The sequence below is a fragment of the Thermobia domestica genome, chromosome 6 (assembly GCF_964235325.1).
Source record: "Thermobia domestica chromosome 6, izTheDome1.hap1.1, whole genome shotgun sequence".
Lineage (NCBI taxonomy): Eukaryota > Metazoa > Arthropoda > Insecta > Zygentoma > Lepismatidae > Thermobia > Thermobia domestica.
The window spans coordinates 19,563,908-19,635,996 of NC_137459.1; positions in this window are offsets into that span (position 1 = coordinate 19,563,908).

A 72,089-nucleotide genomic window follows, 5' to 3' on the forward strand; every position below is an offset into this window, starting at 1 on the left:
CGTGATTACCTTTCAAACGAGGTACCACGAGATGGGGTTTGCTATTAAAATTTTTGAGTTAACCCCAGTAACCTCCTTTACCCCCCTTGAAGAGAATTCTCCTTCTCAGCATAATGTTGCCTTTTAAGTTGTTTGAAGGTTTCGAAAGCTTTCATGTTTCTATGTGCCTTCGTTTCTTCTGTAGACGAGCTTTAGTGTTATTCGTTGAACGCACTTCGACCGTCCTATACGCATGGCCGCCATGTTGGGTACGGACATGCTAGCGACTTACAATTTTCACAAGTGGTCTTTACTCGTTATTATATTTCATACGAGGTAGCACGAGATGGGGGTTGCTATCAAAATTTTTGAGTTAACTCCAGTAACCTTCTTTAGCGCCCCTTGAGGGGGATTCTCCTTCTCAGCATAATGTTGCCTTTTAAGTTCCTTGAAGGTTCCGAAAGGTTTCATGTCTCTATCTCCCTTCGTTTCTTCTGGAGACGAGCTTTAGGGTTATTCGTTGAACGCACTACGACCATCCTATACGGATGGCCGCCATGTTGGCTACGGACATGCTTACGACTTACAATTTTCACAAGTTGTCTTTACTCGTGATTACATTTCAAACGAGGTACTATACGTTGGGGGTTGCTAATTTAAATTTTTGAGTTACCCTCAGTAACCCCCTTTAACTCCCCTTGTGGGGGGTTTTCCTTCTGAGCATAATGCTGCTTTTTAAGTTCCTTGAAGGTTCCAAAAAGGTTCATGTTTCTATCTGCTTTCGTTTCTTCTGAAAACGAGCTTTAGTGTTATTCGTTGAACGCACTTCGACCGTCCATTAAAGATGGCTGCCATGTTGGCTACTGACATGCTTGCAACCTACAATTTTCACAAGTTGTTTTGACTCGTGATTGCCTTTCAAACGAGGTACCACATGACGGGGGTTGCTGTTTAAAATTTTTGAGTTACCCCCAGTAACCTCCTTTAGCCCCCCTTGAGGAGGATCCTCTTTCCTAGCATTATGTTACCTTTTAATTTCTTTGAAGGTTCCAAAATATATCATGTTTCTTTCTGTCTTTGTTTCTTCTGGAGACGAGCTTAAGTGTTATTCGTTGAACGCACTTCGACCGTCCTTTACGGATGGCCGCCATTTCGGCTACGGACATGCTAGCGACTTACAATTTTCACAAGTGGTCTTTACTCGTTATTACCTTTCAAACGAGGTACCACGAAATAGGGGTTGCTATTAAAATTTTTGAGTTAACCCCAGTAACCTTTCTTAGCCCCCCTTGAGGGGGATTCTCCTGAGCATAATGTTGAGTTTTAAGATCCTTGAAAGTTCCCAAAGGTTTCATGTTTCTATCTGCCTTCGTTTCTTCTCTTGACGAGCTTAAGTGTTATTCGTTGAACGCACTACGACCGTCCTTTACGGATGGCCGCCATGTTGGCTACGGACATGCTAGAGACTTACAATTTTCACAAGTGGTCTTTACTCGTCATTACCTTTCAAACGCAGTACCACACGATGGGGGCGGTTTTTTAAAATTTTTGAGTTACCCTCAGTAACCCCCTTTAGTCCCTCTTGTTGGGGTTGTCCTTCTCAGCATAATGCTGCTTTTAAGTTCCTTGAAAGTTCCAAAAGTTTTCATGTTTCTATCTGCTTTCGTTTCTTCTGAAGACGAGTTTTAGTGTTATTCGTTGAACGCACTTCGACCGTCCTTTACGGATGGCCGCCATGTTGGCTACTGACATGTTTGCGACTTACAACTTTCAAAAGTAGTTTTTACTCGTGATTGCCTTTCAAACGAGGTACCACGAGTTGTGGGTTGCTTTTAACATTTTTGAGTTACCCCCAGTAACCTCGTTTAGCCCCCCTTGAGGAGGATCCTTCTTCTCAGCATAATGTTGCCTATTAAGATCTTTCAAGGTTACGAAAGGTTTCATGTTTCTATCTGCCTTTGTTTCTTCTGGAGACGAGCTTTAATTTTATTCGTTGAACGCACTTCGACCGTCCTTTACGAATGGCCGCCATGTTGGCTACGGACATGCTAGCGACTTACAATTTTCACAAGTGGTCTTTACTCGTTATTACCTTTCAAACGAGGTACCACGAGATGGTGTTTGCTATTAAAATTTATGAGTAAACCCAAGCAACCTCCTCTAGCCCCCCTTTAGGGGTATTCTTCTCAGCATAATGTTGCCTTTTAAGTTCCTTGAAGGTTCCGAAAGGTTTCATGTTTCTATCTGCCTTCGTTTCTTCTGGAGACGAGCTTAAGTGTTATTCGTTGAACGCAATACGACCGTCCTTTACGGATGGCCGCCATGTTGGCTACGGACATGCTGGCGACTTACAATTTTCACAAGTTGTCTTTACTCGTGATGACATTTCAAACGAGGTACTATACGTTGTTGGTTGCTAATTTAAATTTTTGAGTTACCCTCAGTAACCCCCTTTAACCCCCTTGTTGGGGGTTGTCCTCAGCATAATGCTGCTTTTTAAGTTCCTTGAAGGGTCCAAAAGTTTTCATGTTTCTATCTGCTTTCGTTTCTTCTGAAGACGAGCTTTAGTGTTATTCCTTGAAGGCACTTCGACCGTGCATTAAGGATAACCGCCATGTTGGCTACTGACATATTGCGACTTACAACTTTCAAAAGTAGTTTTTACTCGAGATTGCCTTTCAAACGAGGTAGCACGAGATGGGGGTTGCTTTTAACATTTTTGAGTTAACCCCAGTAATCTTCCTTAGCGCCCCTTGAGGGGGATTCTTCTTCTCAGCATAATCTGGCCTTTTAGGTTCCTTGAAGGTTCCTAAAGTTTTCATGTTTCTATCTGCCTTCGTTTCTTCTGGAGACGAGCTTTAGCGTTATTCGTTGAACGCACTACGACCATCCTATAAGGATGGCCGCCATGTTGGCTACTGACATGCTTGCGACTTACAATTTTCACAAGTGGTCTTTACTCGTGATTACATTTCAAACGAGGTACTATACGTTGGGGGTTGCTAATTTAAATTTTTGAGTTACGCTCAGTAACCACCTTTAACTCCCCTTGTGGGAGATTTTCCTTCTCAGCATAATGCTGCTTTTTAAGTTCCTTGAAGGTTCGAAAAAAGTTCATGTTTCTATCTGCTTTCGTTTCTACTTGAGACGAGCTTTAGTGTTATTCGTTGAACGCACTACGACCATCCTATACAGATTGCCGCCATGTTGGCTACGGACATGCTAGAAACTTACAATTTCCACAAGTTGTCTTTACTCGTGATTACCTTTTTAAACGGGGTACCATACGTTGGGGGTTGCTAATTTAAATTTTTTAGTTACCCTCAGTAACCCCCTTTAACCCCCCTTGTGGGGGGTTGTCCTCAGCATAATAATGTTTTTTAAGTTCCTTGAAGGTTCCGAAAGGTTTCATGTTTCTATCTACCTTTTTTTCTTCTGGAGACGAGCTTTACTGTTATTCGTTGAACGCACTTCGACCGTCGTTCACGGATGGCCGCCATGTTGGCTACGGACATGCTAGCGACTTATAATTTTCACAAGTGGTCTTTACTCGTGATTACCTTTCAAACGAGGTACCACGAGATGAGGGTTGCTTTTAAAATGTTTGAGTTAACCCGAGTAATCTCCTTTAGACCCCCATGTGGGGAATTCTCCTTCTCAGCATAATGTTGCTTTTTAAGTTCCTTGAAGGTTCCGAAAGGTTTCATGTTTCTATCTGCCTTCTTTTCTTCTGGAGACGAGCTTTAGTGTTATTCGTTGAATGCACTACGACCGTCCTTTACGGATGGCCGCAATGTTGGCTACGAAAAAGCTAGAGACTTACAATTTTTACAAGTGGTCTTTACTCGTGATTACCTTTCAAACGAGGTACCACACGATGGGAGTTGCTATTTAAAATTTTTGATTTACCCTCAGTAACCCTCTTTAATCCCCTTGTGGGAGATTCTCATTCCCTGCATAATGTTGCACTTTAAGTTCCTTGAAGGTTCCAAAAGGTTTCATGTTTCTATCTGCTTTCGTTTCTTCTGAAGACGAGCTTCAGTGTTATTCGTTGAACCCACTTCGGCCGTCCTTCACGGATGGCCGCCATGTTGGCTACTGAGATGCTTGCGACTTACAATTTTAACAAGTGGCTTTTACTCGTGAATACCTTTCAAACGAAATACCAAGAGATTGGGATTGCTATTTAGAATTTTTGATTTACCCTCAGTAATCCCCTTTAATTCTCTTGTGGGAGATTCTCCTTCCCTGCATACTGTTGCACTGTAAGTTCCTTGAAGGTTCCGAAAGGTATCATAAATCTATATGCCTTCAATTCTTCTGGAGACGAGCTTTAGCGTTATTCGTTGAACTCACTACGACCGTCCTTTACGGATGGCCGCCATGTTGGCTACGGACATGCTAGCAACTTACAATTTAAACAAGTGGTTTTTACTCGTGATTACCTTTCAAACGAGGTACCACACGATGGGGGTTGCTATTTAAAATTCTTGAGTTACCCCAAGTAACCTCCTTAGCTCTTTTGTGGGGGATTCTCCTTATCAGCGTAATGTTGCCTTTTAAGTTCCTTGAAGGTTCCGAAAGGTTTCATGTTTCTATCTGCCTTCGTTTCTCCTGGAGACGAGCTTTAGTGTTATTCGTTGAACGCACTACGACCGTCCTTTACGGATGTCCGCCATGTTGGCTACGGACATGCTATAGATTTACAATTTTCACAAGTGGTCTTTACTCGTCATTACTTTTCAAACGAGGTACCACACTGTGGAGGTTGCTGTTTAAAATTTTGTGTTACCCTCAGCGACCTTCTTTAACCCCCCTTGTGGGGGTTCTCCTTCTCAGCATAATGCTGCCTTTTAATTTCCTTGAAGGTTGCAAAAGATTTCATGTTTCTATCTGCTTTCGTTTCTTCTGAAGACGAGCTTTAGTGTTATTCGTCGAACGCACTTCGACCGCCATTTACGGATGGCCGCCATGTTGGCTACGGACATGCTAGCGACTTACAATTTTCACAAGTGGTCTTCACTCGTGATTACCTTTCAAAGGAAGTACCAGGAAATGGGGTTTGCTATTTAAAATTTTTGAATTACCAGCAATAACCCCCTTTAGCCCCCATGTGGGGGATTCTCCTTCTCAGCATGATGTTGCCTTTTAAGTTCCTTGAAGGTTCCGAAAAGTTTCATGTTTCTATCTGCCATCGTTTCTTCTGGAGACGAGCTTTAGTGTTATTCGTTGAACGCACTTCGGCCGTCCTTTACGGATGGCCGCCATTTGGCTACAGACATGTTAGCGACTTACAATTTTCACAAGTGGTTTTTACTCGTGATTACCTTTCAAACGAGGTACAACACGAAGGGAGTTGCTATTTAAAATTTTTGAAAATGAAAATGAAATCTTTGAGTTTCACGTCCCACGGTTATGCCGGTTAGGCTAAAGGAGACGGTGATGATGAGTAATGAATGAAATGGTGGAATGAAGAAAGTGGGAGGAAACGGGAGAACCCCGAGAAAACCCACGCACACGGTGTTTGTCCACCACAAAGTTCACTTGGCGGGGGCTGGGATCGAACCCGGGATCTCAAGCACCAGAGGTGAACGCTCTACCACTGAGCCACCGCGGCCCCTAAAATTTTTGAGTTACCACCAGTAACCCCCTTCAGCCTAATGTGGTCGATTTTCCTTCTCAGGATTAATGTTGCTTTTTAAGTTCCTTGAAGGTTCCGAAAGGTTTCATGTTTCTATCTGCCTTCGTTTCTTCTGGAGACGAGCTTTAGTGTTATTCGTTGAACGCACTACGACCATCCTATACAGATTGCCGCCATGTTGGCTACGGACATGCTAAAGACTTACAATTTTCACAAGTTGTCTTTACTCGTGATTACCTTTTTAAACGGGGCACCATACGTTGGGGGTTGCAAATTTAAATTTTTGAGTTACCCTCAGTAACCCCCTTTAACCCCCCTTGTGGGGGGTTGTCCTTCTCAGCATAATCCTGATTTTTAAGTTCCTTGAAGGTTCCAAAAGGTTTCATGTTTCTATCTGCTTTCGTTTCTTCTGAAGACGAGCTTTAGTGTTATTCCTTGAACGCACTTCGACCGTCCATTACGGATGGCCGCCATGTTGGCTACTGACATGCTTGCGACTTACAATTTTCACAATGGTCTTTACTCGTGATTACCTTTCAAACGAAGTACCAGACGATGTGGGTTGCTATTTAAAATTTTTGAGTTACCCTCAGTAACCCCCTTTAGTCCCCCTTGTTGGGGGTTGTCTTTCTCAGCATAATGTTGCCTTTTAAGTTCTTTGAAGGCTCCGAAATGTTTCATGTTTCTATCTGCCTTCGTTTCTTCTGGAGACGAGCTTTAATTTTATTCATTGAACGCACTTCGACCGTCCTTTACGAATGGCCGCCATGTTGGCTACGGACATGCTTGCGACTTACAATTTTCACAAGTCGTCTTTACTCGTGATTACCTTTCAAACGAGGTACCACGAGATGGGGTTTGCTATTAAAATTTTTGAGTTAATCCCAGTAAGCTCCTTTAGCCCCTCTTGAGCGGGATTCTCCTTCTCAGCATAATGTTGCCTTTTAAGTTCCTTGAAGGTTCCCAAAGGGTTCATGTTTCTATCTGCCTTCGTTTCTTCTGAAGACGAGCTTTAGTGTTATTCGTCGAACGCACTTCGACCGTCCTTTACGGATGGCCGCCATGTTGGCTACTGACATGCTTGCGACTTACAATTTTCACAATTGGTTTTTACTTGTGATTACCTTTCACACGAGCTACCACGAGATGGGAGTTGCAATTAAAATTTTTGAGTTAACCCCAGTAACCTTCCTTAGCGCTCCTTGATGGGGATTCTTCATCTCAGCATAATCTTGACTTTTAGGTTCCTCGAAGGTTCCTAAAGGTTTCATGTTTCTATCTGCCTTCGTTTCTTCTGGAGACGAGCTTTAGTGTTATTCGTTGAACGCACTACGACCATCCTATACGGATGGCCGCCATGTTGGCTACTGACATGCTTGCGACTTACAATTTTCACAAGTTGTCTTTACTCGTGATTACATTTCAAACGAGGTACTATACGTTGGGGGTTGCTAATTTAAATTTTTGAGTTACCCTCAGTAACCACCTTTAACTCCCCTTGTGGGAGGTTTTCCTTCTCAGCATAATGCTGCTTTTTAAGTTCCTTGAAGGTTCGAAAAAAGTTCATGTTTCTATCTGCTTTCGTTTCTACTTGAGACGAGCTTTAGTGTTATTCGTTGAACGCACTACGACCATCCTATACAGATTGCCGCCATGTTGGCTACGGACATGCTGGAGACTTACAATTTTCACAAGTTGTCTTTACTCGTGATTACCTTTTTAAACGTGGTACCATACGTTGGGGGTTGCTAATTTAAATTTTTGAGTTACCCTCAGTAACCCTCTTTGACCCCCCTTGTGGGGGTTGTCCTCAGCATAATGTTGCCTTTTAAGTTGTTTGAAGGTTTCGAAAGCTTTCATGTTTCTATGTGCCTTCGTTTCTTCTGTAGACGAGCTTTAGTGTTATTCGTTGAACGCACTTCGACCGTCCTATACGCATGGCCGCCATGTTGGGTACGGACAGGCTAGCGACTTACAATTTTCACAAGTGGTCTTTACTCGTTATTACATTTCAAACGAGGTAGCACGAGATGGGGGTTGCTATCAAAATTTTTGAGTTAACTCCAGTAACCTCCTTTAGCGCCCCTTGAGGGGGATTCTCCTTCTCAGCATAATGTTGCCTTTTAAGTTCCTTGAAGGTTCCGGAAGGTTTCATGTCTCTATCTCCCTTCGTTTCTTCTGGAGACGAGCTTTAGGGTTATTCGTTGAACGCACTACGACCATCCTATACGGATGGCCGCCATGTTGGCCACGGACATGCTTACGACTTACAATTTTCACAAGTTGTCTTTACTAGTGATTACATTTCAAACGAGGTACTATACGTTGGGGGTTGCTAATTTAAATTTTTGTGTTACCCTCAGTAACCCCCTTTAACTCCCCTTTTGGGGGGTTTTCCTTCTCAGCATAATGCTGCTTTTTAAGTTCCTTGAAGGTTCCAAAAAGGTTCATGTTTCTATCTGCTTTCGTTTCTTCTGAAAACGAGCTTTAGTGTTATTCGTTGAACGCACTTCGACCGTCCATTACAGATGGCCGCCATGTTAGCTACTGACATGCTTGCAACCTACAATTTTCACAAGTTGTTTTGACTCGTGATTGCCTTTCAAACGAGGTACCACATGACGGGGGTTGCTGTTTAAAATTTTTGAGTTACCCCAGTAACCTCCTTTAGCCCCTCTTGAGGAGGATCCTCTTTCCTAGCATTATGTTACCTTTTAATTTGTTTGAAGGTTCCAAAATATATCATGTTTCTATCTGTCTTTGTTTCTTCTGGAGACGAGCTTAAGTGTTATTCGTTGAACGCACTTCGACCGTCCTTTACGGATGGCCGCCATTTCGGCTACGGACATGCTAGCGACTTACAATTTTCACAAGTGGTCTTTACTCGTAATTACCTTTCAAACGAGGTACCACGAAATAGGGGTTGCTATTAAAATTTTTGAGTTAACCCCAGTAACCTTTCTTAGCCCCCCTTGAGGGGGATTCTCCTGAGCATAATGTTGAGTTTTAAGATCCTTGAAAGTTCCCAAAGGTTTCATGTTTCTATCTGCCTTCGTTTCTTCTCTTGACGAGCTTAAGTGTTATTCGTTGAACGCACTACGACCGTCCTTTACGGATGGCCGCCATGTTGGCTACGGACATGCTAGAGACTTACAATTTTCACAAGTGGTCTTTACTCGTCATTACCTTTCAAACGCAGTACCACAGGATGGGGACGGTTATTGAAAATTTTTGAGTTACCCTCAGTAACCCCCTTTAGTCCCTCTTGTTGGGGTTGTCCTTCTCAGCATAATGCTGCTTTTAAGTTCCTTGAAAGTTCCAAAAGTTTTCATGTTTCTATCTGCTTTCGTTTCTTCTGAAGACGAGTTTTAGTGTTATTCGTTTAACGCACTTCGACCGTCCTTTACGGATGGCCGCCATGTTGGCTACTGACATGTTTGCGACTTACAACTTTCAAAAGTAGTTTTTACTCGTGATTGCCTTTCAAACGAGGTACCACGAGGTGTGGGTTGCTTTTAACATTTTTGAGTTACCCCCAGTAACCTCGTTTAGCCCCCTTTGAGGAGGATCCTTCTTCTCAGCATAATGTTGCCTATTAAGATCTTTCAAGGTTACGAAAGGTTTCATGTTTCTATCTGCCTTCGTTTCTTCTGGAGACGAGCTTTAATTTTATTCGTTGAACGCACTTCGACCGTCCTTTACGAATGGCCGCCATGTTGGCTACGGACATGCTAGTGACTTACAATTTTCACAAGTGGTCTTTACTCGTTATTACCTTTCAAACGAGGTACCACGAGATGGTGTTTGCTATTAAAATTTATGAGTAAACCCAAGTAACCTCCTCTAGCCCCCCTTTAGGGGTATTCTTCTCAGCATAATGTTGCCTTTTAAGTTCCTTGAAGGTTCCGAAAGGTTTCATGTTTCTATCTGCCTTCGTTTCTTCTGGAGACGAGCTTAAGTGTTATTCGTTGAACGCAATACGACCGTCCTTTACGGATGGCCGCCATGTTGGCTACGGACATGCTGGCGACTTACAATTTTCACAAGTTGTCTTTACTCGTGATGACATTTCAAACGAGGTACTATAGGTTGTTGGTTGCTAATTTAAATTTTTGAGTTACCCTCAGTAACCCCCTTTAACCCCCTTGTTGGGGGTTGTCCTCAGCATAAAGCTGCTTTTTAAGTTCCCTGAAGGGTCCAAAAGTTTTCATGTTTCTATCTGCTTTCGTTTCTTCTGAAGACGAGCTTTAGTGTTATTCCTTGAAGGCACTTCGACCGTGCATTACGGATAACCGCCATGTTGGCTACTGACATATTGCGACTTACAACTTTCAAAAGTAGTTTTTACTCGAGATTGCCTTTCAAACGAGGTAGCACGAGATGGGGGTTGCTTTTAACATTTTTGAGTTAACCCCAGTAATCTTCCTTAGCGCCCCTTGAGGGGGATTCTTCTTCTCAGCATAATCTGGCCTTTTAGGTTCCTTGAAGTTTCCTAAAGGTTTCATGTTTCTATCTGCCTTCGTTTCTTCTGGAGACGAGCTTTAGTGTTATTCCTTGAACGCACTTCGACCGTCCATTACGGATGGCCGCCATGTTGGCTACGGACATGCTAGCGACTTACAATCTTCACAAGTGGTCTTTACTCGTGATCACCTCTCAAACGAGGTAACAAAAGATGGGGTTTGCTATTTAAACTTTTTGAGTTACCTTCAGTAACCCTTTTTAGCCCCCCTTGTTCGGGGTTGTCCTTCTCAGCATAATGCTGCTTTTAAGTTCCTTGAAGGGTCAAAAAGTTTTCATGTTTCTATCTGCTTTCGTTTCTTCTGAAGACGAGTTTTAGTGTTATTCGTTGAACGCACTTCGACCGTCCTTTACGGATGGCCGCCATGTTGGCTACTGACATGTTTGCGACTTACAACTTTCAAAAGTAGTTTTTACTCGTGATTGCCTTTCAAAGGAGGTACCACGAGGTGTGGGTTGCTTTTAACATTTTTGAGTTACCCCCAGTAACCTCGTTTAGCCCCCCTTGAGGAGGATCCTTCTTCTCAGCATAATGTTGCCTATTAAGATCTTTCAAGGTTACGAAAGGTTTCATGTTTCTATCTGCCTTCGTTTCTTCTGGAGACGAGCTTTAATTTTATTCGTTGAACGCACTTCGACCGTCCTTTACGAATGGCCGCCATGTTGGTTACGGACATGCTAGCGACTTACAATTTTCACAAGTAGTCTTTACTCGTTATTACCTTTCAAACGAGGTACCACGAGATGGTGTTTGCTATTAAAATTTATGGGTAAACCCAAGTAACCTCCTCTAGCCCCCCTTTAGGGGTATTCTTCTCAGCATAATGTTGCCTTTTAAGTTCCTTGAAGGTTCCGAAAGGTTTCATGTTTCTATCTGCCTTCGTTTCTTCTGGAGACGAGCTTAAGTGTTATTCGTTGAACGCACTACGACCGTCCTTTACGGATGGCCGCCATGTTGGCTACGGACATGCTGGCGACTTACAATTTTCACAAGTTGTCTTTACTCGTGATTACCATTCAAACGAAGTACCACACGATGGGGGTTGCTAATTTAAATTTTTGAGTTACCCTCAGTAACCCCCTTTAACTCCCCTTGTGGGGGGTTTTCCTTCTTAGCATAATGCTGCTTTTTAAGTTCCTTGAAGGTTCCAAAAAGGATCATGTTTCTATCTGCTTTCGTTTCTTCTGAAGACGAGCTTTAGTGTTATTCGTTGAACGCACTTCGGCCGTCCATTACAGATGGCCGCCATGTTGGCTACTGACATGCTTGCAACCTACAATTTTCACAAGTTGTTTTGACTCGTGATTGCCTTTCAAACGAGGTACCACATGATGGGGGTTGCTGTTTAAAATTTTTGAGTTACCCCCAGTAACCTCCTTTGGCCCCCCTTGAGGAGGATCCTCTTTCCTAGCATTATGTTACCTTTTAAGTTCTTTGAAGGTTCCAAAAGATATCATGTTTCTATCTGCCTTCGTTTCTTCTGGAGACGAGCTTAAGATTTATTCGTTGAACGCACTTCGACCGTCCTTTACGGATGGCCGCCATTTCGGCTACGGACATGCTAGCGACTTACAATTTTCACAAGTGGTCTTTACTCGTTATTACCTTTCAAACGAGGTACCACGAAATGGGGGTTGCTATTAAAATTTTTGAGTTAACCCCAGTAACCTTTCTTAGCCCCCCTTGAGGGGGATTCTCCTGAGCATAATGTTGCCTTTTAAGATCCTTGAAAGTTCCCAAAGGTTTCATGTTTCTATCTGCCTTCGTTTCTTCTGTTGACGAGCTTAAGTGTTATTCGTTGAACGCACTACGACCGTCCTTTACGGATGGCCGCCATGTTGGCTACCCACGTGGTAGAGACTTACAATTTTCACAAGTGGTCTTTACTCGTCATTACCTTTCAAACGCAGTACCACACGATGGGGGCGGTTATTTAAAATTTTTGAGTTACCCTCAGTAACCCCCTTTAGTCCCTCTTGTTGGGGTTGTCCTTCTCAGCATAATGCTGCTTTTAAGTTCCTTGAAAGTTCCAAAAGTTTTCATGTTTCTATCTGCTTTCGTTTCTTCTGAAGACGAGTTTTAGTGTTATTCGTTGAACGCACTTCGACCGTCCTTTACGGATGGCCGCCATGTTGGCTACTGACATGTTTGCGACTTACAACTTTCAAAAGTAGTTTTTACTCGTGATTGCCTTTCAAACGAGGTACCACGAGGTGTGGGTTGCTTTTAACATTTTTGAGTTACCCCCAGTAACCTCGTTTAGCCCCCCTTGAGGAGGATCCTTCTTCTCAGCATAATGTTGCCTATTAAGATCTTTCAAGGTTACGAAAGGTTTCATGTTTCTATCTGCCTTCGTTTCTTCTGGAGACGAGCTTTAATTTTATTCGTTGAACGCACTTCGACCGTCCTTTACGAATGGCCGCCATGTTGGCTACGGACATGCTGGCGACTTACAATTTTCACAAGTGGTCTTTACTCGTGATTACCATTCAAACGAAGTACCACACGATGGGGTTTGCTATTTAAAATTTTTGAGTTACACTCAGTAACCCCCTTTAACCCTCTTGTTGGGGGTTGTCCTCAGCATAATGCTGCTTTTTAAGTTCCTTGAAGGGTCCAAAAGTTTTCATGTTTCTATCTGCTTTCGTTTCTTCTGAAGACGAGCTTTAGTGTTATTCCTTGAAGGCACTTCGACCGTCCTTTACGGATAACCGCCATGTTGGCTACTGACATATTGCGACTTACAACTTTCAAAAGTAGTTTTTAGTCGAGATTGCCTTTCAAACGAGGTAACAAAAGATGGGGTTTACTATTTAAAATTTTTGAGTTACCTTCAGTAACCCTTTTTAGCCCCCCTTGTTCGGGGTTGTCCTTCTCAGCATAATGCTGCTTTTAAGTTCCTTGAAGGGTCAAAAAGTTTTCATGTTTCTATCTGCTTTCGTTTCTTCTGAAGACGAGCTTGAGTGTTATTCGTTGAACGCACTTCGACCGCCCTTTACGGATGGCCGCCATGTTAGCTACTGACATGCTTGCGACTTACAATTTTCACAAGTGCTCTTTACTCGCGATTACCTTTCAAACGAAGTACCACACGATGGGGGTTGCTATTTTAAATTTTTGAGTTACCCTCAGTAACCCCATTTAACCCCTTTGTTGGGGGTTGTCTTTCTCAGCATAATGCTGCTTTTTAATTTCCTTGAAGGGTCCAAAAGTTTTCATGTTTCTATCTGCTTTCGTTTTTTCTGATGACGAGCTTTAGTGTTATTCGTTGAACGCACTTCGACCGTCCTTTACGGATGGCCGCTATGTTGGCTACGGACATGCAAGCGACTTACAATTTTCACAAGTGGTCTTTACTCGTGATTACCTCTCAAACGAGGTAACAAAAGATGGGGTTTGCTATTTAAAATTTTTGTGTTACCTTCAGTAACCCTTTTTAGCCCCCCTTGTTGGGGGTTGTCCTTCTCAGCATAATGCTGCTTTTAAGTTCCCTGAAGGGTCAAAAAGTTTTCATGTTTCTATCTGGTTTCGTTTCTTCTGAAGACGAGCTTGAGTGTTATTCGTTGAACGCACTTCAACCGCCCTTTACGGATGGCCGCCATGTTAGCTACTGACATGCTTGCGACTTACAATTTTCACAAGTGGTCTTTACTCGTGATTACCTTTCAAACGAGGTACCACGAGATGGGGTTTGCTATTAAAATTTTTGAGTTAACCCCAGTAACCTCCTTTAGCCAACCTTCAAGAGGATTCTCCTTCTCAGCATAATGTTGCCTTTTAAGTTGTTTGAAGGTTTCGAAAGCTTTCATGTTTCTATCTGCCTTCGTTTCGTCTGTAGACGAGCTTTAGTGTTATTCGTTGAACGCAATTCGACCGTCCTATACGCATGGCCGCCATGTTGGGTACGGACATGCTAGCGACTTACAATTTTCACAAGTTGTCTTTACTCGTTATTACCTTTCAAACGAGACTACACGAGATGGGGGTTGCTATCAAAATTTTTGAGTTAACTCCAGTAACCTCCTTTAGCGCCCCTTGAGGGGGATTCTCCTTCTCAGCATAATGTTGCCTTTTAAGTTCCTTGAAGGTTCCGAAAGGTTTCATGTTTCTATCTCCCTTCGTTTCTTCTGGAGACGAGCTTTAGTGTTATTTGTTGAACGCACTACGACCATCCTATACGGATGGCCGCCATGTTGGCTACGGACATGCTTGCGACTTACAATTTTCACAAGTTGTCTTTACTCGTGATTACATTTCAAACGAGGTACTATACGTTGGGGGTTGCTAATTTAAATTTTTGAGTTACCCTCAGTAACACCCTTTAACTCCCCTTGTGGGGGGTTTTCCTTCTCAGCGTAATGCTGCTTTTTAAGTTCCTTGAAGGTTCCAAAAAGGTTCATGTTTCTATCTGCTTTCGTTTCTTCTGAAGACGAGCTTTAGTGTTATTCGTTGAACGCACTTCGACCGTCCTTTACGGATGGCCGCCATGTTGTCTACTGACATGCTTGCAACCTACAATTTTCACAAGTGGTTTTGACTCGTGATTGCCTTTCAAACGAGGTACCACATGGTGGGGGTTGCTGTTTAAAATTTTTGAGTTACCCCCAGTAACCTCCTTTAGCCCCCCTTGAGGAGGATCCTCTTTCCTAGCATTATGTTACCTTTTAAGTTCTTTGAAGGTTCCAAAAAATATCATGTTTCTATCTGCCTTCGTTTCTTCTGGAGACGAGCTTAAGTTTTATTCGTTGAACGCACTTCGACCGTCCTTTACGGATGGCCGCCATTTCGGCTACGGACATGCTAGCGACTTACAATTTTCACAAGTGGTCTTTACTCGTTATTACCTTTCAAACGAGGTACCACGAAATGGGGGTTGCTATTAAAATTTTTGAGTTAACCCCAGTAACCTTTCTTAGCCCCCCTTGAGGGGGATTCTCCTGAGCATAATGTTGCCTTTTAAGATCCTTGAAAGTTCCCAAAGGTTTCATGTTTCTATCTGCCTTCGTTTCTTCTGTTGACGAGCTTAAGTGTTATTCGTTGAACGCACTACGACCGTCCTTTACGGATGGCCGCCATGTTGGCTACGGACATGCTAGAGACTTACAATTTTCACAAGTGGTGTTTACTCGTCATTACCTTTCAAACGCAGTACCACACGATGGGAGCGGTTATTTAAAATTTTTGAGTTACCCTCAGTAACCCCCTTTAGTCCCTCTTGTTGGGGTTGTCCTTCTCAGCATAATGCTGCTTTTAAGTTCCTTGAAAGTTCCAAAAGTTTTCATGTTTCTATCTGCTTTCGTTTCTTCTGAAGACGAGTTTTAGTGTTATTCGTTGAACGCACTTCGAAGGTCCTTTACGGATGGCCGCCATGTTGGCTACTGACATGTTTGCGACTTACAACTTTCAAAAGTACTTTTTACTCGTGATTGCCTTTCAAAGGAGGTACCACGAGGTGTGGGTTGCTTTTAACATTTTTGAGTTACCCCCAGTAACCTCGTTTAGCCCCCCTTGAGGAGGATCCTTCTTCTCAGCATAATGTTGCCTATTAAGATCTTTCAAGGTTACGAAAGGTTTCATGTTTCTATCTGCCTTCGTTTCTTCTGGAGACGAGCTTTAATTTTATTCGTTGAACGCACTTCGACCGTCCTTTACGAATGGCCGCCATGTTGGTTACGGACATGCTAGCGACTTACAATTTTCACAAGTAGTCTTTACTCATTATTACCTTTCAAACGAGGTACCACGAGATGGTGTTTGCTATTAAAATTTATGGATAAACCCAAGTAACCTCCTCTAGCCCCCCTTTAGGGGTATTCTTCTCAGCATAATGTTGCCTTTTAAGTTCCTTGAAGGTTCCGAAAGGTTTCATGTTTCTATCTGCCTTCGTTTCTTCTGGAGACGAGCTTAAGTGTTATTCGTTGAACGCACTACGACCGTCCTTTACGGATGGCCGCCATGTTGGCTACGGACATGCTGGCGACTTACAATTTTCACAAGTGGTCTTTACTCGTGATTACCATTCAAACGAAGTACCACACGATGGGGGTTGCTATTTAAAATTTTTGAGTTACCCTCAGTAACCCCCTTTAACTCCCTTGTTGGGGGTTGTCCTCAGCATAATGATGCTTTTTAAGTTCCTTGAAGGGTCCAAAAGTTTTCATGTTCCTATCTGCTTTCGTTTCTTCTGAAGACGAGCTTTAGTGTTATTCCTTGAAGGCACTTCGACCGTCCATTACGGATAACCGCCATGTTGGCTACTGACATGCTTGCGACTTACAACTTTCAAAAGTAGTTTTTACTCGTGATTGCCTTTCAAACAAGGTAGCACGAGATGGGGGTTGCTTTTAACATTTTTGAGTTACCCCCAGTAACCTCGTTTAGCCCCCCTTGAGGAGGATCCTTCTTCTCAGCATAATGTTGCCTATTAAGATCTTTCAAGGTTACGAAAGGTTTCATGTTTCTATCTGCCTTCGTTTCTTCTGGAGACGAGCTTTAATTTTATTCGTTGAACGCACTTCGACCGTCCTTTACGAATGGCCGCCATGTTGGCTACGGACATGCTGGCGACTTACAATTTTCACAAGTGGTCTTTACTCGTGATTACCATTCAAACGAAGTACCACACGATGGGGTTTGCTATTTAAAATTTTTGAGTTACACTCAGTAACCCCCTTTAACCCTCTTGTTGGGGGTTGTCCTCAGCATAATGCTGCTTTTTAAGTTCCTTGAAGGGTCCAAAAGTTTTCATGTTTCTATCTGCTTTCGTTTCTTCTGAAGACGAGCTTTAGTGTTATTCCTTGAAGGCACTTCGACCGTCCTTTACGGATAACCGCCATGTTGGCTACTGACATATTGCGACTTACAACTTTCAAAAGTAGTTTTTAGTCGATATTGCCTTTCAACGAGGTAACAAAAGATGGGGTTTGCTATTTAAAATTTTTGAGTTACCTTCAGTAACCCTTTTTAGCCCCCCTTGTTCGGGGTTGTCCTTCTCAGCATAATGCTGCTTTTAAGTTCCTTGAAGGGTCAAAAAGTTTTCATGTTTCTATCTGCTTTCGTTTCTTCTGAAGACGAGCTTGAGTGTTATTCGTTGAACGCACTTCGACCGCCCTTTACGGATGGCCGCCATGTTAGCTACTGACATGCTTGCGACTTACAATTTTCACAAGTGCTCTTTACTCGCGATTACCTTTCAAACGAAGTACCACACGATGGGGGTTGCTATTTTAAATTTTTGAATTACCCTCAGTAACCCCATTTAACCCCTTTGTTGGGGGTTGTCTTTCTCAGCATAATGCTGCTTTTTAATTTCCTTGAAGGGTCCAAAAGTTTTCTTGTTTCTATCTGCTTTCGTTTTTTCTGATGACGAGCTTTAGTGTTATTCGTTGAACGCACTTCGACCGTCCTTTACGGATGGCCGCTATGTTGGCTACGGACATGCAAGCGACTTACAATTTTCACAAGTGGTCTTTACTCGTGATTACCTCTCAAACGAGGTAACAAAAGATGGGGTTTGCTATTTAAAATTTTTGTGTTACCTTCAGTAACCCTTTTTAGCCCCCCTTGTTGGGGGTTGTCCTTCTCAGCATAATGCTGCTTTTAAGTTCCCTGAAGGGTCAAAAAGTTTTCATGTTTCTATCTGGTTTCGTTTCTTCTGGAGACGAGCTTGAGTGTTATTCGTTGAACGCACTTCAACCGCCCTTTACGGATGGCCGCCATGTTAGCTACTGACATGCTTGCGACTTACAATTTTCACAAGTGGTCTTTACTCGTGATTACCTTTCAAACGAGGTACCACGAGATGGGGTTTGCTATTAAAATTTTTGAGTTAACCCCAGTAACCTCCTTTAGCCAACCTTCAAGAGGATTCTCCTTCTCAGCATAATGTTGCCTTTTAAGTTGTTTGAAGGTTTCGAAAGCTTTCATGTTTCTATCTGCCTTCGTTTCTTCTGTAGACGAGCTTTAGTGTTATTCGTTGAACGCAATTCGACCGTCCTATACGCATGGCCGCCATGTTGGGTACGGACATGCTAGCGACTTACAATTTTCACAAGTTGTCTTTACTCGTTATTACCTTTCAAACGAGACTACACGAGATGGGGGTTGCTATCAAAATTTTTGAGTTAACTCCAGTAACCTCCTTTAGCGCCCCTTGAGGGGGATTCTCCTTCTCAGCATAATGTTGCCTTTTAAGTTCCTTGAAGGTTCCGAAAGGTTTCATGTTTCTATCTCCCTTCGTTTCTTCTGGAGACGAGCTTTAGTGTTATTTGTTGAACGCACTACGACCATCCTATACGGATGGCCGCCATGTTGGCTACGGACATGCTTGCGACTTACAATTTTCACAAGTTGTCTTTACTCGTGATTACATTTCAAACGAGGTACTATACGTTGGGGGTTGCTAATTTAAATTTTTGAGTTACCCTCAGTAACACCCTTTAACTCCCCTTGTGGGGGGTTTTCCTTCTCAGCGTAATGCTGCTTTTTAAGTTCCTTGAAGGTTCCAAAAAGGTTCATGTTTCTATCTGCTTTCGTTTCTTCTGAAGACGAGCTTTAGTGTTATTCGTTGAACGCACTTCGACCGTCCTTTACGGATGGCCGCCATGTTGTCTACTGACATGCTTGCAACCTACAATTTTCACAAGTGGTTTTGACTCGTGATTGCCTTTCAAACGAGGTACCACATGATGGGGGTTGCTGTTTAAAATTTTTGAGTTACCCCCAGTAACCTCCTTTAGCCCCCCTTGAGGAGGATCCTCTTTCCTAGCATTATGTTACCTTTTAAGTTCTTTGAAGGTTCCAAAAGATATCATGTTTCTATCTGCCTTCGTTTCTTCTGGAGACGAGCTTAAGTTTTATTCGTTGAACGCACTTCGACCGTCCTTTACGGATGGCCGCCATTTCGGCTACGGACATGCTAGCGACTTACAATTTTCACAAGTGGTCTTTACTCGTTATTACCTTTCAAACGAGGTACCACGAAATGGGGGTTGCTATTAAAATTTTTGAGTTAACCCCAGTAACCTTTCTTAGCCCCCCTTGAGGGGGATTCTCCTGAGCATAATGTTGCCTTTTAAGATCCTTGAAAGTTCCCAAAGGTTTCATGTTTCTATCTGCCTTCGTTTCTTCTGTTGACGAGCTTAAGTGTTATTCGTTGAACGCACTACGACCGTCCTTTACGGATGGCCGCCATGTTGGCTACGGACATGCTAGAGACTTACAATTTTCACAAGTGGTGTTTACTCGTCATTACCTTTCAAACGCAGTACCACACGATGGGAGCGGTTATTTAAAATTTTTGAGTTACCCTCAGTAACCCCCTTTAGTCCCTCTTGTTGGGGTTGTCCTTCTCAGCATAATGCTGCTTTTAAGTTCCTTGAAAGTTCCAAAAGTTTTCATGTTTCTATCTGCTTTCGTTTCTTCTGAAGACGAGTTTTAGTGTTATTCGTTGAACGCACTTCGACCGTCCTTTACGGATGGCCGCCATGTTGGCTACTGACATGTTTGCGACTTACAACTTTCAAAAGTACTTTTTACTCGTGATTGCCTTTCAAAGGAGGTACCACGAGGTGTGGGTTGCTTTTAACATTTTTGAGTTACCCCCAGTAACCTCGTTTAGCCCCCTTTGAGGAGGATCCTTCTTCTCAGCATAATGTTGCCTATTAAGATCTTTCAAGGTTACGAAAGGTTTCATGTTTCTATCTGCCTTCGTTTCTTCTGGAGACGAGCTTTAATTTTATTCGTTGAACGCACTTCGACCGTCCTTTACGAACGGCCGCCATGTTGGTTACGGACATGCTAGCGACTTACAATTTTCACAAGTAGTCTTTACTCGTTATTACCTTTCAAACGAGGTACCACGAGATGGTGTTTGCTATTAAAATTTATGGATAAACCCAAGTAACCTCCTCTAGCCCCCCTTTAGGGGTATTCTTCTCAGCATAATGTTGCCTTTTAAGTTCCTTGAAGGTTCCGAAAGGTTTCATGTTTCTATCTGCCTTCGTTTCTTCTGGAGACGAGCTTAAGTGTTATTCGTTGAACGCACTACGACCGTCCTTTACGGATGGCCGCCATGTTGGCTACGGACATGCTGGCGACTTACAATTTTCACAAGTGGTCTTTACTCGTGATTACCATTCAAACGAAGTACCACACGATGGGGGTTGCTATTTAAAATTTTTGAGTTACCCTCAGTAACCCCCTTTAACTCCCTTGTTGGGGGTTGTCCTCAGCATAATGATGCTTTTTAAGTTCCTTGAAGGGTCCAAAAGTTTTCATGTTTCTATCTGCTTTCGTTTCTTCTGAAGACGAGCTTTAGTGTTATTCCTTGAAGGCACTTCGACCGTCCATTACGGATAACCGCCATGTTGGCTACTGACAAGCTTGCGACTTACAACTTTCAAAAGTAGTTTTTACTCGTGATTGCCTTTCAAACAAGGTAGCACGAGATGGGGGTTGCTTTTAACATTTTTGAGTTACCCCCAGAAGCCTCCTTTAGCCCCCCTTGAGGAGGATCCTTCTTCTCAGCATAATGTTGCCTTTTAAGTTCTTTCAAGGTTACGAAAGGTTTCATGTTTCTATCTGGCTTCGTGTCTTCTGGAGACGAGCTTTAATTATATTCGTTGAAGGCACTTCGACCGTCCTTTACGAATGGCCGCCATGTTGGCTACGGACATGCTAGCGACTTACAATTTTCACAAGTGGTCTTTACTCGGTATTACCTTTCAAACGAGGAACAACGAGATAGGGGTTGCTATTAAAATTTATGAGTAAACCCCAGTAACCTCCTCTAGCCCCCCTTTAGGGGTATTCTTCTCAGCATAATGTTGCCTTTTAAGTTCTTTGAAGGTTGCGAAAGGTTTCATGTTTCTATCTGCCTTCGTTTCTTCTGGAGACGAGCTTAAGTGTTATTCGTTGAACGCACTACGACCGTCCTTTACGGATGGCCGCCATGTTGGCTACGGACATGCTGGCGACTTACAATTTTCACAAGTGGTCTTTACTCGTGATTACCTTTCAAACGAAGTACCACACGATGGGGGTTGCTATTTTAAATTTTTGAATTACCCTCAGTAACCCCATTTAACCCCTTTGTTGGGGGTTGTCCTTCTCAGCATAATGCTGCTTTTTAATTTCCTTGAAGGGTCCAAAAGTTTTCATGTTTCTATCTGCCTTCGTTTCTTCTCTTGACGAGCTTAAGTGTTATTCGTTGAACGCACTACGACCGTCCTTTACGGATGGCCGCCATGTTAGCTACTGACATGCTTGCGACTTACAACTTTCAAAAGTAGTTTTTACTCGTGATTGCCTTTCAAACAAGGTAGCACGAGATGGGGGTTGCTTTTAACATTTTTGAGTTACCCCCAGAAGCCTCCTTTAGCCCCCCTTGAGGAGGATCCTTCTTCTCAGCATAATGTTGCCTTTTAAGTTCTTTCAAGGTTACGAAAGGTTTCATGTTTCTATCTGGCTTCGTGTCTTCTGGAGACGAGCTTTAATTATATTCGTTGAAGGCACTTCGACCGTCCTTTACGAATGGCCGCCATGTTGGCTACGGACATGCTAGCGACTTACAATTTTCACAAGTGGTCTTTACTCGGTATTACCTTTCAAACGAGGTACCACGAGATAGGGGTTGCTATTAAAATTTATGAGTAAACCCCAGTAACCTCCTCTAGCCCCCCTTTAGGGGTATTCTTCTCAGCATAATGTTGCCTTTTAAGTTCTTTGAAGGTTCCGAAAGGTTTCATGTTTCTATCTGCCTTCGTTTCTTCTGGAGACGAGCTTAAGTGTTATTCGTTGAACGCACTACGACCGTCCTCTACGGATGGCCGCCATGTTGGCTACGGACATGCTGGCGACTTACAATTTTCACAAGTGGTCTTTACTCGTGATTACCATTCAAACGAAGTACCACACGATGGGGGTTGCTAATTTAAATTTTTGAGTTACCCTCAGTAACCCCCTTTAACTCCCCTTGTGGGGGGTTTTCCTTCTTAGCATAATGCTGCTTTTTAAGTTCCTTGAAGGTTCCAAAAAGGATCATGTTTCTATCTGCTTTCGTTTCTTCTGAAGACGAGCTTTAGTGTTATTCGTTGAACGCACTTCGGCCGTCCATTACAGATGGCCGCCATGTTGGCTACTGACATGCTTGCAACCTACAATTTTCACAAGTTGTTTTGACTCGTGATTGCCTTTCAAACGAGGTACCACATGATGGGGGTTGCTGTTTAAAATTTTTGAGTTACCCCCAGTAACCTCCTTTAGCCCCCCTTGAGGAGGATCCTCTTTCCTAGCATTATGTTACCTTTTAAGTTCTTTGAAGGTTCCAAAAGATATCATGTTTCTATCTGCCTTCGTTTCTTCTGGAGTCGAGCTTAAGATTTATTCGTTGAGCGCACTTCGACCGTCCTTTACGGATGGCCGCCATTTCGGCTACGGACATGCTAGCGACTTACAATTTTCACAAGTGGTCTTTACTCGTTATTACCTTTCAAACGAGGTACCACGAAATGGGGGTTGCTATTAAAATTTTTGAGTTAACCCCAGTAACCTTTCTTAGCCCCCCTTGAGGGGGATTCTCCTGAGCATAATGTTGCCTTTTAAGATCCTTGAAAGTTCCCAAAGGTTTCATGTTTCTATCTGCCTTCGTTTCTTCTGTTGACGAGCTTAAGTGTTATTCGTTGAACGCACTACGACCGTCCTTTACGGATGGCCGCCATGTTGGCTACCCACGTGATAGAGACTTACAATTTTCACAAGTGGTCTTTACTCGTCATTACCTTTCAAACGCAGTACCACACGATGGGGGCGGTTATTTAAAATTTTTGAGTTACCCTCAGTAACCCCCTTTAGTCCCTCTTGTTGGGGTTGTCCTTCTCAGCATAATGCTGCTTTTAAGTTCCTTGAAAGTTCCAAAAGTTTTCATGTTTCTATCTGCTTTCGTTTCTTCTGAAGACGAGTTTTAGTGTTATTCGTTTAACGCACTTCGACCGTCCTTTACGGATGGCCGCCATGTTGGCTACTGACATGTTTGCGACTTACAACTTTCAAAAGTAGTTTTTACTCGTGATTGCCTTTCAAACGAGGTACCACGAGGTGTGGGTTGCTTTTAACATTTTTGAGTTACCCCCAGTAACCTCGTTTAGCCCCCCTTGAGGAGGATCCTTCTTCTCAGCATAATGTTGCCTATTAAGATCTTTCAAGGTTACGAAAGGTTTCATGTTTCTATCTGCCTTCGTTTCTTCTGGAGACGAGCTTTAATTTTATTCGTTGAACGCACTTCGACCGTCCTTTACGAATGGCCGCCATGTTGGCTACGGACATGCTGGCGACTTACAATTTTCACAAGTGGTCTTTACTCGTGATTACCATTCAAACGAAGTACCACACGATGGGGTTTGCTATTTAAAATTTTTGAGTTACACTCAGTAACCCCCTTTAACCCTCTTGTTGGGGGTTGTCCTCAGCATAATGCTGCTTTTTAAGTTCCTTGAAGGGTCCAAAAGTTTTCATGTTTCTATCTGCTTTCGTTTCTTCTGAAGACGAGCTTTAGTGTTATTCCTTGAAGGCACTTCGACCGTCCTTTACGGATAACCGCCATGTTGGCTACTGACATATTGCGACTTACAACTTTCAAAAGTAGTTTTTAGTCGAGATTGCCTTTCAAACGAGGTAACAAAAGATGGGGTTTGCTATTTAAAATTTTTGAGTTACCTTCAGTAACCCTTTTTAGCCCCCCTTGTTCGGGGTTGTCCTTCTCAGCATAATGCTGCTTTTAAGTTCCTTGAAGGGTCAAAAAGTTTTCATGTTTCTATCTGCTTTCGTTTCTTCTGAAGACGAGCTTGAGTGTTATTCGTTGAACGCACTTCGACCGCCCTTTACGGATGGCCGCCATGTTAGCTACTGACATGCTTGCGACTTACAATTTTCACAAGTGCTCTTTACTCGCGATTACCTTTCAAACGAAGTACCACACGATGGGGGTTGCTATTTTAAATTTTTGAATTACCCTCAGTAACCCCATTTAACCCCTTTGTTGGGGGTTGTCTTTCTCAGCATAATGCTGCTTTTTAATTTCCTTGAAGGGTCCAAAAGTTTTCATGTTTCTATCTGCTTTCGTTTTTTCTGATGGCGAGCTTTAGTGTTATTCGTTGAACGCACTTCGACCGTCCTTTACGGATGGCCGCTATGTTGGCTACGGACATGCAAGCGACTTACAATTTTCACAAGTGGTCTTTACTCGTGATTACCTCTCAAACGAGGTAACAAAAGATGGGGTTTGCTATTTAAAATTTTTGTGTTACCTTCAGTAACCCTTTTTAGCCCCCCTTGTTGGGGGTTGTCCTTCTCAGCATAATGCTGCTTTTAAGTTCCCTGAAGGGTCAAAAAGTTTTCATGTTTCTATCTGGTTTCGTTTCTTCTGAAGACGAGCTTGAGTGTTATTCGTTTAACGCACTTCAACCGCCCTTTACGGATGGCCGCCATGTTAGCTACTGACATGCTTGCGACTTACAATTTTCACAAGTGGTCTTTACTCGTGATTACCTTTCAAACGAGGTACCACGAGATGGGGTTTGCTATTAAAATTTTTGAGTTAACCCCAGTAACCTCGTTTAGCCCCCCTTGAGGAGGATCCTTCTTCTCAGCATAATGTTGCCTATTAAGATCTTTCAAGGTTACGAAAGGTTTCATGTTTCTATCTGCCTTCGTTTCTTCTGGAGACGAGCTTTAATTTTATTCGTTGAACGCACTTCGACCGTCCTTTACGAATGGCCGCCATGTTGGTTACGGACATGCTAGCGACTTACAATTTTCACAAGTAGTCTTTACTCGTTATTACCTTTCAAACGAGGTACCACGAGATGGTGTTTGCTATTAAAATTTATGGATAAACCCAAGTAACCTCCTCTAGCCCCCTTTAGGGGTATTCTTCTCAGCATAATGTTGCCTTTTAAGTTCCTTGAAGGTTCCGAAAGGTTTCATGTTTCTATCTGCCTTCGTTTCTTCTGGAGACGAGCTTAAGTGTTATTCGTTGAACGCACTACGACCGTCCTTTACGGATGGCCGCCATGTTGGCTACGGACATGCTGGCGACTTACAATTTTCACAAGTGGTCTTTACTCGTGATTACCATTCAAACGAAGTACCACACGATGGGGGTTGCTATTTAAAATTTTTGAGTTACCCTCAGTAACCCCCTTTAACTCCCTTGTTGGGGGTTGTCCTCAGCATAATGATGCTTTTTAAGTTCCTTGAAGGGTCCAAAAGTTTTCATGTTTCTATCTGCTTTCGTTTCTTCTGAAGACGAGCTTTAGTGTTATTCCTTGAAGGCACTTCGACCGTCCATTACGGATAACCGCCATGTTGGCTAGTGACATGCTTGCGACTTACAACTTTCAAAAGTAGTTTTTACTCGTGATTGCCTTTCAAACAAGGTAGCACGAGATGGGGGTTGCTTTTAACATTTTTGAGTTACCCCCAGAAGCCTCCTTTAGCCCCCCTTGAGGAGGATCCTTCTTCTCAGCATAATGTTGCCTTTTAAGTTCTTTCAAGGTTACGAAAGGTTTCATGTTTCTATCTGGCTTCGTGTCTTCTGGAGACGAGCTTTAATTATATTCGTTGAAGGCACTTCGACCGTCCTTTACGAATGGCCGCCATGTTGGCTACGGACATGCTAGCGACTTACAATTTTCACAAGTGGTCTTTACTCGGTATTACCTTTCAAACGAGGTACCACGAGATAGGGGTTGCTATTAAAATTTATGAGTAAACCCCAGTAACCTCCTCTAGCCCCCCTTTAGGGGTATTCTTCTCAGCATAATGTTGCCTTTTAAGTTCTTTGAAGGTTGCGAAAGGTTTCATGTTTCTATCTGCCTTCGTTTCTTCTGGAGACGAGCTTAAGTGTTATTCGTTGAACGCACTACGACCGTCCTTTACGGATGGCCGCCATGTTGGCTACGGACATGCTGGCGACTTACAATTTTCACAAGTGGTCTTTACTCGTGATTACCTTTCAAACGAAGTACCACACGATGGGGGTTGCTATTTTAAATTTTTGAATTACCCTCAGTAACCCCATTTAACCCCTTTGTTAAGGGTTGTCCTTCTCAGCATAATGCTGCTTTTTAATTTCCTTGAAGGGTCCAAAAGTTTTCATGTTTCTATCTGCTTTCGTTTCTTCTGATGACGAGCTTTAGTGTTATTCGTTGAACGCACTTCGACCGTCCTTTACGGATGGCCGCCATGTTGGCTACTGACATGCTTGCGACTTACAATTTTCACAGGTGGTTTTTACTCGTGATTACCTTTCAAACGAGCTACCGCATGATGGGGGTTGCTGTTTAAAATTTTTGAGTTACCCAGAGTAACCTCCTTTAGCCCCCCTTGAGGAGCATCCTCTTTCTTAGCATTATGTTGCCTTTTAAAATGTTTGAAGGTTCCGGAAGATTTCCCGACTCCCACTCCACCCACAACAACGGTCGTGTAGCCCGCGGTAGGAGGGGCGGAATGCGCAGTACGGATGGACAACGAGGGAATTCCTTCCGTCAAGAAGACGAGGAGAAACAATTACTCGAACGTTATGACCGTGCGCCCCCTCCTCCCACTCAGAATACAAACAATACCAGTGTGAAGAGACTAATATTTATTGACTTTCGTTGATCTCCCACAAAATCATTTATTCTTTAAGACATCTTCAGACTTATCTTCGGTGTTGTGAGATTATTCTTTTTTTTTCTGTTTTTCCTATTTTCATAAAGCCATCTCTTATGTGTCGAAGAACGCTAGTTATTCGGATGTCTTAGTTTATGAAATTCATGTATGTCTGAGAATTTAGTCTACGTTTCTCTTCCGTAATTTTGTGTTTTCGTGGCTAAATCGTGGAAGTGTTTGTTTATGTTATATAATGTATTATGTCAATGTGTATTTTATGTAATAAAGCTGAGAGAGCTCCTTTCCCAATCTATCTGTCCATCTCTGACGTCATGAGTACCTGTTGGGACGAAAACATCTCATCTACACGTGTCTGGAGTCAGCAGGATTACCAGAAGATGTTGGTCTTTAAATACTCCCTCCATCCCGGAAACAGGGAGTCACTCGGAGCCTTTGGAGAGACACGGAGCCTTCGAAGTCTCACGGAACCTTTGGAGTCGCTTGGAGACTTTGGAGTCGGTCATCGAGGACTATAGTCGCGAAGTTATCAAAAGACAGTCAACGGAGTCGGTCCGGGAGTGCACGGCAGTCAATCGAGCACTTCGGGAGTAATTTGGAAAACAAACCGAACAGTTTATAATTCGGTACCCGACATATTGAACACCAGGCGAACAACAGGAGGAAGTCCAGCAGAGAAGATGAAGCTACAGGTACTGTGACGTCAGTTTTCTTCCTTTCTCTTCCTCAATTCTCTCCTACCCTCACTCTCTCTTTCTCCAGAAAAAGCTAAAATTCTTATTTTTATTTCTTTTAAAATCAGACGGGTGTCGTCCGGTCCCAGGACCCGTTCTACCCTTGAGAAACATCCCAAGAATCTCACTTTGACGACACAGCTTTCTTTGAAAATACTTTTCAAATTAAGCACCCGTAAAATGGTAGAGATGCTGGTTCTTTCTTAGTAATTTCTATTTTTATGCCCCCCCCCCGTAAAATGGCGGAGATGCTGATCTTTTATCAGTAATTGTTTCTTTATTCCCCCCGTAGTAGGGTGTATATACTGGTTTCTTCTTTACAACTTTTCAATTAAGTTTTTTTCTAATCATTTTCACCACCGCTACCCCTCCCCCACCCTCTCTGTATTACGCTTCTCAAACGCTATTAGTTTATTTTTTTCTTATTCGCAAGTTTTTTTTCTTTTCTCTTCAATCCTTTGAAGAGTGGTGGAGAAACCCCAAATACCTCTTGTGCTTTAAGACATTCTGTTATCTCTCTTCCTCCCTCTAAGTTTTTGCATGTGTAATTTAGACTTAAGTAGTTATATATGTACACAGTGTATTTCGTTAAACTAGTGCCCATTTTAGTTCATTTTTTGTGTATATGTTGCGACGTCTTGTTGACGAATTTTTAGTACCGGGTGATGACTTCTTAAATCTTAGTGACACGATTTATTTTGATCCCGCGGCTTGTTCGTCCCCTGTATGGGCTAAGTTTACCAGAAATTATTTAGACCAGCTTCGGAAAAAGTTAGAATTTTCTGAGGTCTTATCCGATATTTCTCCCGATTCTTTGGAAGTTACCGTTGAGAAGCCCAGTTTAGACATGGCGTCAGGAGGCGATAACCAACCGTTGCCTATTTTTAATACCATAGTAAGACCAGAGCCTTTCTACGCTAGGTTAGGGGAAGACGTGGGACGTTTTGTGCGTAAATATGAATCTATTGCTGACATCAACGGTTGGGATGGGATGAGACGAAAGCTTGTACTTGGTAATTTGCTTAGGGGTCCAGCTGAATCATGGTTTACATCTATAGAGAGAAAGCCGGATTTTGCTCAGCTGTCTTATGAGCAATTTAAGCAGGCGTTAATAACAGCGTTTAAGGATAATTTGGTTCCTCAGTTGACAGAGGCCCAAATGCGAGGACGGGAACAGGGCGATGATGAGTCAGTCGTTGATTATGTATATGCAAAACAGGATCTCATTCTGAGAGCAGATCCTAACGCGCCTGAGAGAAAACAAATACAACTGATCATAGAAGGGTTATTGCCCGACTTTTTCAAGGTCGTCATTCGTAAAGAATATAATACGGTATCTGCGTTATTGGGTGATTTAGTAGTGGAAGAAAAGACTCGGCTATTACTCAAGAGAAAAGAGTTGGAAAAATTCTTTAAAAAGAATTCTGCGGTCTTGCATTCGTCAGTGCTTCCGCCAAGCCAAGTTGATAGTCAGTTATGTAGAAGTGCGGAGTCAGCAGTTCAAAGTCCGCTGTACAGGCAAGAGAATTTTGTTCAGTCAGCTACAGCTCAGAAAGAACAGACTAAGGCAATTAGTGATCAAATGAATGACTTGCAACAGCAATTAGCTAAAATGACTCTTCAGATATCCGCGTTAACCTCAAATGATGACAATCAAGGTAGCGATTATGCACAAAATAAGAAAAGTCAGCAAAGGAATGTAGGTCAGGGTAATAACTAGAGAAGTGATAATCGTCAAAACCGTAGAAACAATAATAACAACAATAATAAAAACAATTCAGGTTCTTCCACGCAATCTTCTTCACAGACCCAGAGTTCGACTCCTAGTAAGGGTCCTATTGTTTGTTATAAATGTAACATGCCTAACCATATTGCACGGTACTGTAGGGCGTCTTTAAACTCAGAAACAGAGTAGATGACAGGGACGAATCTGCTCGGAGGTGCGTTATAGTCCCCATTGTATCTTCTAACGACTTACCACATGTTTCGGCTCTTTTAGATGGTCAGCAAGTTAAGATCATGATAGATTCTGGTAGCCAAATAAGTTGTCTCGGGGAGAATCTCGTTCCTAAGAACGCAAGACGTTTTTGTCTTAACACCAGATTGAAGGGAGTTACGGGAAAAAGCATTCAAGTATCCGAAATTGCCTTGTTGAAATTTTTCCTTGGGAACAGATGTTTTACTCACGTTTTTAGGATAATCCCGAATTTTGATTATGGTCCTATGGTTGGTGCGGACTTCTTAGAAAAACATAAAGCCATCTTAAGTTATGATGAGCAAAATTTGACTTTGTATCGTTTTGGACGTCCTCCGTCCAGGAAGTTACCACCTAGGAATTTAGAGGTCAACTTATCTGAAGTATTAACAGCGAGAATCGCTCGGGAATCTAGAGCTATTTTTAGAGTCTTAGAGAATACCGTTTTACCACCTCGTTCGCACACTTTAGTGAAGTTACGTTCCTGTTGGGACATTACGGGGAAAAAGGCGTTACTGTTACCATCTCAGCGTATATAGGAAATGTTGGGAATTTTTATCCCGAGGGTAATAGTAGATTGTGAGTTCCCAGTGGTGTTTGTAACGAATCCCACCGTCAACACCGTGAAGTTGCGCCAAGGAACGAAGATAGGCGATGCAGAGGAGTTCGAGGAAGTACCCGATGATCCAGAAAAAAGGACATTGACAGCGTCAGAAGAATCTTTACCGTCTCCAGAGAAGTTGGAACAGTCTAGAAAGATGTGTGACCCGCAAAGAGTAGATGTCAACCCAGATTTGTCTCCAAAAGACCGGGAGCGTTTTTACGACCTAATTCACCAGTTTGCCGATGTTTGGAGTTGGTCGGAAGACGATGTGGGACTCGCCCGTGGTTTTGAGCATGAGATACGACTTTCCAACCCCACGCCAGTAAACAAAACACCTTATTTAGTACCTTACCACCTACGTGAAGTCCTCAAACAACAGCTGGATACTATGCTAAGACAAGGAACGATTCGTGAGCAGACGTCTCCATGGAACCACCCTATTCTTTTAGTGAAAAAACGCAATGGACAGTTCAGATTTGTATCAGATTTGCGCCATCTCAATGGGCAATCTCTCCCCTCGAACTTTGCGACGCCATCGATTGATGACTTGCTTGCTCGCATGGCGGGACGTCTTCTTTACACTTCTAGTGACATGAAACAGGGATTCTTCCAAATTCCAATCACAAAAGAGAGTCAGGAGTGTACAGGATTCTCCGTACCAGGTGCTTCGAGTTATGTTTACCAAGTTCTGCCTATGGGCCATGTGTCCTCGGCAGCTGCTTTGAATAGATTAGTGAAATTGGCTCTCGCAGGCGTCCCGAGTTCGAATATAATGTATTACATTGACGATTTTTATGTAGTGGCCTCTACTGTGGACGAGATGATACATTGGTGCACCATCCTCTTCCAAAAACTTCGAGAACGTGGGTTAAAATTGTCACCCGAGAAGACGAAAATAGCACATCACTCTATGGTGGTTTTAGGTCATAAACTTTCGAAATATGGTTTACAGATCTCTGACCGGATGCTGGACACGATCAAGGACTACCAACGCCCAAGGACAAAGAAGAACTTGAAGAGTTTTCTCGGTGTTTGTTCTTTTCTGAGAAGGTATGTCAAGGACTTTGCCCAGATAGCGCACCCTTTACAGAAATTGATGAGGCGTGACGAGGAATTTACTTGGGGTTCCGAACAGCAGCAATCCTTCGAAGCATTAAAAAATGCGATTTTGGAGAGTCCAACTTTAATGGCCTACAAGCCTGAAAGAGAGCTGCACATCTTTACAGATGCTTGCAAGAAAGGTTTGGCCTGTGTAGCCAAACAACCAGCTACAGATGAGCCGGATGCTGAATTGGTGCCAATTGCGTATGCGAGCAGAGCAGTTGCTCCATCGGAGAAGAATTTGTCCGTCTACCATTTGGAACTTTTAGCCCTTCTCTACGCTTTACGCTCCTTTCGTTACTTTATCCTCGGACGTCATTTTCATCTTCACACTGATTCGAAGGCTATCACATTTCTTCGCCATAGTAAGAACTTGACAGGGAAACTCGCTCGTTGGTTGTCAGAGATTGATTCTCATGACTTTACGATTTCTCATGTTGCTGGTTCCGAGAATTTAGAAGCAGACGCCATCAGCCGCTTTGTAAAACATCGAAGAGACGAGGAGGACGAAGAAGCGAGTGCCTCAGACCCAAGGATCTTCATGATCGAGGACTTGGATAGCATTGACCTTAAGAAGGAGTAGAGGAATGACGGATTTCTGAGTAAAGTCATTGCGTATTTGGAGGATAGACCCGACAAAGACCCGGAGTATGAGAGGAGAGCATCGCATTTTGCCCTGCGTAAGAACATCCTGTATAAAGTTAACAAGACGCCATTGGGAAAAGTTTTTCTATTAGCAGTGCCCACCAAGTTAAGGGATGTAGTATTCGAGAAGGCCCATTCAGAGAAATTAGGTGCTAATCACGCTGGTTTCAGTAAGACGTATAACCTCCTAGTGAAATCTGTTTATTTTGTAAACATGAAGAAATTCGTTTATGAAAAATGCAAACAATGCATTAGCTGTCAAGTATTGAAAAAGCGTAGTGGCAAACCTTACGGAAGTCTGCAGACACACCCCTGTGTTCCACCCTTCTATAGAGTGTATGTTGACTTAGGAGGAGTGTACCCCTGTAATAATATCTTACGACACAAGTTTCTCATTGTTGTCGTGGATGAAGGGACACGATTTTGTATCACTGGATCTTTACCAGATGCTTCAGCGGCTTCCGTTAGTTCTTTTCTATACGAGAACGTTATTCTGAAATATGGACTAGTAACAGAGATCGCATGTGACCGCGGAGCAGCTTTCACTAGTGCTGTGTTTAAAGAGCTTTGTCACATCCTAGGAACACAGATACACTTTGCAGATGTACAAGGGCATTACGGTATCGGAACAGTTGAAGTCGTAATCCGGCATATTGAACAGCAATTGAAGTTAGCTTTGGACAAATATGATCAGTCGAATTGGATAGAATTACTTCCACAGGTTACGTTCTCGTACAACGTGACTTGTAACTTGAGTATGGGTTTTAGTCCTTTCGAAGCCCTTCATGGATATTCCCCACGGCTATTACACTCTGCTATATTAGCCACGCAATGTCAGTTTTCTGAGAATCAAGACAGAATTAAGCAACTTCAGTACATAAGGGACAAGGCCCAGGAAAACTTGTACAATAGACATCTGACTTCTGTAAAGTCACATAATAAGAAGAGGGAGCAGCAGACATTTAACAAGGGTCAACTTGTGTGGATCTACGATGCGACGAAACGGAAAGGTGACTGTAGTGCATTCTCTGGAAAATATTTTGGACCAGGACAAATAGTATCCCGTAAGCATGACAATAGTTACTATGTAAAATACCGAACTCCTCGAGGTCAAATAAAGATTGATTCTATAGCGATCGACAGGTTAAAAAAGTATTATCCTCCTCCAGAAGGACTGCCTAAAAATTTACGTAAATTAGAAACATCTGAGATTGATGTAGTAGGAGAGGGAGTACCGGATAAAAATCTCCAGGAAGTGGATAAGGTAAATTCCTTCTTGATGGAATTCCAAGATCCGGATAACGAAACGCAATTAGAATCGTTGTTTATAAGGAAAGTTGTTTTCATGTCCGATCTACCATCTTGGGATCAGGTGGGTCCGAAAACAAGTTCAGTGGAAGGTTTGGAGAGACCTAAGTTTGCCGTCAACCACGACATTAATAAGAAAGTTGCGCTTTATTACGGTTCAATCACGACGTTAGCTGGTGATTGTATAGTAAACTCGTCCAATTCCTTTCTAGAGCCACGAGGAGGCGTGGACAAAGCAATTCAAAGTCTTGCAGGAGAAGAAATGCAAGACGAGTGTCGTAAAATATCCCACCTTTCCCAGGGTAACGTATGCATTACACAGGGTTACAATCTACCCGTGGATTTTGTGATTCATGTTAGCGCACCTGATGATCGAAATCCTAAGAAGTTAAGAATGTGTTACGAAAAAACGTTGCAATTAGCAGTAGACAACGATATAACATCCATTGCGTTCCCCAACATCTCTACAGGAGTTTTTGGTTTTCCTAAAGCAGATGCTTGTCGCATTGCTTTACAGACAGTACGTCTTTTCCTGGAAGAACATCTTGACTCTATCGAAAGAATAGTGTTCGTGCAGTATGACAAAGAGAATCAAAAAATATATGAACAACTTATGCACCTCTATTTTCCTATATAAAATAGCTGAAAGAAAAAAGTATTAGTATGTTACTGGTTAATTGACTTAGAGCTATCTTAACGCTAGCAATATATTTAGAATATGGGAAAGGATATAGTTATTCATCATCAGTGCTATGCAGTTTTCTTTTGCTCTCGTCATCTTATCCGTCTCCTATTATCAATTTTTGGGAATTTTAGATTCTCCACTTACCTAGAAAAAGAAAAGAGAAACATTGAAATAAGTAACGCAATTTAACAATAACATATATACTTAGGCTAGCAGAGATAATAATCAATAGAACATGTGAAAATTCTAAATTTCTCATTATATTTAATTTGTGTTTCAGATAACCTATTTTGTTTTAAGCTGCATTATCCTGTCTTTCTCTTTCCCACATGTGACGTCTAATAACACCGAGTTCCAAATAACATCTGGTTTATTTTTCCGTAAACTCCCTAATGTTATTTTGTACCAACACTCTTTACCGATATCTTTTAATTTGACATTTTCCTTTCCGCATGATGTTAAGGTTTCTTCTCTTTTTGAATCTCTGCTTTGCAACGAAAATGACACTCTAGCTCCAGATGTCTGCGAAGCTGCGAAAGACCTACATAATCTGCAAGTCCACATTAACGATTATTTTTTAAAGCCTCCAAATCCACGATTTCATCGATTATCAACCAGATCGCCGCGTGCACTGCTAGGGTTCATTGGGAAAGCATTGAATTGGTGTTGTGACGTAGCTGACAGTTCATCTATTGATTCGATAAACAAGAAGGAATTTCATTTGGAACAGACAGTACTGGGTTTACAAAAACAATTGTTGAAAAACAATTTATATATTCAGAACACAACTTCAGAATTTTTAAGTTTTCAAGATCAGATACAAGATAATTTTCATAAAATTAGAAACTTTTCGGCAAAAATATTGGATCAAGAACATGATCTGGGAGATCATCTTAATAAGCTTGCAAATGGAGTACATAAAGAGGTCATTTCGTTCATTCAAGAATTTTATTCGATTTCAACGCAGTTTGTACAGTTTCTACAAATTTTTAAATATGATCTGACAATTCAGATGTGTACAGATGCTAGGCTGAACCCTAATATAATTCCTTATAAAGTGTTGCACGCACATTTATCTGAATTTGAGAATATCATTTTGAAAAATGGATATAAGTTAGCCATAGATAAGTCGTTATTGGAGATGTATTATTCAATTAATGTTTTGACTTGTTCAATCACCGACACATACATTTACCTACAGATGAAAATTCCGATCGTTGAAATACAGCCTTCGTTTGAGTTATATGATGTGCAGCCACTTCCGTTTGCTGTATACAACCAAACTTGTACCGTTGATATCCAACCTTTAGTTATGGTAGTTCAAGATAAAAAAGATCTTATACCAATAACAGGAACAAGCCTACTTGCTTGTCATTATAGCCAATCAAAGTTATGTAAGATACCTACACACACTGTGACACGATCTCGTTTAATAAATTGTGCTCACGCAGCTTTCGTTGCCAGTACAGTCAGGGAAATATTACACAATTGTGACCATACGTGCTATGATTCGAAAGAGGCACAGATTATAGACATTGGATCGCATGAGTTTGTTTTAACACACCCGCCAGAATTTCTAACTTTGAAGACTAGAGAAAATGTGTCAACTATTCGAGTTCCAGAAGAAGCCAGATTATACGGAGCCCTTAAAATTCGAATACCATGCAATACTAAATTAATTGTGGAGAGAAATCTTTTCGTCAGATCGGATTTTCCGTGTCTCGACAATGATCTTACAGAACCTGTATTTTTACATCTTTTTCCGAGCCAGCTAGTCTCTAATGATCTGATGCTATTACGATCTACGTATAAAGGGAATGAATTTTTTAATGTTTCATCTTTACTTAACGATGTTTGGAGTTCTTCCATCCGGCATATGAATATATCAGCATTTACGATAATTGACCAGACGCCCATTAAGATGCCTATCTATAAGCATGAATATTTTATACCGGGAATTATTATTATTTGGAATATCATCATCACTCTTCTACTTATTTATTTGCTAAGGGAACATGGGATTTTCAATTTTATATGGTTTTGTAGAAAATGTAGTGCGTCTACGGAATTCTCTTTGCAAGAATTGAGTTACTTTTTAGACATTGTGCAAACCGTTATTGCAATTGTAAGTCTAATTTTGCTCTATAGAGTAATGAAAAGTTTAATGAAAAAAATTGGTGATGATACGCCACTGTAGACGAAGAATTTTGAAAATAAATGTAACGAGAGGTCTGAAGAAAGAGATCAAGAACCTGAAGTGACCCCAGAAAAGTTCACCACTTCGAACAGAAATGAGGATGCACATTCAGTGTCAGATTTAAGTTTACCTCCTCCTCCGGAAGAATTGATAGTTAGTGACGGAAGTTTTGGTACAGAGATCATAGTGCCGCCTTCTACCGTCTTGGAATTAACGAATTCTAACGTAAAATCTTCGTACATTTCCAACTATATAGTGTATTCTTAAAAGTGGATACGGAAACTGAGATGTAGAGCAATTCACGCAACTTGTGAAACAGCATCTAGAAGAAGATATTAGAACGTATATACGCACGACCATATAAAATTGAGAATCAATACCGCACATACCTATTTTTATGAATTTAGAGACCTTTTGCCCCCCCCAACTTTTATTTCCAACATAATTTTACTAACACAATCGAGTATTGGGCGATAAAACCCAATCCAACCTCTAGTTACCTTAAGTTCCCAACCTAATCAGGAAATGGGTTAGGTTTATGTTGGAAATAATGACCCCCCCCGAAATTAGAGTTTTGTCATTATCATAAATAGTTGTATGATTCAAGAGTTTGGGCACTACGTTTATCGTTTTACTTATGTGTATTTATATCTGCTCGAGATTTTCTCTTCTTTTTCTACCCCCCTTCCTAGATCCTACCTACATTAGCTTACCGGTTCTTGTATTTACCCTTGCACTTTCATGGTCGTCGCCATCTTTAAGCCCATAATACCTTGCGTTTACTGGCATCAACGCTCAGCCGCCATCTTAGAAATTTTTCTTTTAATTTTTTCCCACCATTATATTTTCATGTTTTTCTCTCTTTTTACCCACCACACTTCTGCTGTATATTTTGATAACTCTTCCTCGTTATATTTCAATCACCCTGTACCAAATGAACCCTAATTTTAAATCTTAACATTTCAAATTTCCACCCCCCTCATGGTCCTACTCACATCCATAACCTCCTTATTCTTAACAATTATACCCCTTCAACCCTCACAGTACGCAGCTTGTTTGAAGCCAAGAAGATTCCACAACTTTATGAAGAGAAGAAGAGGACACCAGTTCTTCTCCATACTGCAATTTGGATGGACCCGAACCAAGAACTTCTCGATATGACAACACTTAGTGTCAGACCCGCCCACCAGTTTTAACTATAATCTTCAGTTTTCTCACCTGATTTATCAGCCAATACGTCAGCTCCATAACCATGCTTATATTCTTTATTTTATTTTTTATTTTTTGTTTTCTCCGACTCACAAACACCAAAGCAAAAGTAAACGAAACATATCATTATTCCTCCACTCTAAAGAAGATGGACGATTCTTCAAGATGGCTGTCAGCGTCATTTCCCCCCTCCCTCTCAGACAACGGATGTCAAGAAGTTTGATTAGTGCTGCCAACTTGTGGCCACCTTGCCAGTGATTCTTCTCAAACTACAAGGCCACGTACATTCCAAGAATTGTCTTATCTTCAGAACACTGACCCAGTGAAGTTGTTCAATTCTGCTGACCAAGGTGTTATTCAAGTTCACTAAACAATTACACGTGCTTTTCCATATGTTTTCTTGACATCAAGTGTCATTAGCTACATTCGAAACATAGAATGTTATTCAGTGCTTTATGTGTTTATGTGCAGTGTTTGGTTAACGATTTATTGATTATCGTCGATTTCTTTTGTGTGAGATTTATTTTCCTTTTTTTTTTAAAAAAAAATGAGATACTGAAAAACTGATATTCAGTATTTTTTTTTCCTTGTTTTTGTTTGTTGCTACAGTGTACTTCATGTATTTTATTTATCGTATACTGACGTTAATCAAAACAATATATACAGTCTATTTTCAAAATAGTGGTGACGACGATGCGTGTTTTCTTTAAAACCGCATGTCTAAGTTTAGCGGTGGGAGTGTGAAGAGACTAATATTTATTGACTTTCATTGATCTCCCACAAAATCATTTATTCTTTAAGACATCTTCAGACTTATCTTCGGTGTTGTGAGATTATTCTTTTTTTTCTGTTTTTCCTAATTTCATAAAGCCATCTCTTATGTGTCGAAGAACGCTAGTTATTCGGATGTCTTAGTTTATGAAATTCATGTATGTCTGAGAATTTAGTCTACGTTTCTCTTCCGTAATTTTGTGTTTTCGTGGCTAAATCGTGGAAGTGTTTGTTTATGTTATATAATGTATTATGTCAATGTGTATTTTATGTAATAAAGCTGAGAGAGCTCCTTTCCCAATCTATCTGTCCATCTCTGACGTCATGAGTACCTGTTGGGACGAAAACATCTCATCTACACGTGTCTGGAGTCAGCAGGATTACCAGAAGATGTTGGTCTTTAAATACTCCCTCCATCCCGGAAACAGGGAGTCACACGGAGCCTTTGGAGAGACACGGAGCCTTCGAAGTCTCACGGAACCTTTGGAGTCGCTTGGAGACTTTGGAGTCGGTCATCGAGGACTATAGTCGCGAAGTTATCAAAAGACAGTCAACGGAGTCGGTCCGGGAGTGCACGGCAGTCAATCGAGCACTTCGGGAGTAATTTGGAAAACAAACCGAACAGTTTATAATTCGGTACCCGACATATTGAACACCAGGCGAACAACAGGAGGAAGTCCAGCAGAGAAGATGAAGCTACAGGTACTGTGACGTCAGTTTTCTTCCTTTCTCTTCCTCACCTCTCTCCTACCCTCACTCTCTCTTTCTCCAGAAAAAGCTAAAATTCTTATTTTTATTTCTTTTAAAATCAGACGGGTGTCGTCCGGTCCCAGGACCCGTTCTACCCTTGAGAAACATCCCAAGAATCTCACTTTGACGACACAGCTTTCTTTGAAAATACTTTTCAAATTAAGCACCCGTAAAACCAGGAGTAACCAATCCTCATCTCCTTCTTCAAGGGAATGAGGATTGTCCGCATATGCTTGGAACAACGGTAGGATGGTCACGGAGAGAACTTGTACACCCGAGTTGGCAAAATTAAATTCCAAGTATGTGCGACATTTTGAAGATAACGTAGAAAATAGACATTTTGAAGATAACTCTTGCGAAACCGCAGTGAAAGAAATTTTTGTAACTGACGATGAAAAAGAAGAAGAAAATTGTAATTTATGTTTAGAGATAAAATCAAAGAAGCATTTTAGTGAAGGCATGTTTGAAAATAAATTAACATTACTTAGTAGGAACGGAGAACATATTGATCTAGATAGGGAAATTTATGAAGAAGCAAATGGCATATTTAAGAACTTGTTTGATTCATGTAATGATGAATTACCTACGAATAACGTCATCTCCCTACCAGAGATAAAAGTGTGTTTGTTTGGGAAAGAAGTAAATTGTTTATTGGACACAGGGGCAACTTGCTCTGCAATCTCGAAAGAAATTTGGGACACTGTCTCAAATAGCCACCCCCCACCCGCATTTTTGAGTGCGAAGAATATACGGGTTACGTCTGCTTTTGGTAGTAAATCAGCGACGATCATTGGCCAAACGCTGTTAGTCATTGAGATACATGGGAAGGAATTTCATACTCTAGGTATTATAATTTCAGGCCTGAACAGGTCTTTGATATTAGGATCCAACTTTTTTACCGAATCTCGTGCCGTGTTAGACTATGACACCGGCCTTCTACATCTCAAACATCCTTATGATGTAGAAGTGGTGTTTAGATCAGTAGATTGCGAGACTGAGGATCTAGTAGTTCGCTGTTTGGAGTTGAATGGAGAGTGCCAGAAACCATTTAGTATTATGGATGAAGTAGATAATTTTGAGTGTAATTTTTCCCCGTCAGACGAAAGACGGAAGGCCATACGGGTTAGTGCACAGAATGAGCCTAAGACCTGCAGAGAAAAGGCAGCTCGTGCCCCAAACTTGGACGATGGAAGATTCCCAAGTGCCCAAGAAATGGCAGTTCACGTATTCCCACCAGAAGAGTGGATGAAAGTGAAAACTCGCGCCTCCCATTCAGAGATAGAGGAGTTTGTATCGAACTACTCAGATCTCTCAGCCTCCCAAAGAGAAAGTTTGAAAGCTGTGCTTCTCAAGCATCAAGCACTTTTTGATGTCAAGCCAGGTTGCATAGCTTACTACGTGCATGAGATTGGAGTAACGGACGAACGTCCAATCAAAACAAAACTCTATCCTTACCCGACGAGATTTAGAAATTTGGTATCTAATGAAATTTCGCGATGGTTGGCCTGGGGGGTGATCAAGAAACAGCCTACGGCGTATATTAACCCTCTGGTAGTGACACCGAAGAGTGACGGACGTATTCGGGTCTGTATCGATGGCCGAGCTCTGGCCAAAATATCTGGTGATCTTTCTGACAGACCAATGCCACCCCTATCTGTTCTCCAGGACATTTGTGACAATTCTTGGTTTAGCTGTGTCGATGCGACTGAAATGTTCTTGCAAATCAAAGTTAAGGAAAGCGACCAGAAATACTTAGGATTCCTACATGAAGGCATATCTTATGTCTTTCAGAAACTTCCGTTTGGGACGAAACAAAGCCTTGCTTCTTGCGTCAGAGCGTTAGATATGCTGATTGGATCTGAAGCTAGAGAGTACTGCGGCGCTTATGTTGACGACCTGATTTTAGCCGACAGGAGCTTCAATGATCATATTGTACACCTCGACAGAGTGTTGGGTTTACTCACTGCGGGCAGCCTAACTCTCAGGCTGAAAAAGTGCAATTTCGCAAGGAAAAGCTTAAACATACTTGGTTTTCATCTTTCTCAATCCGGTATCGGTAAAGATCCGGAGAAAGTGAAGTCGGTGTTGGATTTTAGAACACCCCGGAACGTAAAGGAACTGCGTTCCTTCATTGGCTACTGCTAGTACTATAGATGTTTTAGTAGGAACTACTCGGAAGTTCTCCATCCGTTGTTCCAACTACTGAAGAAGAACGTGAGGTTCAAGTGGGAACCAGAACATCAGGCAGCGATGGAGAAGATCAAGCAGATCTTTCAGGAAGAAGTAGTGCTGAAGACCGTCCTGCCTGACAAACAGCTGATTTTAGAGTCTGATGCGTGTGACATTGCGTGTTCATCGCTATTGTACCAGCGTGATGATAATGATGATATCCGTGTCATTGCATTTACATCACGTGTGTTTAATGCGGCACAGAAGAACTATTCTGTAACAGAAAAAGAATTTTTTGGACTGATAGATGGGGTTGTTAAATTTAAACAATATTTAGTAGGAACTAAATTCATAATTCGCAGGGACCACCTTGCTCTTAAGTTCATTCTATACTGTAGGCTTACAAACCAGCGCATCACCCGGTGGGCGATGCTGCTCTCCAATTTCAATTTTGAATTTCAGTTTGTTAAGTCCAACGAGAATTTGAGTGATTATCACTCTAGGTACCCTCCTCACACAGAAGAAGACCTCAGTGTTGCACGGAAGCCTATCCTCCAGGAGTCGCTGCTGTCCATCCTGACGGAAATTCCTTGTGAGTTGAGGAAGATGATAGCCATACTACCGGAGATGCAGTCTTCAGATCCTGTCTACGGCAAGATCAAGAGAGATGTAGAAGAGAAGACGGACTCACCAAAGGTGAATGGTGCTTGTCACCGTTTTGAAGTGTTGAACGGGCGCTTATGTAAGCGTGAACGGGAAGGAGTCCGAATATGCATCCCAGAAGTGTTAGTAGTTCCACTGCTCGATTATTACCATACAGATCGAGGGCACATGTCGGCTAGTAAACTACTCCCACTTCTATCAGAATTCTTCGTATGGCCGAAGATGAGGGCAAGTGTGAGAAAATTTTGTGCGTCCTGCGAATTATGTCAGAAGAGCAACCCTCCCCAATGTTATCGTCCGGGACCACTGAATCCCGTCGTTGTTGAGAAGCCAGGCTATTTGGCCTGTGCTGACTGGTTAGGACCCCTAACCAAGGGAATTGGGGGAGTCCACTATATTTTAGTATTCTACGACGCATTTTCGAAACTCATTGGTTTGTATGCGTGTAGGAAAGCCAACACTACCACTGCAATTAGGAAACTTAAAGAGTACTTAAAAGTGAACCCTAGTGTGGAACTAGTCTTGACAGAGAGAGGGTCACCTTTCCAGTCTAACCGCTGGAAAAATGAGTTAGCAGACCTTGGTATCAGGCACATCACTTCTACTCCATATTATCCGCAGGGTGAGATGGCAGAAGTAGCTGTCAAGGCGACAGTACGTTTACTACGTAAATTGTGCCATGATAACCAAAGATTGTGGCCCAAATACTTGGATAAAATTGAGAAGTGTTTAAATTCGGCGAAACACCTGACCACTGGCGTGTCAGCCTTTGAATGTCACTTTGGACAGTCTATGTCTAGAGACATAGCCAGGCTATTTGAGATCCCAGAAGTGGACCAGCGCCATGACGTGCAGTATTATATTGAGATTGCAAGAAAGAACCACAAAAAGAATGCTGCTGCACGAAAACGAAACTTTGACAAGTCACACCGCACAGTAGAGTACAATGTGGGTGACCTTGTCCTATCTAGAGTGTTCCCTAAGTCGGATGCTCTAGCAGGTGTGTCGAAAAAACTCTTACTCCTATACTCTGGCCCGTGGAAGCTTGTCGCTACCACCGGCAGAAATATGTACACACTAGCGGATCCAGCGACAAATGAGGTCAAGATGACCAGAAATGCTTTTCTCTTAAAGCCGTATATTGCTAGAGAAGACAAAACTCACAGTGGTACTGGTGCAATAGAGATGCAAAAGGTCACACATTGATGCATCGAACCCCGGATTTGACACCAGTGTACATAGTGTTAGTGTCATAGTGTTTATTTAGTGAACTAGTGTATTAGGGTATTTGTGTATGTATGGGAACTTATGTGATTCATGTTTATGTAAAGTTAGGGAATACTGAATTCTCTATATTTAGCTTTTGTGTATTGATATTTCAGTTATGATGTTTACTATGTGATTTACTTTGTTTTTTTTAACCTTAAATATTTTGTGTAATTATATTTTCAGGAACAAAAATGTGCCCTCTTTATGATCTACGTCCTGTACTAGCAAGTACAGCACCTAGAATCATAGGGGGGAAAACTGTAGAAGGCCTATGTCCTTCTCCATCATCTGCATATCGAAATGCAGATGAGGGGCACATTTACATATCAATATGTAAATATATTATTTTGTGATATAATTAATTGCTTGTATATTAGCATACTTATTGCATATTATATAGGTATTATGAATACAGATGTGTATAACACCGAGCGTAGTACGGAAATATTAATACAATATTGTAATATATTGTATTTATTCATTGTGTTATTTCCTTTATAGGCTAGTTATATTGTATTTATCACTTGCATCTAATTACCGAGTCATTGGATAATATATATAGCATACATGGGGACGAAGGAAGAATGATATTAAAATCATCTACGATGGATTAATTACTGAAGAAATAGGCAGATTCTATGGAAATCTTGCATTGATTTTAGAACGCTGGAAGACAGAGCGAGCGCTGACAGAAGTTTTTTTTCTCTCTCCGACTTCTCGTCGCCTAGACTTCGATATGTGAGGTCCTCACAACTCACCATGTACAGAAATCACTAGATGAAGGACTAAATAAGACTCATTATACACAGGAAGGATCCTACAAACTTCCTTAGTGGAACAACACTGTTTCCAAGTCATTGTCCCGTTATTGTCTTACATTTCAAGTAATGACGGGATTTTCCCAGTGGCTAGGGCGGGAGATTCTCAACTTAAGAAATTTACTGACCGCACTTCTTTAAGCTTATGGGAGTTTTTCCGGCATAACCCCGCTGTTGCATAATAACATCAAGGCGAAACAAACTTAGGCTATTTCTGTGAATATGTAATATAAATACATAAAGCAAAAAATCTAAGTGAAAAAAGCCTGGTTTAAACCAAAAAAGCCTGGTTTAAACATCCCCCAAAAAACGGGTTTTTGGCATTTTCAAAAACAACCACGGTTCTTGCCAATTCTTAATAAGGTTAAAAACTTCTTATTATATACATTGGTTAATCCTGTGGAATTTCATAATGTAAATATGTTGAAGAAAAATTGTTTGAAATATTTTATCGAAATTCGTAGTTTATTTTCGATGTTTTATGTTATTATCAGCTTCAACCACTAATTAAATGATTTTGTGTGTTATAGAGAAGCGATACAAAGTCTGTTTTATCAATTTAAAGCAGTATTTTGAAAAAAGCCCAAAATTTCCGAAGCAAAAAAGCAAAGCAGAAAAAACCGAGTTTTTTTCCAAAAAAGCCGGTTTTTTTCCGAGCCCTTGCATCTCTAGTGGTACCTTGTTTGAAAGGTAATAACGAGTAAATACTACTTGTGAAAATTGTAAGTCGCTAGCATGTCCGTAGCCAACATGGCGGCCATTCGTAAAGGACGGTCGAAGTGCGTTCAACGAATAAAATTAAAGCTCGTCTCCAGAAGAAACGAAGGCAGATAGAAACATGAAACCTTTCGGAACCTTGAAAGATCTTAATAGGCAACATTATGCTGAGAAGAAGGATCCTCCTCAAGGGGGGCTAAACGAGGTTACTGGGGGTAACTCAAAAATGTTAAAAGCAACCCACACCTCGTGGTACCTCGTTTGAAAGGCAATCACGAGTAAAAACTACTTTTGAAAGTTGTAAGTCGCACACATATCAGTAGCCAACATGGCGGCCATCCGTAAAGGACGGTCGAAGAGCGTTCAACGAATAACACTAAAACTCGTCTTCAGAAGAAACGAAAGCAGATAGAAACATGAAAACTTTTGGAATTTCAAGGAACTTAAAAGCAGCATTATGCTGAGAAGGACAACCCCAACAAGAGGGACTAAAGGGGGTTACTGAGGGTAACTCAAAAATTTTAAATAACCACCCCCATCGTGTGGTACTTCGTTTGAAAGGTAATGACGAGTAAAGACCACTTGTAAAAATTGTAAGTCGCTAGCATGTCCGTAGCCAACATGGCGGCCATCCGTAAAGGACGGTCGAAGTGCGTTCAACGAATAACACTTAAGCTCGTCAACAGAAGAAACGAAGGCAGATAGAAACATGAAATCTTTGGGAACCTTCAAGGAACTTAAAAGGCAACATTATGCTCAGGAGAATCCCCCTCAAGGAGGGCTAAGAAAGGTTACTGAGGTTAACTCAAAAATTTTAATAGCAACCCCCATTTCGCGGTACCTCGTTTGAAAGGTAATAACGAGTAAAGACCACTTGTGAAAATTGTAAGTCGCTAGCATGTCCGTAGCCAACATGGCGGCCATCCGTAAAGGACGGTCGAAGTGCGTTCAACGAATAAATCTTAAGCTCGTCTCCAGAAGAAACGAAGGCAGATAGAAACATGAAATCTTTTGGAACCTTCAAAGAACTTAAAAGGTAACATAATGCTAGGAAAGAGGATCCTCCTCAAGGGGGGCTAAAGGAGGTTACTGGGGGTAACTCAAATATTTTAAACAGCAACCCCCATCATGTGGTACCTCGTTTGAAATGTAAACACGAGTCAAAACCACTTGTGAAAATTGTAGGTTGCAAGCATGTCAGTAGCCAACATGGCGGCCATCTGTAATCGACGGTCGAAGTGCGTTCAACGAATAACACTAAAGCTCGTCTTCAGAAGAAACGAAAGCAGATAGAAACATGAACCTTTTTGGAACCTTCAAGGAACTTAAAAAGCAGCATTATGCTGAGAAGGAAACCCCCCACAAGGGGAGTTAAAGGGGGTTACTGATGGTAACTCAAAAATTTAAATTAGCAACCCCCAACGTATAGTACCTCGTTTGAAATGTAATCACGAGTAAAGACAACTTGTGAAAATTGTAAGTCGCAAGCATGTCCGTAGCCAACATGGCGGCCATCCGTATAAGATGGTCGTAGTGCGTTCAACGAATAACCCTAAAGCTCGTCTCCAGAAGAAACGAAGGGAGATAGAAACATGAAACCTTTTGGAACCTTCAAGGAACTTAAAAGGCAACATTATGCTGAGAAGGAGAATCCCCCTCAAAGGCCGCTAAAGGAGGTTACTGGAGTTAACTCAAAAATTTTGATAGCAACCCCCATCTCGTGCTACCTCGTTTGAAAGGTAATAACGAATAAAGACCACTTGTGAAAATTGTAAGTCGCTAGCATGTCCGTACCCAACATGGCGGCCATGCGTATAGGTCGGTCGAAGTGCGTTCAACGAATAACACTAAAGCTCGTCTACAGAAGAAACGAAGGCAGATAGAAACATGAAAGCTTTCGAAACCTTCAAAGAACTTAAAAGGCAACATTATGCTGAGAAGGAGAATCCTCCTCAAGGGGGGCTAAAGGAGGGTACTGGGGTTAACTCAAAAATTTTAATAGCAAACCCCATCTCGTGTTACCTCGTTTGAAAGGTAATCACGAGTAAAGACCACTTGTGAAAATTGTAAGTCGCAAGCATGTCAGTAGCTAACATGGCGGCCATCCGTAAAGGGCGGTCGAAGTGCGTTCAACGAATAACACTCAAGCTCGACTTCAGAAGAAAGGAAAGCAGATAGTAACATGAAAACTTTTTGACCCTTCAAGGAACTTAAAAGCAGCATTATGCTGAGAAGGACAACCCCCAACAAGGGGGGCTAAAAAGGGTTACTGAAGGTAACTCAAAAATTTTAAATAGCAAACCCCATCTTTTGTTACTTCGTTTGAAAGGTAATCACGAGTAAAGACCACTTGTGAAGATTGTAAGTCGCTAGCATGTACGTAGACAACATGGCGGCCATCCGTAATGGACGGTCGAAGTGCGTTCAAGGAATAACACTAAAGCTTGTCTTCAGAAGAAACGAAAGCAGATAGAAACATGAAACCTTTTGGAACCTTCAAGGAACTTAAAAAGCATTATTATGATGAGGACAACCCCCCACAAGGGGAGTTAAAGGGGGTTACTGAGGATAACTCAAAAATTTAAATTAGCAACACCCAACGTATGGTACACCGTTTAAAAAGGTAATCTCGAGTAAAGACAACTTGTGAAAATTGTAAGTCTATAGCATGTCCGTAGCCAACATGGCGGCAATCTGTATAGGATGGTCGTAGTGCGTTCAACGAATAACACTAAAGCTCGTCTCGGGTAGAAACGAAAGCAGATAGAAACATGAACTTTTCTGGAACCTTCAGGAACCTAAAAAGCAGCATTATGCTGAGAAGGAAAACCCCCCACAAGGGGAGTTAAAGGGGGTTACTGACGGTAACTCAAAAATTTAAATTGCCAACCCCCAACGTATAGTACCTCGTTTGAAATGTAATCACGAGTAAAAACCACTTGTGAAAATTGTAAGTCGCAAGCATGTCAGTAGCCAACATGGCGGCCATCCGTAAAGGACGGTCGAAGTGCGTTCAACCAATAAATCTTAAGCTCGTCTCCAGAAGAAACGAAGGCAGATAGAAACATGAAATCTTTTGGAACCTTCAAAGAACTTAAAAGGTAACATAAAGCTAGGAAAGAGGATCCCCCTCAAGGGGCGCTAAAGAAGGTTACTGGGGTTAACTCAAACATTTTAATAGCAACTCCCATCTCGTGGTACCTCGTTTGAAAGGTAATCACGAGCAAAGACGACTTGTGAAAATTGTAAGTCGCTAGCATGTCCGTAGCCAACATGGCGGCCATCCGTAAAGGACGGTCGAAGTGCGTTCAACGAAAAAATCTTAAGCTCGTCTCCAGAAGAAACGAAGGCAGATAGAAACATGAAATCTTTTGGAACCTTCAAAGAACTTAAAAGGTAACATAATGCTAGGAAAGAGGATCCCCCTCAAGGGGCGCTAAAGAAGGTTACTGAGGTTAACTCAAAAATTTTAATAGCAACTCCCAACGTATGGTACACCGTTTAAAAAGGTAATCACGAGTAAAGACAACTTGTGAAAATTGTAAGTCGCAAGCATGTCCGTAGCCAACATGGCGGCCATCCGTATAGGATGGTCGTAGTGCGTTCAACGAATAACACTAAAGCTCGTCTCCAGTAGAAACGAAAGCAGATAGAAACATGAACTTTTCTGGAACCTTCAGGAACTTAAAAAGCAGCATTATGCTGAGAAGGAAAACCCCCCACAAGGGGAGTTAAAGGGGGTTACTGACGGTAACTCAAAAATTTAAATTGCCAACCCCCAACGTATGGTACCTCGTTTGAAATGTAATCACGAGTAAAGACCACTTGTGAAAATTGTAAGTCGCAAGCATGTCAGTAGCCAACATGGCGGCCATCCGTAAAGGACGGTCGTAGTGCGTTCAACGAATAACACTAAAGCTCGTCTTCAGAAGAAACGAAAGCAGATAGAAACATGAACCTTTTTGGAACCTTCAAGGAAATTAAACAGCAGCATTATGCTGAGAAGGAAACCCCCCACAAGGGGAGTTAAAGGGGGTTACTGATGGTAACTCAAAAATTTAAATTAGCAACCCCAACGTATAGTACCTCGTTTGAAATGTAATCACGAGTAAAGACAACTTGTGAAAATTGTAAGTCGCAAGCATGTCCGTAGCCAACATGGCGGCCATCCGTATAGGATGGTCGTAGTGCGTTCAACGAATAACCCTAAGGCTCGTCTCCAGAAGAAACGAAGGGAGATAGAAACATGAAACCTTTCGGGAACTTCAAGGAACTTAAAAGGCAACATTATGCTCAGGAGAATTTCCCTCAAGGAGGGCTAAGAAAGGTTACTGAGGTTAACTCAAAAATTTTAATAGCAACCCCCATTTCGCGGTACCTCGTTTGAAAGGTAATAACGAGTAAAGACCACTTGTGAAAATTGTAAGTCGCTAGCATGTCCGTAGCCAACATTGCGGGCATCCGTAAAGGACGGTCGAATTGCGTTCAACGAATAAATCTTAAGCTCGTCTCCAGAAGAAACGAAGGCAGATAGAAACATGAAATCTTTTGGAACCTTCAAAGAACTTAAAAGGTAACATAATGCTAGGAAAGAGGATCCCCCTCAAGGGGCGCTAAAGAAGGTTACTGGGGTTAACTCAAAAATTTTAATATCAACTCCCATCTCGTGGTACCTCGTTTGAAAGGTAATCACAAGTAAAGACATCTTGTGAAAATTGTAAGTCGCAAGCATGTCAGTAGCTAACATGGCGGCCATCCGTAAAGGGCGGTCGAAGTGCGTTCAACGAATAACAGTTAATCTCGTCTTCAGAAGAAACGAAAGCAGATAGAAACATGAACCTTTTTGGAACCTTCAAGGAACTTAAAAAGCAGCATTATGCTGAGAAGGAAACCCCCCACAAGGGGAGTTAAAGGGGGTTACTGATGGTAACTCAAAAATTTAAATTAGCAACCCCCAACGTATAGTACCTCGTTTGAAATGTAATCACGAGTAAAGACAACTTGTGAAAATTCTTAGTCGCAAGCATGTCCGTAGCCAACATGGCGGCTATCCGTATAGGATGGTCGTAGTGCGTTCAACGAATAACCCTAAAGCTCGTCTCCAGAAGAAACGAAGGGAGATAGAAACATGAAACCTTTCGGAACCTTCAAGGAACTTAAAAGGCAACATTATGCTGAGAAGGAGAATCCCCCCCAAGGGGCGCTAAAGGAGGTTACTGGAGTTAACTCAAAAATTTTGATAGCAACCCCCATCTCGTGCTACCTCGTTTGAAAGGTAATAACGAGTAAAGACCACTTGTGAAAATTGTAAGTGGCTAGCATGTCCGTACCCAACATGGCGGCCATGCGTATAGGTCGGTCGAAGTGCGTTCAACGAATAACACTAAAGCTCGTCTACAGAAGAAACGAAGGCAGATAGAAACATGAAAGCTTTCGAAACCTTCAAAGAACTTAAAAGGCAACATTATGCTGAGAAGGAGAATCCTCTTCAAGGGGGGCTAAAGGAGGGTACTAGGGTTAACTCAAAAATTTTAATAGCATACCCCATCTCGTGTTACCTCGTTCGAAAGGTAATCACGAGTAAAGACCACTTGTGAAAATTGAAAGTCGCAAGCATGTCAGTTGCTAACATGGCGGCCATCCGTAAAGGGCGGTCGAAGTGCGTTCAACGAATAACACTCAAGCTCGACTTCACAAGAAACGAAAGCAGATAGAAACACGAAAACTTTTTGTCCCTTCAAGGAACTTAAAAGCAGCATTATGCTGAGGACAACCCCCAACAAGGGGGGCTAAAAAGGGTTACTGAAGGTAACTCAAAAATTTTAAATAGCAACCCCCATCGTGTGGTACTTTGTTTGAAACGTAATCACGAGTAAAGACCACTTGTGAAGATTGTAAGTCGCTAGCATGTCCGTAGACAACATGGCGGCCATCCGTAATGGACGGTCGAAGTGCGTTCAAGGAATAACACTAAAGCTCGTCTTCAGAAGAAACGAAAGCAGATAGAAACATGAAACCTTTTGAAACCTTCAAGGAACTTAAAAAGCATTATTATGCTGAGGACAACCTCCCACAAGGGGAGTTAAAGGGGGTTACTGAGGGTAACTGAAAAATTTAAATTAGCAACCCCCAACGTATGGTACACCTTTTAAAGAGGTAATCACGAGTAAAGACAACTTTTGAAAATTGTAAGTCTATAGCATGTCCGTAGCCAACATGGCGGCAATCTGTATAGGATGGTCGTAGTGCGTTCAACGAATAACACTAAAGCTCGTCTCCAGTAGAAACGAAAGCAGATAGAAACATGAACTTTTCTGGAACCTTCAGGAACATAAAAAGCAGCATTATGCTGAGAAGGAAAACCCCCCACAAGGGGAGTTAAAGGGGGTTACTGACGGCAACTCAAAAATTTAAATTAGCAACCCCCAACGTATAGTACTTCGTTTGAAATGTAATCACGAGTAAAGACCACTTGTGAAAATTGTAAGTCGCAAGCATGCCAGTAGCCAACATGGCGGCCATCCGTATAGGATGGTCGTAGTGCGTTCAACGAATAACGCTAAAGCTCGTCTCCAGAAGAAACGAAGGCAGATAGAAACATGAAACCTTTAAGAACATTCAAGGAACCTAAAAGGCAACATTATGCTGAGAAGAAGAATCCCCCTCAAGGGGCGCTAAAGAAGGTTACTGGGGTTAACTCAAAAATTTTAATACCAACTCCATCTCGTGGTACCTCGTTTGAAAGGTAATCACGAGTAAAGACGACTTGTGAAAATTGTAAGTCGCAAGCATGTCAGTAGCTAACATGGCGGCCATCCGTAAAGGGCGGTCGAAGTGCGTTCAACGAATAACAGTTAAGCTCGTCTTCAGAAGAAACGAAAGCAGATAGAAACATAAAAAATTTTTTGACCCTTCAAGGAACTTAAAAGCAGCATTATGCTGAGAAGGACAACCACCAACAAGGGGGGCTTAAGGGGGTTACTGAAGGTAACTCAAAAATTTTAAATAGCAAACCCCATCTTTTGTTACCTCGTTTGAAAGGCAATAACGAGTAAAGACCACTTGTGAAGATTGTAAGTCGCTAGCATGTCCGTAGCCAACATGGCGGACATTCGTAAAGGACGGTCGAAGTGCGTTCAACGAATAAAATTAAAGCTCGTCTCCAAAAGAAACGAAGGCAGATAGAAACATGAAACATTTCGGAGCCTTCAAAGAACTTAAAAGGCAACATTATACTGAGAAAGACAACCCCCAACAAGGGGGACTGAAGGGGGTTACTGAGGGCAACTCAAAAATTTTAAATAGCAACCCACATCGTCTGGTACTTCGTTTGAAAGGTAATCACGAGTAAAGACCATTGTGAAAATTGTAAGTCGCAAGCATGTCAGTAGCCAACATGGCGGCCATCCGTAATGGACGGTCGAAGTGCGTTCAAGGAATAACACTAAAGCTCGTCTTCAGAAGAAACGAAAGCAGATAGAAACATGAAACCTTTTGCAACCTTCAAGGAAATTAAAAGGCAGGATTATGCTAGGAAGGACAACCCCCAACAAGGGGGGCTAAAGAAGGTTACTGAGGGTAACACAAAATTTTAAACAGCAACCTCCACAGTGTGGTACCTCGTTTAAAAAGTAATGACGAGTAAAGACCACTTGTGAAAATTGTAAGTCTCTAGCATGTCTGTAGCCAACATGGCGGCCATCCGTAAAGGACGGTCGTAGTGCGTTCAACGAATAACACTAAAGCTCGTCTCCAGAAGAAACGAAGGCAGATAGAAACATGAAACCTTTCGGAACCTTCAAGGAACTTAAAAGGCAACATGACGCTGATAAGGAGAATCCCCCATAAAAGAGCTAAGGAGGTTACTTGGGGTAACTCAAGAATTTTAAATAGCAAACCCCATCGTGTGGTACCTCGTTTGAAAGGTAATCACGAGTAAAAACCACTTGTTTAAATTGTAAGTTGCTAGCATGTCCGTAGCCAACATGGCGGCCATCCGTAAAGGACGGTCGTAGTGCGTTCAACGAATAACGCTAAAGCTCGTCTCCAGAAGAATTGAAGGCATATAGGTTTATGATACCTTTCGGAACCTTCAAGGAACTTAAAGTGCAACATTATGCAGGGAAGGAGAATCTCCCACAAGGGGATTAAAGGGGGTTACTGAGGGTAAATCAAAAATTTTAAATAACAACTCCCATCGTGTGGTACCTCGTTTGAAAGGTAATCACGAGTAAAGACCACTTGTATAAACTGTAAGTCTCTAGCTTGTCCGTAGCCAACATTGCGGCCATCCGTAAAGGACGGTCGTAGTGCATTCAACGAATAACACTAAAGCTCGGCTCCAGAAGAAAAGAAGGCAGATAGAAACATGAAACCTTTCGGAACCTTCAAGGAACTTAAAAAGCAACATTATGCTGAGAAGGAGAATTCCCCACATGGGGGTCTAAAGGAGATTACTCGGGTTAACTCAGAAATTTTTAAAGCAACCCTCATCTCGTGGTACCTCGTTTGAAAGGTAATCACGAGTAAAGACCACTTCTGAAAATTATAAGTCGCTAGCATGTCCGTAGCCAACATGGCGGCCATCCGTGAAGGACGGTCGAAGTGCGTTCAACGAATAACACTAAAGCTCGTCTCCAGAAGAAAAGAAGGCAGATAGAAACATTAAAATTTTCGGAACCTTCAGGGTACTTAAAATACAACATTATGCTGAGAAGGAGAATTCCCCACATGGGGTCTAAAGGAGATTACTCGGGTTAACTCAAAAATTTTAAAAGCAACCCTCATCTCGTGGTACCTCGTTTGAAAGGTAATCACGAGTAAAGACCACTTGTAAAAATTGTAAGTCGCTAGCATGTCCGTAGCCAACATGGCGGCCATCCGTGAAGGACGGTCGATGTGCGTTCAACGAATAACACTAAATCTCGTCTCCGGAAGAAACGAAGGCAGATAGAAACATGAAACTTTTCGGAACCTTGAAAGAACTTAAAATGCAACATTGTGATGAGAAGGAGAATCCTCTTCAAGAGGGATAAAGGGGGTTACTGGTGGTAACTCAAAAATTTTAAATAGCAACTCCCTTCGTGCTGTACCTCGTTTGAAAGGTAATCACGAGTAAAAACCACTTGTGAAAATTGTAAGTCGCTAACATGTCTGTAGCCAAATGGCGGCCATCCGTAAAGGACGGCCGAAGTGCTTTCAACAAATAACACTAAAGCTCGTCTCCAGAAGAAACGATGGCAGATAAAAACGTGAAACCTTTCGGAACCTTCAAGGAACTTAAAAGGCAACATTATGCTGAGAAGGAGAATCCCCCACATGGGGGGCTAAAGGGGGTTTTTGCTGGTAATTCAAAAATTTTAAATAGCAAACCACATCTCCTGGTCCTTTTTTTGAAAGGTAATCACGAGTGAAGACCACTTGTGAAAATTGTAAGTCGCTAGCATGTCCGTAGCCAACATGGCGGCCATCCGTAAAGGACGGTCGAAGTGCGTTCAAAGAATAACGCTAAAGCTCGTCTCCAGAAGAAACGAAAGCAGATAGAAACATGAAACCTTTCGCAACCTTCAAGGAACCTAAAAGGCAACATTATGCTGTGAAGGAGAATCCCCCGCAAGGGGCGCTAAAGAAGGTTACTGGGGTTAACTCAAAAATTTTAATAGCAACTCCCATCTCGTGGTACCTCGTGTGAAAGGTAATCACAAGTAAAGACCACTTGTGAAAGTTGTAAGTCGCAAGCATGTCAGTAGCCAACATGGCGGCCATCCGTAAAGGACGGTCGAAGTGCGTTCGACGAATAACACTAAAGCTCGTCTTCAGAAGAAACGAAAGCAGATAGAAACATGAAAGTTTTTGCAACCTTCAAGGAACTTAAAAGGCAGCATTATGCTGATAAGGAGAACCCCCCACAAGGGGGGCTAAAGAAGGTTACTGAGGGTAACACAATTTTAAACAGCAACCTCCACAGTGTGGTACCTCGTTTGAAAGGTAATCACAAGTAAAGACCACTTGTAAAATTGTAAGTCTCTTGCATGTCCGTAGCCAACATGGCGGCCATCCGTAAAGGACGGTCTTAGTGCGTTCAACGAATAACACTAAAGCTCGTCTCCAGAAGAAACGAAGGCAGATAGAAACATGAAACCTTTCGGAACCTTCAAGGAACTTAAAAGGCAACATTTCGCTGATAAGGAGAATCCCCCACAAAAGAGCTAAGGAGGTTACTTGGAATAACTCAAGAATTTTAAATAGCAACCCCCATCGTGTGGTACCTCGTTTGAAAGGTAATCACGAGTAAAAACCACTTGTTTAAATTGTAAGTTGCTAGCATGTCCGTAGCCAACATGGCGGCCATCCGTAAAGGACGGTCGTAGTGCGTTCAACGAATAACGCTAAAGCTCGTCTCCAGAAGAATTGAAGGCATATAGGTTTATGATACCTTTCGGAACCTTCAAGGAACTTAAAGTGCAACATTATGCAGGGAAGGAGAATCTCCCACAAGGGGATTAAAGGGGGTTACTGAGGGTAAATAAAAAATTTTAAATAGCAATCCTAATCTCTTGGTATTTCGTTTGAAAGGTATTCACGAGTAAAAGCCACTTGTTAAAACTGTAAGTCGCAAGCATGTCAGTAGCTAACATGGCGGCCATCCGTAAAGGACGGCCGAAGTGGGTTCAACGAATAACACTCAAGCTCGTCTTCAGAAGAAACGAAAGCACATAGAAACATGAAACCTTTTGGAACCTTCAAGGAACTTAAAAGGCAGCATTATGCTGAGAAGGAAAACCCCCAACAAGGGGAGCTAAAGGGGCTTACTGAGGGTAATTTAAAAATTTTAAATAGCAACTCCCATCGTGTGGTACCTCGTTTGAAAGGTAATCAAGAGTAAAGACCACTTGTAAAAATTGTAAGTCTCTAGCTTGTCCGTAGACAACATTGAGGCCATCCGTAAAGAACGGTCGTAGTGCATTCAACGAATAACACTAAAGCTCGTCTCCAGAAGAAAAGAAGGCAGATAGAAACATGAAACCTTTCGGAACCTTCAAGGAACTTAAAAAGCAACAATATGCTGAGAAGGAGAACTCCCCACATGGGGGTCTAAAGGAGATTACTCGGGTTAACTCAAAAATTTTAAAAGCAACTTTCATCTCGTGGTACCTCGTTTGAAAGGTAATCACGAGTAAAGACCACTTGTGAAAATTATAAGTCGTTAACATGTCCGTAGCCAACATGGCGGCCATCCGTGAAGGACGGTAGAAGTGCGTTCAACGAATAACACTTAAGCTCGTTTTCAGAAGAAACGAAAGCAGATTGAAACATGAAAACTTTTGGACCCTTCAAGGATCTCAAAAGCAGCATTATGTTGAGAAGGACAACCCCAACAAGGGAAGCTAAAGGGGGTTACTGAGAGTAACTCAAAAATTTTAAATAGCAAACCCCATTTCGTGGTACCTCGTTTGAAAGGTAATCACGAGTAAAGACAATTTGTGAAATTTCTAAGTCTCTAGCATGTCCGTAGCCAACATGGCGGTCATCCGTATAGGATGGTCGTAGTGCGTTCAACGAATAACACTAAATCTCGTCTCCAGAAGAAACGAAGGCAGATAGAAACATGGAACCTTTTGGAACCTTAAAAAGTAGCATTATGCTGAGAAGGAGAACCCCCCACAAGGGGGGCTAAAGGAAGTTACTGGGGTTAACTCAAAAATTTAGTAGCAAACCCCATCTCGTGGTTCCTTGTTTGAAAGGCAATCACGAGTAAAAACTACTTTTGAAAATTGTAAGTCGCAAGCATGTCAGTAGCTAACATGGCGGCCATCCGTAAAGGGCGGTAGAAGTGCGTTCAACGAATAACACTTAAGCTCGTCTTCAGAAGAAACGAAAGGAGATTGAAACATGAAAACTTTTGGACCCTTCAAGGAACTTAAAAGCATCATTATGCTGAGAAGGACAACCCCCAACAATGGTGAATAAAGGGGGTTACTGAGGGTAACTCAAAAATTTTAAATAGCAACCCCCTTCGTGTGGTACCTCGTTTGAAAAGTAATCACAAGTAAAGACCACTTGTGAAAATTGTAAGTCACAAACATGTCAGTAGCTAACATGGCGGCCATCCGTAAAGGGCGGTCGAGGTGCGTTCAACGAATAACACTCAAGCTCGTCTTCAGAAGAAACGAAAGCAGATAGAAACATGAAACCTTTGGGAACCTTCAAGGAGCTTAAAAGGCAACATTATGCTCAGGAGAATCTCCCTCAAGGGGGCCTAAGAAAGGTTACTGGGGTTAACTCAAAAATTTTAAACAGCAACCCCCATCATGTGGTACCTCGTTTGAAAGGTAAGCACGAGTCAAAACCACTTGTGAAAATTGTAAGTTGCAAGCATGTCAGTAGCCAACTGGCGGCCATCTGTAATGGACGGTCGAAGTGCGTTCAACGAATAACACTAAAGCTCGTCTTCAGAAGAAACGAAAGCAGATAGAAACATGAACTTTTTTGGAACCTTCAAGGAACTTAAAAAGCAGCATTATGCTGAGAAGGAAAACATCCCACAAGGGGAGTTAAAGGGGGTTACTGAGGGTAACTCAAAAATTTAAATTAGCAACCCCCAACGTATAGTACCTCGTTTGAAATGTAATCACGAGTAAAGACAACTTGTGAAAATTGTAAGTCGCAAGCATGTCAGTAGGCAACATGGCTTCCATCCGTATAGGATGGTCGTAGTGCGTTCAACGAATAACCCTAAAGCTCGTCTCCAGAAGAAACGAAGGGAGATAGAAACATGAAATTTTTCGGAACCTTCAAGGAACTTAAAAGGCAACATTATGCTGAGAAGGGGAATCCCCCTCAAGGGGCGCTAAAGGAGGTTACTGGGGTTAACTCAAAAATTTTGATAGCAACACCCATCTCGTGCTACCTCGTTTGAAAGGTAATAACGAGTAAAGACCACTTCTGAAAATTGTAAGTCGCTAGCATGTCCGTACCCAACATGGCGGCCATGCGTAAAGGACGGTCGAAGTGCGTTCAACGAATAACACTAAAGCTCGTCTACAGAAGAAACGAAGGCAGATAGAAACATGAAAACTTTCGAAACCTTCAAAGAACTTAAAATGCAACATTATGCTGAGAAGTAGAATCCTCTTCAAGGGGGGCTAAAGGAGCTTACTGGGGTTAACTCAAAAATTTTAATAGCAAACCCCATCTCGTGGTACCTCGTTTGAAAGGTAATCACGAGTAAAGACCACTTGTGAAAATTGTAAGTCGTTAGCATGTCAGTAGCCAACATGGCGGCCATCCGTAAAGGGCGGTCGAAGTGCGTTCAACGAATAAGAGTTAAGCTCGTCCTCAGAAGAAACGAAAGCAGATAGAAACATGAAAACTTTTTGACCCTTCAAGGAACTTAAAAGCAGCATTATGCTGGGAAGGACAGCCCCCAACAAGGGGGGCTTAAGGGGGTTACTGAAGGTAACTCAAAAATTTTAAATAGCAAAATCCAACTTTTGTTACCTCGTTTGAAAAACAATAACGAGTAAAGACCACTTTTGAACATTGTAAGTCGCTAGCATGTCCGTAGCCAGCATGGCGGCCATTCGTAAAAGACGGTCGAAGTGCGTTCAACGAATAAAATTAAAGCTCGTGTCCAGAAGAAACGAAGGCAGATAGAAACATGAAAATTTTTGGAGCCTTCAAAGAACTTAAAAGGCAACATTATGCTTAGAAAGACAACCCCCAACAAGAAGGACAAAAGGGGGTTACTGAGGGTAAATCAAAATATTTAAATAGCAACCCACATCGTCTGGTACTTCGTTTGAAAGGTAATCACGAGTAAAGACAATGGTGAAAATTGTAAGTCGCAAGCATGTCAGTAGCCAACATGGCGGCCATCCGTGAAGGAAGGCCGAAGTGCGTTCAAGGAATAACACTAAAGCTCGTCTTCAGAAGAAACGAAAGCAGATAGAAACATGAAACCTTTTGGAACCTTCAAGGAACTTAAAAAGCAGGATTATGCTGAGAAGGACAACCCCCCACAAAGGGGGTTAAAGGGTGTTACTGAGGGTAACTCAAAAATTTAAATTAGCAACCCCCAACGTATGGTACCCCGTTTAAAAAGGTAATCACGAGTAAAGACAACTTGTGAAAATTGTAAGTCTCTAGCATGTCCGTAGCCAACTCGGCGGCAATCTGTATAGGATGGTCGTAGTGCGCTCAACGAATAACACTAAAGCTCGTCTCCAGAAGAAACGAAGGCAGATAGAAACATGAAACCTTCCGGAACCTTCAAGGAACTTAAAAGGCAACATTAATCCCGAGAAGGAAAATCCCCCACATTAGGCTGAAGGGGGTTACTGGTGGTAACTCAAAAATTTTAAAAAGCAAATCCCTTCGTGTTGTACCTCGTTTGAAAGATAATCAAGAGTGAAGACCACTTGTGAAAATTGTAAGTCGCTAGCATGTCCGTAGCCAACATGGCGGCCATCCGTAAAGGACGGTCGAAGTGCGTTCAACGAATAACGCTAAAGCTCGTCTCCAGAAGAAACGAAGGCAGATTGAAACATGAAACCTTTCGGAACCTTCAAGGAACCTAAAAGGCAACATTATGCTGAGAAGGAGAATCCCCCTCAAGTTGCGCTAAAGGAGGTTACTGGGGTTAACTCAAAAATTTTAATAGCAACTCTCATCTCGTGGTACCTCGTGTGAAAGGTAATCACAAGTAAAAACCACTTGTGAAAATTGTAAGTCTTTAGCATGTCCGTAGCCAACATGGCGGCCATCCGTAAAGGACGGTCGGAGTGCGTTCAACGAATAACACTAAAGCTCGTCTCCAGAAGAAACGAAGGCAGATAGAAACATGAAACCTTTCGGAACCTTCAGGGAACTTAAAAGGCAACATTACGCTGATAAGGAGAATCCCCCACAAAAGAGCTAAGGAGGTTACTTGGGGTAACTAAAGAATTTTAAATAGCAGCCCCCATCGTGTGGTACCTCGTTTGAAAGGTAATCACGAGTAAAAACCACTTGTTTAAATTGTAAGTTGCTAGCATGTCCGTAGCCAACATGGCGGCCATCCGTAAAGGACAGCCGTAGTGCGTTCAACGAATAACGCTAAAGCTCGTCTCCAGAAGAATTGAAGGCATATAGGTTTATGATACCTTTCGGAACCTTCAAGGAACTTAAAGTGCAACATTATGCAAGGAAGGAGAATCTCCCACAAGGGGATTAAAGAGGGTTACTGAGGGTAAATCAAAAATTTTAAATAGCAATCCCAATCTCTTGGTATTTCGTTTGAAAGGTATTCACGAGTAAAAGCCACTTGTTAAAATTGTAAGTCGCAAGCATGTCAGTAGCCAACATGGCGGCCATCCGTGAAGGACGGCCGAAGTGGGTTCAACGAATAACACTCAAGCTCGTCTTCAGAAGAAACGAAAGCAGATAGAAACATGAAACCTTTTGGAACCTTCAAGGAACTTAAAAAGCAACATTATGCTGAGAAGGAGAATTCCCCACATGGGGGTCTAAAAAAGATTACTCGGGTTAACTCAAAAATTTTAAAAGCAGCCCTCATCTCGTGGTACCTCGTTTGAAAGGTAATCAAGAGTAAAGACCACTTGTAAAAATTGTAAGTCGCTAGCATGTCCGTAGCCAACATGGCGGCCATCCGTGAAGGACGGTCGAAGTGCGTTCAACGAATAACGCTAAAGCTCGTCTCCAGAAGAAACGAAGGCAGATTGAAACATGAAACCTTTCGGAACCTTCAAGGAACCTAAAAGGCAACATTATGCTGAGAAGGAGAATCCCCCTCAAGTTGCGCTAAAGGAGGTTACTGGGGTTAACTCAAAAATTTTAATAGCAACTCTCATCTCGTGGTACCTCGTGTGAAAGGTAATCACAAGTAAAAACCACTTGTGAAAATTGTAAGTCTTTAGCATGTCCGTAGCCAACATGGCGGCCATCCGTAAGGGACGGTCGGAGTGCGTTCAACGAATAACACTAAAGCTCGTCTCCAGAAGAAACGAAGGCAGATAGAAACATGAAACCTTTCGGAACCTTCAAGGAACTTAAAAGGCAACATTACGCTGATAAGGAGAATCCCCCACAAAAGAGCTAAGGAGGTTACTTGGGGTAACTAAAGAATTTTAAATAGCAACCCCCATCGTGTGGTACCTCGTTTGAAAGGTAATCACGAGTAAAAACCACTTGTTTAAATTGTAAGTTGCTAGCATGTCCGTAGCCAACATGGCGGCCATCCGTAAAGGACAGCCGTAGTGCGTTCAACGAATAACGCTAAAGCTCGTCTCCAGAAGAATTGAGGGCATATAGGTTTATGATACCTTTCGGAACCTTCAAGGAACTTAAAGTGCAACATTATGCAGGGAAGGAGAATCTCCCACAAGGGGATTAAAGAGGGTTACTGAGGGTAAATCAAAAATTTTATATAACAACTCCCATCGTGTGGAACCTCGTTTGAAAGGTGATCACGAGTAAAGACCACTTGTAAAAATTGTAAGTCTCTAGTTTTTCCGTAGCCAACATTGCGGCCATCCGTAAAGGACGGTCGTAGTGCATTCAACGAATAACACTAAAGCTCGTCTCCAGAAGAAAAGAAAGCAGATAGAAACATGAAACCTTTCGGAACCTTCAAGGAACTTAAAAAGCAACATTATGCTGAGAAGGAGAATTCCCCACATGGGGGTCTAAAAAAGATTACTCGGGTTAACTCAAAAATTTTAAAAGCAGCCCTCATCTCGTGGTACCTCGTTTGAAAGGTAATCACGAGTAAAGACCACTTGTAAAAATTGTAAGTCGCTAGCATGTCCGTAGCCAACAGGGCGGCCATCCGTGAAGGACGGTCGAAGTGCGTTCAACGAATAACACTAAAGCTCGTCTCCGGAAGAAAGGAAGGCAGATAGAAACATGAAACTTTTCGGAACCTTCAAAGAACTTAAAAGGCAACATTATGATGAGATGGAGAATCATCCTCAAGAGGGATAAAGGGGGTTACTGGTGGTAACTCAAAAATTTTAAATAGCAACTCCCTTCGTGTTGTACCACGTTTGAAAGGTAATCACGAGTAAAAACCACTTGTGAAAATTGTAAGTCGCTAACATGTCTGTAGCCAAATGGCGGCCATCCGTAAAGGACGGCCGAAGTGCTTTCAACGAATAACACTAAAGCTCGTCTCCAGAAGAAACGATGGCAGATAGAAACATGAAACCTTTCGGAACCTTCAAGAAACTTAAAAGGCAACATTATGCTGAGGAGAATCCCCCACATGGGAAGCTAAAGGGGGTTATTGCTGGTAATTCAAAAATTTTAAATAACCACCACCATCGTGTTGTACCACGTTTGAAAGGTAATCACGAGTAAAAACCACTTGTAAAAATTGTAAGTCGCTAGCATGTCCGTAGCCAACAAGGCGGCCATCCGTAAAGGACGGTCGAAGTGCGTTCAAAGAATAACGCTAAAGCTCGTCTCCAGAAGAAACGAAGGCAGATAGAAACATGAAACCTTTCGCAACCTTCAAGGAACCTAAAAGGCAACATTATGCTGAGAAGGAGAATCCCCCGCAAGGGGCGCTAAAAAAGGTTACTGGGGTTAACTCAAAAATTTGAATAGCAACTCCCATCTCGTGGTCTTTACTCGTTTTTACCTTTCAAACGAGGTACCACGAGATGGGGGTTGCTATTAAAATTTTTGAGTTAACCCCAGTAACCTCTCTTAGCTCCCCTTGAGGGGGATTCTCCTCAGCATAATGTTGCCTTTTAAGTTTTTTGAATGTTCCCAAAGGTTTCATGTTTCTATCTTCCTTCGTTTCTTCTGTTGACGAGCTTAAGTGTTATTCGTTGAACGCGCTTCGACCGTCTTTACGGATGGCCGCCATGTTGGCTACGGAGATGCTAGAGACTTACAATTTTCACAAGTGGTCTTTACTCGTCATTACCTTTCAAACGAAGTACCACACGATGGTGGTGGTTATTTAAAATTTTTGAGTTACCCTCAGTAACCCCCTTTAGTCCCCCTTGTTGGGGTTGTCCTTCTCAGGATAACGCTGTTTTTAAGTTCCTTGAAAGTTCCAAAAGTTTTCATGTTTCTATCTGCTTTCGTTTCTTCTAAAGACGAGTCTTAATGTTATTCGTTGAACGCACTTCGACCATCCTTTACGGATGGCCGCCATGTTGGCTACTGACATGTTTGCGACTTACAACTTTCAAAAGTAGTTTTTGCTCGTGATTGCCTTTCAAACGAGGTACCACGAGGTGGGGGTTGCTTTTAACATTTTTGAGTTACCCCCAGTAACCTCCTTTAGCTCCTCTTGAGGAGGATCCTTCTTCTCAGCATAATGTTGCATTTTAAAATCTTTGAAGGTTCCGGAAGGTTTCATGTTTCTATCTGCCTTCGTTTCTTATGGAGACGAGCTTAAGTGTTATTCGTTGAATGCACTTCGACCGTCCTTTACGAATGGCAGCCATGTTGGCTACGGATATGCTAACGACTTACAATTTTCACAAGTGGTCTTTACTCGTTATTACCTTTCAAACGAGGTACCACGAGATAGGGGTTGCTATTAAAATTTATGAGTAAACCCCAGTAACCTCCTCTAGCCCCCCTTTAGGGGTATTCTTCTCAGCATAATGTTGCCTTTTAAGTTCCTTGAAGGTTCCGAAAGGTTTCATGTTTCTATCTGCCTTCGTTTCTTCTGGAGATGAGCTTTAATGTTATTCGTTGAACGTACTACGACCGTCCTTTACGGATATCCTCCATGTTGGCTACGGACATGCTAGCGACTTACAATTTTCAGAAGTGGTCTTTACTCGTTTTTACCTTTCAAACGAGGTACGACGAGATGGGGTTGCTATTAAAATATTTGAGTTACCCTCAGTAACCCCCTTTAGTCCCCCTGGTTGGGGGTTGTCCTTCTTAGCATATTGCTGCTTTTAAGTTCTTTGAAGGTTTCGAAAGTTTTCATGTTTCTATCTGCCTTCGTTTCTTCTGTAGATGAGCTTTAATGTTATTCGTTGAACGTACTACGACCGTCCTTTACGGATATCCTCCATGTTGGCTACGGACATGCTGGCGACTTACAATTTTCACAAGTGGTCTTTACTCGTGATTACCTTTCAAACGAAGTACCACACGATGGGGGTTGCTATTTTAAATTTTTGAATTACCCTCAGTAACCCCGTTTAACCCCTTTGTTGGGGGTTGTCCTTCTCAGCATAATGCTGCATTTTCATTTCCTTGAAGGGTCCAAAAGTTTTCATGTTTCTATCTGCTTTCGTTTCTTCTGATGACGAGCTTTAGTGTTATTCGTTGAACGCACTTCGACCGTCCTTTACGGATGGCCGCCATGTTGGCTACTGACATGCTGGCGACTTACAATTTTCGCAAGTGGTCTTTACTCGTGATTACCTTTCAAACGAAGTAAAACACGATGGGGGTTGCTATTTAAAATTTTTGAGTTACCCTCAGTAACCGCCTTTAGTCCCCCTGGTTGCGGGTTGTCCTTCTCAGCATAATGCTGCTTTTAAGTTCCTTGAAGGGTCCAAAAGTTTTCATGTTTCTATCTGCTTTCGTTTCTTCTGAAGACGAGTTTTATTGTTATTCGTTGAACGAACTTCGAACGTCCTTTACGGATGGCCGCCATGTTGGCTACTGACATGCTTGCGACTTACAATTTTCAAAAGTAATTTTTACTCATGATTGGCTTTCAGACGAGGTACCACGAGATGAAGGTTGCTTTTAAAATTTTTGAGTTACCCCCAGTAACCTCCTTTAGCCCCTTTTGAGGAGGATCCTTCTTCTCAGCATAATGTTGCCTTTTAAGTTCTTTGAAGGTTCCGAGAAATTTCATGTTTCTATCTGGCTTCGTTTCTTCTGGAGACGAGCTTTAGTGTTATTCGTTGAACGCACCACGACCATTCTTTACGGATGGCTCCCATGTTGGCTACGGACATGCTAGAGACTTACAATTTTCACAAGTTGTCTTTACTCGTGATTACCTTTCAAACGAGGTACCATACGTTGGGGGTTGCTAATTTAAATTTTTGATTTACCCTCAGTAACCCCTTTTAACGCCCCTTGTGAGGGGTCGTCCTTCTCAACATAATGCTGCTTTTAATTTCGTTGAAGGGTCCAAAAGTTTTCATGTTTCAATCTGCTTTCGTTTCTTCTGAAGACGAGCTTAAGTCTTATTCGTTGAACGCACTTCTACCGCCCTTTACGGATGGCCGCCATGTTAGCTACTGACATGCTTGCGATTTACAATTTTCAAAAGTAGTTTTTACTCGTGATTGCCTTTCAAACAAGGTACCACGAGATGGGGGTTGCTTTTAAAATTTTTGAGTTACCTTCAGTAACCTCATTTAGCCCCCCTTGAGGAGGATCCTCCATCTCAGCATAATGTTGCCTTTTAAGTTCTTTGAAGGTTCCGAAATGTTTGATGTTTCTATCTGCCTTCGTTTCTTCTGTAGATGAGCTTTAGTGTTATTCTTTGAACGCACTTCGACCGTCCTTTACGGATCTCCGCCATGTTGGCTACGGACATGCTAGCGACTTACAATTTTCACAAGTGGTCTTTACTTGTTATTACCTTTCAAACGAGGTAGCACGAGATGGGGGTTGCTATCAAAATTTTTGAGTTTACCCCAGTAACCTTCTTTAGCCCCCATTGAGGAGGAATCTCTTTCTTAGCATAATGTTGCCTTTTAAGTTTTTTAAAGGTTCCGAAAGGTTTCATGTTTCTATCAGCCTTCGTTTCTTCTGGAGACGAGCTTTAGTGTTATTCGTTGAGCGCACTACGACCGGCCTTTACGGATTGCCGCCATGTTGGCTACTGACATGCTTGCGACTTACGATTTTTACAAGTGGTCTTTACTCGTTATTACCTTTAAAACGAGGTACAACACGGTGGGGGTTGCTATTTATAATTTTTGAGTTACCCTCAGTAACCCTCTTTAGCTCCCCTTGAGGGGTTTTCTTTCTCAGCATAATGTTGTTTTTTACGCTCTTTGAAGGTTCCGAAAGGTTTCATGTTTCTATCTGCCTTCTTTTCTTCTGGAGACGAGCATTAGCGTTATTCGTAGAACGCACTTCGACCGTCCTTTACGGAGGGCCGCCATGTTGGCTACTGACATGCTTGCGACTTACAGTTTTCAAAAATGGTTTTTACTCGTGATTGCCTTTCAAACGAGGTACCACGAGATAGGGGTTGCTATTTAAAATTTTTGAGTTACTCGCAGTAACCTCCTTTAGTCCCCTTTGAGGAGGATTCTCCTTCTCAGCAAGTGTTGCCTTCTAAGTTCCTTTAGGTTCCGAGAGGTTTCATGTTTCTATATGCCTTCGTTTCTTCTGGAGACGAGCTTTAGTGTTATTCGTTGAGCGCACTTCGACTGTCTTTTACGGATGGCCGCCATGTTGGCTACTGACATGCTTGCGACTTACGATTTTCACAAGTGGTCTTTACTCGTTATTACCTTTAAAACGAGGTACAACACGGTGGGGGTTGCTATTTATAATTTTTGAGTTCCCCTCAGTAACCCCCTTTAGCTCCCCTTGTGGGGTTATCCTTCTCAGAATAATGTTGTTTTTTACGCTCTTTGAAGGCTCCGAAAGGTTTCATGTTTCTATCTGCCTTCGTTTCTTCTGGAGACGAGCTTTAGCGTTATTCGTAGAACGCACTTCGATCGTCCTTTACGGAGGGCTGCCATGTTGGCTACTGACATGCTTGCGACTTACAGTTTTCAAAAGTGGTTTTTACTCGTGATTGCCTTTCAAACGAGGTACCACGAGATAGGGGTTGCTATTTAAAATTTTTGAGTTACCCCCAGTAACCTCCTTTAGTCCCCTTTGAGGATGATTCTCCTTCTCAGCAAGTGTTGCCTTTTAAGTTCCTTTAGGTTCCGAGAGGTTTCATGTTTCCATCTGCCTTCGTTTCTTCTGGAGACGAGCTTTAGTGTTATTCGTTGAACGCACTTCGACCGTCCTTTACGGATGGCCGCCATGTTGGCTACGGACATGCCAGCGACTTACAATTTTCACAAGTGGTCTTTACTCGTGATTACCTTTCAAACGAGGTACCACGAGATGGGGTTTGCAATTAAAATTTTTGAGTTACCCCCAGTAACCCTCTTTAGCCCCCTTGTGGGGGGTTGTCCTTCTCAGCATAATCCTGCTTTTTAAATTCCTTGAAGGTTCCAAAAGGTTTCATGTTTCTATCTGCCTTCGTTTCTTCTGGAGACGAGCTTAAGTGTTATTCGTTGAACGCACTACGACCGTCCTTTACGGATGGCCACCATGTTGGCTACGGACGTGCTGGCGACTTACCATTTTCACAAGTGGTCTTTACTCGTGATTACCATTTAAACGAAGTACCACACAATGGGGGTTGCTATTTAAAATTTTTGAGTTACCCTCAGTAACCCCCTTAAACCCCCTTGTTGGGGGTTATCCTTCTCATCATAATGCTGCTTTTTAAGTTCCTTGAAGGGTCCAAAATTTTCATGTTTCTATCTGCTTTCGTTTCTTCTGAAGGCGAGCTTTAGTGTTATTCCTTGAAGGCACTTCGACCGTCCATTACGGATAACCGCCATGTTGGCTACTGACATGCTGGCGACTTACAACTTTCAAAAGTAGTTTTTACTCGTGATTGCCTTTCAAAGGAGGTAGCACGAGATGGGGGTTGCTTTTAAAATTTTTGAGTTAACCATAGAAACCTCCTTTAGCCCCCCTTGAGGAGGATCCTTCTTCTCAGCATAATGTTGCCTTTTAAGTTCTTTCAAGGTTCCGAAAGGTTTCTTGTTTCTATCTGGATTCGTGTTTTCTGGAGACGAGCTTTAATTTTATTCGTTGAACGCACTTCGACCGTCCTTTACGAATGGCCGCCATGTTGGCTACGGACATGCTAGCGACTTACAATTTTCACAAGTGGTCTTTACTCGTTATTACCTTTCAAACGAGGTACCACGAGATAGGTGTTGCTATTAAAATTTATGAGTAAACAACAGTAACCTCCTCTATCCCCCCTTTAGCGGTATTCTTCTCAGCATAATGTTGCCTTTTAAGTTCTTTGAAGGTTGCGAAAGGTTTCATGTTTCTATCTGCCTTCGTTTCTTCTGGAGAGGAGCTTAAGTGTTCTTCGTTGAACGCACTACGACCGTCCTTTACGGATGGCCGCCATGTTGGCTACGGACATGCTAGAGACTTATAATTTTCAGAAGTGGTCTTTACTCGTGATTACCTTTCAAACGAGGTACCACATGATAGGGGTTGCTGTTTAAAATTTTTGAGTTACCCTCAGTAACCCCCTTTTGTCCCCCTGGTTGCGGGTTGTCCTTTTCAGCATAATGCTGCTTTTAAGTTCCTTGAAGGGTCCAAAAGTTTTCATGTTTCTATCTGCTTTCGTTTCTTCTGAAGACGAGTTTTATTGTTATTCGTTGAACGAACTTCGACCGTCCTTTACGGATGGCCGCCATGTTGGCTACTGACGTGCTGGCGACTTACAATTTTCAAAAGTAGTTTTTACTCGTGATTGGCTTTCAGACGAGGTACCACGAGATGGGGGTTGCTTTTAAAATTTTTGAGTTACCCCCAGTAACCTCCTTTAGCCCCCTTTGAGGAGGATCCTTCTTCTCAGCATAATATTGCCTTTTAAGTTCCTTGAAAGTTCCAAAAGTTTTCATGTTTCTATCTGCTTTCGTTTCTTCTAAAGACGAGTTTTAGTGTTATTCGTTGAACTCACTTCGACCGTCCTTTACGGATGGCCGCCATGTTGGCTACTGACATGTTTGCGACTTACAACTTTCAAAAGTAGTTTTTGCTCGTGATTGCCTTTCAAACGAGGTACCACGAGATGGGGGTTGCTTTTAACATTTTTGAGTTACCCCCAGTAACCTCCTTTAGCTCCCCTTGAGGAGGATCCTTCTTCTCAGCATAATGTTGCATTTTAAGTTCTTTCAAGGTTCCGAAATGTTTCATGTTTCTATCTGGCTTCGTGTCTTCTGGAGACGAGCTTTAATTTTATTCGTTGAACGCACTACGACCGTCCTTTACGGATGGCCGCCATGTTGGCTACGGACATGCTGGCGACTTACAATTTTCACAAGTGGTCTTTACTCGTGATTACCTTTCAAACGAAGTACCACACGATGGGGGTTGCTATTTTAAATTTTTGAATTACCCTCAGTAACCCCATTTAACCCCTTTGTTGGGGGTTGTCCTTCTCAGCATAATGCTGCATTTTCATTTCCTTGAAGGGTCCAAAAGTTTTCATGTTTCTATCTGCTTTCGTTTCTTCTGATGACGAGCTTTAGTGTTATTCGTTGAACGCACTTCGACCGTCCTTTACGGATGGCCGCCATGTTGGCTACTGACATGCTGGCGACTTACAATTTTCGCAACTGGTCTTTACTCGTGATTACCTTTCAAACGAAGTAAAACACGATGGGGGTTGCTATTTAAAATTTTTGAGTTACCCTCAGTAACCGCCTTTAGTCCCCCTGGTTGCGGGTTGTCCTTCTCAGCATAATGCTGCTTTTAAGTTCCTTGAAGGGTCCAAAAGTTTTCATGTTTCTATCTGCTTTCGTTTCTTCTGAAGACGAGTTTTATTGTTATTCGTTGAACGAACTTCGAACGTCCTTTACGGATGGCCGCCATGTTGGCTACTGAACTGCTTGCGACTTACAATTTTCAAAAGTAATTTTTACTCATGATTGGCTTTCAGACGAGGTTCCACGAGATGAAGGTTGCTTTTAAAATTTTTGAGTTACCCCCAGTAACCTCCTTTAGCCCCTTTTGAGGAGGATCCTTCTTCTCAGCATAATGTTGCCTTTTAAGTTCTTTGAAGGTTCCGAGAAATTTCATGTTTCTATCTGGCTTCGTTTCTTCTGGAGACGAGCTTTAGTGTTATTCGTTGAACGCACCACGACCATTCTTTACGGATGGCTCCCATGTTGGCTACGGACATGCTAGAGACTTACAATTTTCACAAGTTGTCTTTACTCGTGATTACCTTTCAAACGAGGTACCATACGTTGGGGGTTGCTAATTTAAATTTTTGATTTACCCTCAGTAACCCCTTTTAACGCCCCTTGTGAGGGGTCGTCCTTCTCAACATAATGCTGCTTTTAAGTTCCTTGAAGGGTCCAAAAGTTTTCATGTTTCAATCTGCTTTCGTTTCTTCTGAAGACGAGCTTAAGTCTTATTCGTTGAACGCACTTCTACCGCCCTTTACGGATGGCCGCCATGTTAGCTACTGACATGCTTGCGATTTACAATTTTCAAAAGTAGTTTTTACTCGTGATTGCCTTTCAAACAAGGTACCACGAGATGGGGGTTGCTTTTAAAATTTTTGAGTTACCTTCAGTAACCTCGTTTAGCCCCCCTTGAGGAGGATCCTCCATCTCAGCATAATGTTGCCTTTTAAGTTCTTTGAAGGTTCCGAAATGTTTGATGTTTCTATCTGCCTTCGTTTCTTCTGTAGATGAGCTTTAGTGTTATTCTTTGAACGCACTTCGACCGTCCTTTACGGATCTCCGCCATGTTGGCTACGGACATGCTAGCGACTTACAATTTTCACAAGTGGTCTTTACTTGTTATTACCTTTCAAACGAGGTAGCACGAGATGGGGGTTGCTATCAAAATTTTTGAGTTAACCCCAGTAACCTTCTTTAGCCCCCATTGAGGAGGAATCTCTTTCTTAGCATAATGTTGCCTTTTAAGTTTTTTAAAGGTTCCGAAAGGTTTCATGTTTCTATCAGCCTTCGTTTCTTCTGGAGACGAGCTTTAGTGTTATTCGTTGAGCGCACTACGACAGGCCTTTACGGATTGCCGCCATGTTGGCTACTGACATGCTTGCGACTTACGATTTTTACAAGTGGTCTTTACTCGTTATTACCTTTAAAACGAGGTACAACACGGTGGGGGTTGCTATTTATAATTTTTGAGTTACCCTCAGTAACCCTCTTTAGCTCCCCTTGAGGGGTTTTCTTTCTCAGCATAATGTTGTTTTTTACGCTCTTTGAAGGTTCCGAAAGGTTTCATGTTTCTATCTGCCTTCTTTTCTTCTGGAGACGAGCTTTAGCGTTATTCGTAGAACGCACTTCGACCGTCCTTTACGGAGGGCCGCCATGTTGGCTACTGACATGCTTGCGACTTACAGTTTTCAAAAATGGTTTTTACTCGTGATTGCCTTTCAAACGAGGTACCTCGAGATAGGGGTTGCTATTTAAAATTTTTGAGTTACTCGCAGTAACCTCCTTTAGTCCCCTTTGAGGAGGATTCTCCTTCTCAGCAAGTGTTGCCTTCTAAGTTCCTTTAGGTTCCGAGAGGTTTCATGTTTCTATATGCCTTCGTTTCTTCTGGAGACGAGCTTTAGTGTTATTCGTTGAGCGCACTTCGACTGTCTTTTACGGATGGCCGCCATGTTGGCTACTGACATGCTTGCGACTTACGATTTTCACAAGTGGTCTTTACTCGTTATTACCTTTAAAACGAGGTACAACACGGTGGGGGTTGCTATTTATAATTTTTGAGTTCCCCTCAGTAACCCCCTTTAGCTCCCCTTGTGGGGTTATCCTTCTCAGAATAATGTTGTTTTTTACGCTCTTTGAAGGCTCCGAAAGGTTTCATGTTTCTATCTGCCTTCGTTTCTTCTGGAGACGAGCTTTAGCGTTATTCGTAGAACGCACTTCGATCGTCCTTTACGGAGGGCTGCCATGTTGGCTACTGACATGCTTGCGACTTACAGTTTTCAAAAGTGGTTTTTACTCGTGATTGCCTTTCAAACGAGGTACCACGAGATAGGGGTTGCTATTTAAAATTTTTGAGTTACCCCCAGTAACCTCCTTTAGTCCCCTTTGAGGATGATTCTCCTTCTCAGCAAGTGTTGCCTTTTAAGTTCCTTTAGGTTCCGAGAGGTTTCATGTTTCCATCTGCCTTCGTTTCTTCTGGAGACGAGCTTTAGTGTTATTCGTTGAACGCACTTCGACCGTCCTTTACGGATGGCCGCCATGTTGGCTACGGACATGCTAGCGACTTACAATTTTCACAAGTGGTCTTTACTCGTGATTACCTTTCAAACGAGGTACCACGAGATGGGGTTTGCAATTAAAATTTTTGAGTTACCCCCAGTAACCCTCTTTAGCCCCCTTGTGGGGGGTTGTCCTTCTCAGCATAATCCTGCTTTTTAAATTCCTTGAAGGTTCCAAAAGGTTTCATGTTTCTATCTGCCTTCGTTTCTTCTGGAGACGAGCTTAAGTGTTATTCGTTGAACGCACTACGACCGTCCTTTACGGATGGCCACCATGTTGGCTACGGACGTGCTGGCGACTTACCATTTTCACAAGTGGTCTTTACTCGTGATTACCATTTAAACGAAGTACCACACAATGGGGGTTGCTATTTAAAATTTTTGAGTTACCCTCAGTAACCCCCTTAAACCCCCTTGTTGGGGGTTATCCTTCTCATCATAATGCTGCTTTTTAAGTTCCTTGAAGGGTCCAAAATTTTCATGTTTCTATCTGCTTTCGTTTCTTCTGAAGGCGAGCTTTAGTGTTATTCCTTGAAGGCACTTCGACCGTCCATTACGGATAACCGCCATGTTGGCTACTGACATGCTGGCGACTTACAACTTTCAAAAGTAGTTTTTACTCGTGATTGCCTTTCAAAGGAGGTAGCA